The 72,089-nt window shown below is 39.6% G+C and overlaps 2 protein-coding genes across 2 annotated transcripts; one reads left to right on the top strand and one right to left on the bottom strand.

Moving 5' to 3' along the window:
• The first annotated feature begins 26,694 nt into the window (after positions 1-26,694).
• LOC105940384 (homeobox protein Dlx4a) lies at positions 26,695-42,816 on the top strand. Its single transcript, XM_036148541.1, has 4 exons — positions 26,695-26,947; positions 27,206-27,535; positions 31,183-31,379; positions 42,144-42,816. Exons 2-4 carry the CDS (start codon positions 27,208-27,210, stop codon positions 42,384-42,386), a joined length of 768 nt encoding a protein of 255 aa, XP_036004434.1. The 5' UTR covers positions 26,695-26,947; positions 27,206-27,207; the 3' UTR covers positions 42,387-42,816.
• Positions 42,817-58,588: 15,772 nt separating this feature from the next.
• On the bottom strand, positions 58,589-69,606 carry LOC105940385 (distal-less-like protein DLX-3). Its single transcript, XM_012882902.3, has 3 exons — positions 69,002-69,606; positions 61,257-61,441; positions 58,589-59,701 (listed from the first exon to the last, which is right to left on the bottom strand). Exons 1-3 carry the CDS (start codon positions 69,363-69,365, stop codon positions 59,261-59,263), a joined length of 990 nt encoding a protein of 329 aa, XP_012738356.2. The 5' UTR covers positions 69,366-69,606; the 3' UTR covers positions 58,589-59,260.
• Between the last annotated feature and the right edge of the window lie 2,483 nt (positions 69,607-72,089).

Genomic DNA, 72,089 nt, shown 5'->3' with positions numbered 1-72,089 from the left:
TGCTCACTGTATGTTTGTCAGTCGAAATTAGTCTTTGTTAAATTTCGCCAAAAATATGAATTCCATTCCAGAAAACCGTCATTGCAAACAGTGGGATACGTCTTCCTTCTTGAACAACAACCCTGATATGCTGGTAAAGGAAGAGTTTCTGACGTGCAACCAGAGTGGACCTACAAAAAAAAAAAACTTTTTGGAACTCCAGGTGAACCTTATCCAACAAAACAGAAATTGTTGAGACTCACTTACACACAGTACCTTTATACAGCCTGATTTGTTTCTGTCGGCCTCAGGAGTTCAGCAGTGGACAGCCTGATAAATGGCCACAATTAGAGCTTTCTCATTATAGTTGTTTTTAATTCATTCTGTCCATGCAGGATATCCATCATCTGACCAAGATGACATGCATACATGTGAATGTATTTGTTTGCATTTGCATACAGAATGTGTACTTTGTCTTTCCAGAATAATGTGGGGGAGTGTAGAAACAAGGAGAGAATAAACTTCCTGTTGACTGTCCAGCTGCTGTATGTTGCTTTTGGCGTCATGTGAGTTATTTACATTGTTTCACCATGCCTTGCCAAAGAATTCATTCCCACAGTAATTTTAAATTTGCCAATCACAGTCAAATCAAGGCAGGACAAGCAAGCTTATTTCAGCAGAGACTTTTTGTCGAGGCAAAGGCCGATTTCTCTCCTGTAGACTTCAAAAATAGTATTTGACAGGGTAATCTCTTCTCACCTGCTTTGCTGCTATTTCTTATATGTAGGTTTAGAGCATTGGTCCCTCCATTCTCTTCCTGTTTGTGTGAGAATAAATTTGAAGATTTTATTGGTCGAAAATAAAGTTCTACAAGCTTCCCCTGTTTTGTCTGAGGGAACCTCTGCTATTCCCAATCAAGAGCACTGAGGTCTACCAATTAGATACTTTTCTATGTCTTGATAGCTAGACTGAGGAACAGAGGTGTACATGCCTCTGCACACAGGACACACTATGAAAAACAATTTACATATGCCAATAAAGAACACTCTGACATTGGAGGCCTTAAAAAACTCCCAAAACCCCATCTTTTTTTTCTTTTTTTGGCTTTGAATCATAGTGGAGTTTTGACAGCCTAATGCGGGGGGTCTTCAACTCCAGTCCTCAAGGTCTGGTGTGCTGGATAGTGTTGTCACAATACTAACATTTCAAACGCGACATCAACACCGAGGAAAATATTCGGTAATTGATACCATTTTTATACCACGAGATAAAAAATGACAAATAGTTAAAGGTATAAAAAAATATTTCACTTTAAAGGCATACTATGCAAAAATTTTCAGTTAATTAATGTGTTCCATACCGTTTTGGATGATTAAATGAGTCATTTCAGGTCGAACAAAGGTTTTCTCGGCCGCCCTGGTGGTCTGTGGGGGAAATATCATACTTACAATTGCAGGAGCCCTCGGCCCGCACCCACAGGTTCAGAACTGTCGTGCAACACCGCGAGAGTCGGTCTTGCTTTACGGCGAGAACTCCATGTGTTTTTGCCCTGCCATTCACTATATGCACGCGCGAAAGCAACAACAAAGAACCGCGTGTTAACGTCAAATAAACATTTATTATTATTATTATAATTATTTTATTTTTTTTTATTATTATTTTTTTATTTTTTTATTTTTTTATGTTGGCGAGACGCTACCGCGGCCGCCTCGCCAAGATAGCGCTGCGGGAAGCTTGATGTTCATACCTTCACTGTGTTAGTCATTGTTTGTACTGCCGTTTTTTTTACTTTTCGTTGCGTTCGCCTGTCTGCTAAGCTCAAAACAACCGCGCCTGGCTTGATGGAGAAACCAGAACAGCTGAGCATCTTTATGACAGTGTACTTTTACTTTCGCCCTCTGGGGGGAGCCTCACTGGAAAATCAACCACGGTTGCATAGTATACCTTTAACTCACCTTTTTCAATCTCAACATGAAATATGCCTTCTCAGCAGAATCACAAATGCTAGTGAAATAAGCGTGCAAATAAATGCTAAATAAATAATCAAAATATAACCCATGCCCAGTAGCATGCTAGCCACTTCTAATCACACAACATTAATGCGGACCACCGGTCGCACTAACATCAGTAATACATTTAATTTATATTATGAACGAAAACTTTAGTTTATTAATCTGTCAGAATTCATCATGAAGGTCAGGTTATCAGTGCTTGAGATCTTTGGCCAAGTTTGTTGTGCTGCTCAACTTTGTTGCCACAACTTTAAAGCCCTGTTTGCACACAGGCTTGTCAAGGTCTCTGGGTTTCTCTTGTTCGTTAGTATCGATACCGTACCAAAGGTTGCAGGACACTGGCCCTCGAGGACTGGAAATATAATATTACTGGCCTAATGTAATCTTGTTTAAATTGGAATGCTCATTTTAACTTTGTATAAATATGGGGTATTTTGCAAACCAGTCTCATTTCTTTTGTGATTGTTTTAGTGAAGTGTTAATTGATTCGTTTCACTTTTCTCTACAGCACTTGGGTCCAGCTAGCATGTTTTAGATGTGGTAATGTAATACCAATGCAATGTAATACATTGGTATTGCATTACAATTTAACATTACAAATGAACATTAAAAATGTGTAGCATGCATTTGTTTTCCGCCCAATTGATTCAACATTTTGTAAGACCACATTTCTTGTAATTACAGAAGCAAATCTTGTGGGTTATGTTTCTAGCTGCTTTGTAGACCTAAAGAAGGACATTTTTACCCATTCTTCTTTGCAAAATAACTCAAGCTCAAGTTAAGTTGGATGAGAAACATATATAAATATCAGTTTTTAGGGCTTGCTATTAATTGTGTTTTTGGCCCAGCAACATTTCAGCTTTATATATTAAAGTTTATTTATAAAGACTAATAGTAAAGACTTGCAATGGGCCTGAACTTCTGTCAGAGGAGAAGCATAAATTAAGAGTCCCAGCTCCAGCAAATGTAATACCGGTCAAGTTGTTCTTGGAGGAAAGGCTGCTCACAGAAGTGTGTGTAAAATGTCTTTTTCCTGCATTGTATTAGAGTTTGCAGATGTTTTGTTAGCTCAACAATATGGCAATTCAGTAAGTTTGGCACACAGTGATGTACATGGTTTTGCTTTCTAAAGCCATAATATGTTAAAGGTCATTTCTAATATCCGTAAACTATAGTTTTAGCTTTACTGAGGTTCCATTTACACATGTTTAAGGTTGCAAGTGTGATAAGATTTATCGAGATCAAATCATCAGAGGCAAAAAAAAAAAAATTATTTGTTGTTTTTACTCTTTGTCATGGCTACATGAAGTTTTGTACACAAAGGCAAAGATGCTGGGTTCTGATTTTGGGATATATTTGCAAAGTTTTTCAGTCTCAAAGATGGATGCTTCAACTTGTAAGAAAATAAAAGACATAAACAAGCCACTTTCCTCAAAAAGTTGTGCATTGCTGTTGAATAGAAATATTTTTATCTTTATTATAATGACAGCAAATTGAAAAAGTCAAAATCTTGCTATTTAATATCAAACAAAGATAACCCCAAATAAGTTAAAATGATAATTTCATTAAGGAAAATAGCCAACCTTGTTTAAATGTGATTAACCAAATTGTTTCATTCAATTTAACAACATACACCCAGTTCTGATAACTGCCAAACTTTTGCCATCAACCTGTCTGACAAATTCAGGAAAAGAAGGGAGAAAAAAGTAATTGACATCAATTGGCCTGGAAAGTGTTACAAAGCCATTTAGGCTAAACCACAGACATGTCATCTAAAAATGGAGATAAATTGGAACAGTGACTAGCCTTTTCTGGTATTGAAAAGAGCACATCCAAGACTTCTCTAGGAGTTAACAACTGAACCCATTTTACCATTTACCATTTAATCCAGCTAAATATTTAAAGTATTGCTTTATATTTAATACTTGCTGTATTTGCCAAAAAACATCTCGATTATCTTTTAAACTTTGGGCGTCATCTTCACTAAGCATTTCAGAAAAATAAAATAATCACACCTACATGGTGGTGGTAGTCTGATGGGCTGGCACTGCTTTGCTACTGCAGCACTTAGACAAATTGCTGTCCGGGTACATCAGAAAAAAAAAAGAATACCCTTAAAAGGTTCTATGTTTATTGTCACTCATTTCAGAAAATGAAACTCATATAATGTGAAGACTCATTACACAGAGTAAAAATATCTCAGTCCTGTATTTTTTAATCTCTTAAAATGATGAAAACCTAAATTCAGTGTGTCAAAAAATTTATATTCCATAAGATCAACTAGAAAGTTATATTTTAAACAGAAATGTCAGACTTCTGAACATTACTGTATGTCGATTTATATGCAGTCAATACTTGGTTGAGGCACCTTTTGCATGAATTACTGCATCAATGCGATGTGGCATAGAAGCAATCAGCCTGTAGTTCTGTGGAGTAATGGAAGCCCAGATTTTGTTAATCGCGACCTTTAGGTCAGCTGCATTATTGGGTCTGGTGTCTCTCATCTTTCTCTTGACAATACTCCATAGATTCTCTAAGGGGTTCAGATCAGAACCGTTTGCTGACTAATCAAGAACAGTAACACCATGTTCAGCGAACCAACTTTTGGTACCTTTGGCGGTGTAGGCAGGTACCAAAAGCTTGAGCTTTTCAGCACATGAAGCCTGATGTGACCTAACATTTCCTGGTAGATAGTGGCATTGACTATGGAGTTGCAGAAAACCAAGTGGACCAACAGCAGCAGATGTCATGGTTCCCCAGATCGTCACTAATGAAAACTTCTCTGAATTCAAGCAATATTGATTCTGAGCTTCTCCATTCTTCCTCCAGACTCTGGGATCTTGATTTCCAAATGATGCAAATGTTACTTCATCTGAAAACAGGACTTTTGACCACAGAGCAACAGTCCACGGTCTCATTTATAAAGCTTGCGTATGCACAAATGGGGCCTGAAATGTGCATACATAACTTTACACGCAAAAGTTGGGATTTATTTTTTTTAAAACAGGGAAAAAATGTGTGGTCATCATGACAACTCTGACCCATGCGTATGCACATTTTGGAGACGGGGGAAATTGCCAATGCATATGGTGAAGTAGTAAATTGCAGCCAAACGGCTTGAAGATTCCTCTTAGACGCTCAATTTCATTCGATATCAGACTTTAATCATAGATCGACTTCATCATAGGCATTCAAAACAACTGTGCAATTCATACTTGTGCCAGTGACATAACTACTCATAAGCACCATTAAATAAATAAAAGAAGGCCTATAAGCCATTTAAATCTGCAAATGGAGGACTGAAAGGAACGCGGTTTCAGCGATCAAAGGTTTTCTGACTAAAGATGATGAGTGCCGAATATGCCACTTTAGACTTCAAGCATTGCATTCTGCTATAACCTACAGGTTGGCTACACTCCCCAGTTTCTGTGTCCAAACAGAGTGCAGAGAAGGCATGTGCTCAGCAGAGCGTCTGTATCCCGTCAGCTTCCTAAGAAGCTTTTTGCGTTGTTGTTTTTTTATTTTTTATTTTTTTTGGGGGGTGGGGGTCTTTGTCATCTGAGGGGAGACCTCTCATTCCTCATGGTCTCCCTCCTCATACTGAACACACAGCCTCAGAGGAGGTCCAACATGGAGCACGGTGTGAGGCTGTCATCCGGCGTTTAAAACTGCGATCAATTTAACTTTTTAACAAGTTCCTTTAATATGGGCACCGTCTTTGCTTTAACCTCTTATTCACACATTTAATAAACTCCTCTCTATGATTTTTTTTCCACAGTTTCTTGTTTTTTATCCGTGGTTGCCACGTCACCATGATAAAAAAAAATCAGCTGATCCATTTTTAATACACATTAACATTTATGAGGTACTTTGCATTGACCATTTATGGTTGAATCAATTCAATTAAATTTTATTTATATAGTGCCAATTCACAACACATGTCATTTCAAGCCACTTTACATAGACAAACTCAATCAAATCATATAAATTGGTCAAAAAGTTTCCTATTTAAGGAAACACAGCAGATTGCATCAAGTCTTGACAAGCAATGTTCACTCCTCCTGAAAGAGCGTAGAGCCACAGGGGACAGTCGTCTGTATTGCTCGTGGCTTTGAAGCAATCCCTCATACTGAGCATGCATGAAGCGACAGTGGAGAGGAAAACTCCCTTTTAACAGGGAGGAGAACCTCCAGAAGAATGAGGCTTTGTGTAGACAGTCATCTGCCTTCACCAACTGGGGCTTAGAGAAGACAGAGCACAGACACAAAATCACAGAAGCACACACTGATCCACAAATCCTTTCTACATTAGATGTTAACAGCGGATGATCTGTCTCCCCTGGATGATGTCACAGCTAACAGAATCCCAGACCAGGTGTAATATGAAGAAAAAAATGACAGAGAACAAAATAACAACACAATGCAAATTGGAGAACAGTAGGAGAACTCATCAGAGTGAGAAAGATAGACCCTGATGTCCTCCAGTAGCCTAAGCCTATAGCAGCATAACTATAGAGGTAGCTCAGGGTAACCTAAGCCACTCTAACCATAAGCTTAGTCAAAAAGGAAAGTTTTAAGCCTAGTCTTAAAAGTAGACAGGGTGTCTGCCTCACGGACCAAAACTGGGAGTTGGTTCCACAAGAGAGGAGACTGATAACTAAAAGATCTGCCTCCTATTCTACTTTTAGAGACTCTAGGAACCACCAGCAGACCTGCAGTCTAGAATTACAATAGTTCAGCCTTGAAGTAACAAAAGCATGGACTACTTTTTCAGCATCACTCCTGGACAACATATTTCTGATTTTGGCAATATTACAGAGGTGAAAAAAAGGAAACCTTGGAAACCTGTTTAATATGGGATTTAAATGACATGTCTTGGTAAAAAATAACACCTAGGAATCTGTGCATGCAGAGGGCTGAACCTGAGGCGGAAACTAGTAGGCAAACGTTCAGGTACAGCTGTGATCTATAATGGGAAATTGCGTGCTGGTGTGCATGCACATGGTTTTATAAATCTGAATATTTTTTGGCATACACCATTTTCTTTTTCTTGCCATATGTAAACTTTTAGTATGAATTCATTGCAAAGTTTTATAAATGAGACCCCAGTTCTTTTTCTCCTTACCCCAGGTGAGACGCCAGTGGCCCATCTGTTGGATCATCTGTTGTAAAGGGTTTTGATGTGCTAACCATAGCCTCCCCCTAAATGGATTTTGCTTGACAATTCTGTCAAGCCTGAGGTTATCCGTGTTGCTGGAACACATTTTTCCTACAACACATGCAAATCGAAGCTCATCCACCGTCATTTAATTCAGATCTGGTGTTTGGAGCTACTTTGGTTCTCATGTTAGGTATGACGCTGATGGTCAGAGCCTGGTGGGTAAAAGCACAACGGTAGCAAATATAACTGTTGAGTTATGGAGACATCATCCCGGTGCAAAAACAAGTGGAACCAGACAAAAACAAAAAAAAGAGAACCCACACATGTACAAGGAGAACATGCAAACTCCATGCAGAAAGACCTAGGGTTGGACTCAAACCCAGAACCTTCTTGCTGCAAGGAAACAGCGCTACCCACTGCAACACTGTGCAGCCCCAAATGAAAAGCAGTGTTCTGCAATTACACCTCGTCGACAGTCACGCCACTGACGCCTTAGCCAAATGTCAGTCAAAACCTGTGGAAAATTGGATGTTAGGGCAACCAAATGTCACTGTACCTGGGACTTCTGACAATGCCAGGAACATAGCTAATGCTGTCAAAGCTGCTGGGCTGGGGCCACCAATTGGATGCTTTGCACATACAATTAATCTAGCTGCCCAAAAAGGAATGGAAGTGCAGAAAGTTTCCCATCTCCCAGCAAAGATGAGAAAAATTGCCAAATTCTTTCACAGAAGCACAACAGCAGCCAATGTGTTGAAGGAAAACATCCAGATTCTATCTCAGGACGACCCCATAGTGGCTGAAAATCTCGTTGCAGTCATAAAAACCCTGAAAACTGTGGCAATCCTGATGTGCCAAGCGTCATCTCCAACAGCCTCCATGATACTGCCACATAAAATGAACATTCTGAACTCAATGACAAAGTCTGATGATGACAGCCTGGCAATGAGAGATGTTAAAAAAGGTTACAGGAATGACCTGGAGCAGAGATACACATATCCTGCCCTATATTTCCTAACACAAGTACACCACTTTAGATCCTGGATTGAAGTCTCTGCAACACTTGGATGATGGCACTCAACAGAGAGGTTATGGAGCACTCGCCACAGAGATTGTGGTGAGCACTGAACAAGTTGGTATTATTATATTAAAGGAGTCATCACCTGGAAATCTGACTTTTTTCATGGTAAAACTTGTGTGTTGGTGTTGGGCCTTGGTTAAGAGGTGACATTGTCACAGCAAGCGGATGAAAATGTGGACGTCCTCATTTTAATGAAGAAAAACAGGGAAATTGAGAAAACTGAGTTTTGGTTTGTTTTAAAGTGGGCATTTTATTTAGGTTTTTGTTTTATAGGTAGCTAAGTGGTAGAACTCTAGAAGACGAGTGTTAAGTGTATCTCCATCAGAGTAGTTATTTTTATAAGGACCTGTTTTTGTTTAATATTCTGCTGAGAATATACCTCAAACGATGGGTATGGTATGCCTTTTATTTTGACGTCACATGACGTCTTAAACTATGCCACAGTATAAAAAGGAAAATATCCTTTTTTATCAAATTTACCTTGAGTTGGGCACGGAAATTAAAAGCAATATATTTCAGATCAACAGAACATGTTCTACCAGGAAGGGCCTTAACGTTGCTCATAGCAACCAGCTTGTACACACATTCCTTAAAATCAACATAGCATGAAGCAATCACTTGAATATGAAAGCAATAACGATACGGTTTCTTGTCGAACAACTTTTATTACCACATAGTTAACAATTTGGCCGTCGGGCATGTTTGGGGTGATGTCGTTACTTGAATCAATGAACGTAACAAGCACTATGTTTGACGCAAGCATCGACGTAAACACAAATGATTTTCAGTTTGTCAGTTCTCACCTTCCCTTCACTTTTCGACACTTTTCTACTGAGTTCCCAGTGTCACTCTTCATTTGCGTAATACTTTCCACAGCAGAGAGGAACTGTTTGCAACTGTTGCTAGGAAACACTCTAGTACACATTTTGGCGTCCAATCTTCAAAAATAAAAATACTTTGAGGTGAGCTTTTGCTCACCAGTTTGTAATTAAATGATTTTTGATGCTCTCCAGAGTTAGAACATTAGGTAAATGTAATGTCAATAACAATAACAGTTATGTTACACATATTAAAAGTAATTGCCAAGATTAAAAACCAAAGCCCAAAGCAATACAAGGACAACTAAGTCAATCCTTACTGGTTCTAATTGAAACTGGAGGTAGCAACTAGTAAATGCTAAACAAATATGCTTCATAGACTGAGGTTTAAGGTTTAAATCACCTCTAAACCCAACATTTTGGCAAGTTGCTGCTTTGACGTAATCATTCCAGGCAGACAGCATTCTTCCCAAGAGATGACGTCCAAACAAGTTCTGGCTCTGCAACGCTCGGAGTTAACCTTAAAAATCTCCACAAGCTACAGTTTTGGTCTGAAGTTTACATGCACTCATCTAGGCCTGAATGTCATTTAAACAATTTGAGGCTTTAATGATTATTTCTGAACCAATAAACTTCCAGGGTGGCATGAAAATACAGCAGACGTCTGCAATGATTTCCAGAAACCAAAAGTAAGTGCACAAGTTTTAATTTATTATGCATGTCTCTGATGTGCACATGGTCTAAAATATACATACAGGCTCAAAACTAAGCATTTCGTTTTGAGACCTCAACAATATTTGGCTAAATGTGTTTGAGCAAGTTACAGCTGGCTCACACACCCTTTGCAGCCATCAGCAAGTACTGACATAACTCTTGGTGGGTATTTAACCACTCATCTTAACACTGGTAAAGTTCATCATTACTCTGGTTTCCTGCACTGAACCTGCTTTATAGGAAACAACTACAAATATAAATAATATGAGGCCCTAGGATTGACATAAAGTGTTGAAATGTCAATTGTTCAATCTCCTGATACAAGAATTCAGCAGGGTTGACCTAAATAATGTTTCTCAACAGAAGGTCACTATTACAGAACATAGTGATTTGAAGAAGATAAAACCCACTTTTAGAAGAATAACCTTTATCTTTCCAGTCGACTTTCACATTTTCGTGAAAGCTATGCTTTCACAATACTCCTTGAAGGGTTTCCACAGGGGGGTTTTCATTTTGATTTATGCTCTTAATAACTTTTAAAACGTCTAAAAAAGCAGCACAGATTAAAATTAATTATAGCAAAAGCAAGAAAAAAGTTAGAATTCGAGTCTAAGAACTATTGTGGGTTTTGAAATTATTTAACTTGACTCAGGATCTGGACCTGAAGCTACCATTTTGAGACTTCTGGTGTCATGTTCGAGAGGCACCGTACTGCAGTCCTAGGGCGACACATGTTTTTTTTTTTTTTTACTATCGATGCTGGAAGTCCACACTAGACCTTTGGGACATGTCTTCTTCTTCTTCGCATAATATGCACAGACAGGGAGAACGGTAAGGAAACCTAGACCTAAGGTCAGTGGATTTAATATTCAAACCTACTTAAAGCAATTTCAGAAGCGACTTTTGGTGTGTAGTTCCAGCATTGATTGTAAAAATGGTGCCTTGCCACTGTATTACTTTACTCTTGTTATGATTCTGGCCCGACTGGCCGCATGGTTCCCTCACATTCCTCCTGCAAACTGCAATCAAGATTATCTGCTGCACCTGTGTGCCTCCTTCTGCAGCAGCAATCAGCTTCACCTTTATATACTGGAGCTATAGAGTCAGACGGTACCAGATTATTTGAAAATCATTGAGTGAGTAGATCTCCAGCGGTCCTTGCCTGTCTCACCTTTGTTTGATCAAGTTTTTGTCTTTTGAATTTCCCCGCCTTCCTTTGCCCTCGTCAGACACCTCATCTGCTTTTTGATTTCTGGACCAAGAGCAGTTATGTGACTCACGCCTCTTGCCTAGCCTACAAATTTGTCTGAACAGCATCTGCTTTCAGTGTATGACCTAAAGGCTGCTTCTCGGTCCAGTCTTCAGCCTCTACCTTTGCTGCTTGTCACCACCTGCTGCAAGAAGCCAGCTCTCAAACCTCACAAGAACTTGCTGACACCTGTCGAGGTTTTTCTTTCCTATACCAGTTTTTTTTTTAAATAAATATTTTAAAACACAACACCATATCAGGTTGAATACTTGTTTCTACATATGTCTGGACATTATATCTGGTCCAACTGTTGATTTGAGTTAAAGTGGAAAATGTTCTTGGTCTTAGTGACATGGTGGATAAAACAGTGTATCGCAACATTTAATTTGCAGCAGTTGCCATCTCTGGTACACTTAGGCCTTTAGGTCATTGGCTGGTCCTGAACATTGTAACCCTCCTTTTCAGATCTTCCCTCGGTTCCTTGGACTTTCCTTGGACTTTCTCACTATAGTCAATCAAATAATTGGTGCTGTCAAACAAATCATTTAAAATCTTCTGTTACTCTGGGAATGAAGCTATAAGCTTTTGTCAACCAGGATCAACCAGGATCACTAACGAGACTTTAATAGACTGTGGCCTTGCCAAGTTAAAAAACATTCTAGCACTGAAGTTGTGGGTGCATAATCATTCCGCCCTGGAAATTAACCATTCAAATAATGGCCCGATTTTTTTATTGGAGCAAGAAAACCAGGGATCCTTGTCCTTCCAGTTCACTATTAAATAGGATTACTTTTATTTTTTTAAATCTAATAAAAGACATTGAAAGAAATGTGAAAAGGTTTAAATTATACAAATAATTTTGCAAGAATTGTTACCTATGCAACATCACCATCAGGGTATCTGAATGTCAACTTTGATCTTAATAATTTTTACATGAGCTGAAGTTTCTTCCATGGATCTAGAGGACTTTGCATGGTATATATTGTGGCTACATTTAGGTTTAAAATTTTCTAATTAACTATACTGGAAAAATATGTCTCACTCTGCAAACTAAAGTCATTGTTGTGACACCTGTATTCAATTTCAATTCAATTCAATTCAATTTTATTTATATAGCGCCAATTCATGAAACATGTCATCTCAAGGAACTCCAGCAGAACCAGGCTGAGTATGAACGGTCATCTGCCTCGACCGACTGGGGGTTACAGAAGACCGGCAGAGACACAACAAGAAAGACATAAAAGCACAGAACCCTAAAGCAGCATAACTATAGAGGTAGCTCAGGGTAACATGAGCCACTCTAACTATAAGCTTTTTCAGAAAGGAAAGTTTTAAGGTTAGTCTTAAAAGTAGACAGGGTGTCTGCCTCACAGACCAAAATTGGGAGTTGGTTCCACAGGAGAGGAGCCTGATAACTAAAGGATCTGCCTCCCATTCTACTTTTAGAGACTCTAGGAACCAGCAGCAGACCTGCAGTCTGAGAGCGAAGTGCTCTGTTAGGAACATACGGGGTAATCAGAGCTCTGATATATGATGGAGCTTGATTATCAAGGGCTTTATACGTTAGAAGAAGAATTTAAAATTCTATTCTTGATTTAACAGGAAGCCAATGAAGGGAAGCTAAAATTGGAGAAATATGATCCCTCTTGTTGATTTTCATCAGAACTCTTGCTGCAGCATTTTGGATCAGCTGAAGGCTTTGAACTGCATTTTGTGGACTTCCAGATAGTAAAGAATTACAATAGTCCAGCCTTGAAGTAACAAATGCATGGACTAGTTTTTTAGCATCACCCCTGGACAGAATGTTTCTAATTTTGGCGATATTCCGTAGGTGAAAAAAGGAAACGCTGGAAACATGTATAATATGGGATTTAAATTACATGTCTTGGTCAAAAATAACACCAAGGAATCTGTGCATGCAGAGGGCTGAACCTGAGGCTGAAACTAGTAGGCAAAAGTTCAGGTACAGCTGTGATCTATAAACGGAAATTGCGTGCTGGTGTGCATGCCCATGGTTTTATAAATCTGAATATTTTTTGGCATACGGCATTTTCTTTTTCTTGCTATATGTCAACTTTTAGTATAGATTCATTGCAAAGTTCTTTTTTACTTTATTACATTTTTTACTTTATTACCAGAGGCCAAGTTTATGTCATCCAGATTAAGTGATTGATTAAGAAGTTTATCTTTTGAAGACTCTGGTCCAAAGATTAAAACTTCTGTCTTGTCAGAATTTAAGTGCAGGAAATTTAAAGTCATCCAGCTTTTGATGTCATCAAGACATGACTGCAGTCGAAGTAATTGATTGGATTCATCAGGATTTATGGATAAATATAGCTGAGTGTCATCAGCATAACAGTGGAAATTAATCCCATGCTGTTTGATAATTTTGTCCTATCGGAAGCATATATACAGTAAAGAGAATTGGTCCAAGGACTGAACCCTGTGGTACTCCACAAGTGACCCTAGAGTTTGAGGAAGATTTATTATTAACATGAACAAATTGGAATCTGTCTGACAGATAAGATTTAAACCAGCCTAATGCTTTTCCCTTAATCCCTACAGTATGTTCAAGTCTTTGTAGGAGAATATTGTGATCAACTGTATCAAATGCAGCACTGAGATCTAACAGGACAAGTATAGACACAAGTCCATTATCTGAGGCCATGAGAATATCATTGGTGACCTTCACCAGAGCTGTTTCAGTGCTATGATGAGCTCTGAAGCTTTACTGAAACTCCTCAAGTAGGTCATTACTTTGTAAATGTTCACAAAGTTGTTTAGAAACCACCTCATCATCTGAACTATTTGTCAGGAGTAAATTGGCTGTCTAAACAGAGATTAGCTGTGCAATTACACCTTATAGAAACTAATCCTTCACTTGGAATTCTATTTAAATGAAGTGTGTGTGCGTGTGTGTGTGTGTGTGTGTGTGTGTGTGTGTGTGTGTGTGTGTGTGTGTGTGTGTGTGTGTGTGTGTGTGTGTGTGTGTGTGTGTGTGTGTGTGTGTGTGAGTGCGTGTGTGTGTCTGTGCATTTTGTTACTTCATAGTGCATTCATCACTTTCCTTCAAGTTGTCTGCAGAATCACAGTTCCCAACACATCACTGTGGCTTGTATCGTCTGAACCACCACCGTCCTGCATCTTCAGAGCCGCTCTTATCAGCACCCTTGGGCCATGTGCTCTCACCAACATCCTCATCGGGAGTCATTGGAGGGCGATTTGTTGTCTAGTCTACATGGCTTTTGTGGGTTAAGAGAAGGTTTACAATTGTCTCCTCTGAGGCTTTGTCAGGAGGGTTCTTTAAAGGTATGGTGTGTAAAATGCTTTAAAGATTCAAAGATTTTTTATTGTCACCGTGTGTTACCGTGGTGGAATTCTTTTCAGGATACTCCAGCTTAGAGTACCTACAACAAACCTGAAATAAACAATGTGTACAGATTTTTTTCACATTAGGTCATGCAAAGATAAAGAAGATAGAAAAGTTAAGAAAAAAGGTTTGTATCAGATCCGAGGGCTTTGGTATCAGTCCCTTCGAAAGTCATATGAGCCATGTTACATAGATTAGTTGTCCTTTATGAATCACAAATAATGAGGTAATAAGCCACTTTTGAGCAATGATTGGAGGCTTCATTTACAGAAGTGTGCAATTAGATATTCCTAAGAAAAATGTGCAAATAGGCAATAGCAGTACAGTGATTGTAACATATGATGGATTTTAACAAATTTACTATCACATGAATTGTAATATATGGTTGTAACATATGATGAGCATGTTGATGGACAGACTTCAGCAGGGGACAATCACTCTAAGCTAAGAAACTGCAGCAATAACAATGGAGTGATTTAACAATGATGGACCACTGTCTCTCAACATGGGGCAATAGCCCTCACTGCTCTTGGAAAGAATCTGTTCCTAATTTTATTTATTTTGGATTTAGTGCTTCTGAAGCGTTTACCTGATGGCAGAGGGGCAAACGTTGCATTGCCTGGGTGGGTGGGATCAGTGTAGAAGCGTCTGGCCCTTCTTCGGACTCGTTCTGCATAGATTGAGTCCAAATCTTGTAGACGGCATCCCACAATCCCCTGTGCTGTTCTTAGCGCCCGTGCAAAATCTTTTCTCTCCTGTCCTGTGCAGCTCCCATACCATACAGTTATGCTGATACATAAAACACTCTCTATGGTTGCTCCGTAGAAGTCTTTTAGCAGTTTAGTGGAAAGTCCAGTCCTTTTCAGTTTCCTGAGGAAGAAGAGGAATACGAAGAAGAGGATGAAGAAGAGCCGTTGTTGGGCCTTCTTCCCCAGTTTGGAGTTGTTCACAGTTCAGGGGAGGTCTGAGGAGATGCGAATGCCCAGAATCCTAATGTTGTCTACACGCTCAACCACCTCCCCCTGTATGCAGAGAGGAGCATGTTCAGTCCTCCTGGACTTCCTTGGTCTTACTCGTTTCAGGATCAGGTTGTTGCTGGAGCACCAGTGTGTCAGACTGCAGACCTCATCTCTGGGCATCATCATTGTTGGATATGAGACCCACCACAGTGTTGTCGTCTGAAAACTTCACTACTGTGTTTGTGTGGTGGATAGCAGAACTGTCCTGTGTGAAAAGGGTGAAGAGAGCAGGGCTGAGGACACAGCCCTGCGGCGTTCCAGGGTTCAGGATCAGTGGGGCAGATGTGTTTCCCTATCCTCTCCACCTGGGGCCAGTTGGTGAGAAAGTCACTGATCCAGGAGCAGAGCGAAGTGGATAATCCCATGTTGTGGAGCTTCACAGCCAGCATGTCTGGAAGCATGGAACTAAAGTCCATGAATAGCATCCTAACATAAGCGTTGGGATGCTGCAGATGAGTCAGAGCTGAGTGAACTGCTAACGAGACAGCATCCTCCGTGAAGCTATTCTCCCTATAGGCAAACTGCAGGCTGTCCAGTCCAGCAGGGATGGCGTCCTTGATGTGTTGTAGGAGGATCCTCTCAAAGCGCTTTATCATGACGGGGGTCAGATTAACAGGATGATAATCATTGAGGCAGGTGATGGGGTTTTTAATGGGGACCGGCACAATGGTGGATGAGTTCATACAGGCAGGATTGTTGGAGAGCTGCAGGGAGAGGTTGAAGATGTTCAGAAAGACACCTGATAAGCTGGTCAGCACATGATTTCAGGGTCCGACCTGACACCATGTCTGCACCTGCAGCCTTGTTGATGTTGACCTTCTTCAAGGAGCAGCTGCAGGACGAGAGTCTGATGGTGCTCCTCTGGTTGGTAAAGATGTTCAGGCTTGAAAAGTCGAAGCATGCGAAGATGCTGTTTAAGGCGTCAGGGAGAGCAGTGATCAGTGCCACTGATCACTGCTCTTGTAGTCCGTGATTGTATTGATGCCTCGCCACCTGTCGTGTGGATTGTTGTTGCTGAAGTGGTCCTCAATGTGCTGCTTGTATCTGTATTATGCTTTCTGGATGCCTTTTTTAATTCATCTCTAGCTCTGCTGTAGGCCAGTTTGTCTCTGGATCTGAATGCTCCATCCCAAGACTTCAACAGAGACCACACTGAACTGTGTACCTATGGTTTCTGGTCAGGAAACATTTTGATTGTCTTCGTTCTCTAAATTAGCTCCCTCTTTAAATACATCCCTGTCAGTGTGCTCAAAACAATCCTGTAAAGCAGAGCAGGCCTCCCCAGTCAAAACCTGAACCGTTTTTATCACAGGTCTGGTTCTGCAGATCAGTGGCTTGTAGGCAGGGATCAGCTTCACACATATGTGATCTGATTATCCTAAATGCAGGGCTGCAGCAGTTTTTATCCTCCTGGGATATTACAGTTTACTTAATCTAATATATTATAGTCTCTGGTTGGGAATTTATGGAATTTGGGGAGCACAGCCTTGAGTTCAATAGGATTAAAATCTCCAGTGACGATCACAGCCGCATCTGGATTATTGTTCAATTGGCCTTTAACAAAGCTATACAGTTCCTCCAGAGCTAGCTTAGCATTAGCTTTCTGAATGGACACTGCAATGACTATCACAGAGCTGAGCTCTCTAGCCAGTTTGAATGGTGTGCACTTAACTGCGAGGTATTCCAGGTCAGGTGAGCAGAGGGTTCTGACCGTCTTTGCCATTTTGTACCAGTTGTTATGAATGTATATTGCCAGACCTCCTCTGCTTCTTTCTACAGCAGCTGTGTGATTTGCCCTGAACAACATGCACTCCTCCAGCCCCACCGCTTTATTAGGGACGCTGCCTAGATGTCCATGCTTCTGTGAAAATTGCTAACCCTGTCCATCTTACGTGCGATGATTCCTAACTGGATCTTGTCAAGTTTCTTGGGGAGAGAGCTTACATTGGCCAGAATGATGCTTGGTAGTATTGCCCTGGTGCGCAGGCCCGTATGTCCGCCAGGCCATTTTTGATGCCCGGGCCTTCAGGGCGGGTTGAAGGGAGACTCTGTTGTCCATTGCGGACCGGGATGAATGAAGTTCAGTTTTGGTGTTTGGTACAATCCGTATACTCCTGGGTTGGATCGCAATTCCAACAGCTCTTCTCTGTTATATTTGATTAGAGCTTTAAGTGGTGCTTTCTGCTTCAAGTGTACCAGTATGCTTGTGTTTAGTTTTCAAAGTAATGGTTTTGTAGAATGAATATGCAGCTTAAGCGAAAATTCAGACTGAAGAAACTCTATTGCCTACCTCCATCAATCAGGGACTCATCCGCCTCCGACGCAAGCCAATCAGCTTTGAACTGCTCCTCCTCGAAGCCAATCAGCATCCTGGGTTCATCTCAAAAAGAACTTTACATCCTCGTCTCGGCCTTCTCCTCAGCGAGCAAGCAGTGGCTGCGCGTGTCTGGTTTGGACTCTGATGACCGGTTTCAACCCACCTCCATCGCCTTCTCCACCATCGTAGCAAGCTTCGCCTGGCTTTCCTACGGTCCTCCTTCAACCTCGTCTCTATCAGAGTGTAATTCCTCCCGGACTCTTATGGAATTCCCAGTCACTCCTTAAAACGGTCCGGCAGAAGACCGCCATGCTGAGCCTGGTTCTGCCAGAGGTTTCTTCCCAAAGGGGAGTTTTTCCTCTCCACAGTCGCTTCATGCTTGCTCATCATGGACAGTTCATGCAAACCTGTGTTTATCAAGTTGGACATCTAGCTCAAACAATTCAGCATATGGACTGAACAAACTTTGTTTATCTCCACTCCACCACCAGTTTCAGACCTGGGGGGAAATATCCCTATTCTCATACGCCTGCTTATGCATATTGAAGTATATTTCAGCGTGAATTTTTCCTGCTGAGGTCTGAGCGCCAAACTCTTAAAATATTGTATCAATAAAATTCTTCTAATTGCCTTTTCTTTCTGTGTGAGTTTTTCAGATTGAAATGGAGATATATAGACAAACTGGGGCCTTGTCTGCAGTAATACAGGTGTTGGCCCGGTCTGTTGAAGAAAGTGAAACTGAACTAAAAGGCAAAGCTCTGTTTACTGACACTATTTTTCAACTCATCTACGGTCATGGGTCATGGCTTATCAAGAAAAATTTGGAACCTAGATGCATCCTCTGCATCCTAGGAATCCTCCGTAGGATTCCTGGCCTCCAAGGGGCCCTATGGTAAGGTCAGAGGAGCCTATTACCAGCTTTCCATGCCATTTGATTTTACCTTATTTGACCAATATGACTTTGTCTTATCTATTAATTACCTTTGACTTGGGATAAGAAGTTTGTCATTATCAAGGAAATACGTATATAAATAGATTTTGAACTGTTCCACATTTTGTCACACTATAAGCACAAACCTCAAAGTATTCGATTGGACTTTTGTTTGACAGATCAACAAATAAATCACATAATAATTGTTAAGTTGAAGAATAATACAATATTTTAAAAACATTTTGTTAAAAATCTGAAAAGTGTGGCATGCAATTGTGTTTAGTCTCCTTTCTCTAATCCATTTCAACTGATTTCCTTCAGAAGTCACCAAATAGGTGAAAATGTCAACCAGTGTAATTTAATCTTATAAACAAATCCAGATGCTCTTAAGTTTAAAGCAGGGTTATGTTATAAAACATTCCGTGTTTTGAACAGCTGACAGATCAGTGAATTTTCAAAAGCATTTTTTCCTCTGATACACACGTGACTAGTGACATGTGACATTATGCACACACCCAGGCTCATCACACCAACGTCATATATCCTTTCTTTTACGGAAGACCTTGCTCTGTGGAGGTACGTAGCTCTAAAAACCATACCTCCTGTTGTATAGAGGTTACCCAAAGCTTTGACTCATCCTCCAACTTTCCTTACGTAAGTGTAAGGCATGCCAACCCATCCCAGCCTCTCTTTCACTCGTCTCACACACGCCCTGCTCCGTCCCTCCAGTCAGTCTCTCATACACAACATATCGAAGGAGACACACGTGGGCGGGTTGACGCCGCGCTGTCTGCAGTGCGTTCAGGAGTATTGTTATTAACTGTGGTGTGAATAGACGCAGCAGCACATCCCTTTGCTCTCCGGCTGGTGTAGGGCTGCAGGGCTCGCCTTTGTTCTGCGCTCTATAATGGGCACGCCATAATTACAGTCTTAGCAGAGAAGGCACACATACAGCGTCAACCTCACCTCACAGGGTATCTGAGGTACAAGGCAGTTCAGTTTATACATGTGATTTTTTTTTTCCATGTCAATCTCTGTTCTGTGTATGGCTCTCATTGAGCCTTTCAAGCTGTTTCTGAAAGAATAAAACTGATGATGACATCACAGATATGAGCCAGAGGCCATTTACTCTGAGTAACTTCAGAATGCTCTTGGGTTATGCATGCAGGCCAAAGTGTTCAGTTTTGGTCTCATTTGAGCAGAAGACCTTCCAGATGTTTGCTGTGTCTTCTATATGCCTTGTGACCAACTGAAAACAGGACTTCTTAAGGCTTTCTTTTAACAATAGCTTTTTTTGATGATAGTTTTAAGCAGGGTTCCCGATTAATGGTTGTCCTGTCAACAGGTTCCCCTACCTGATCTCCAGAGTTAACCACAGTCCTACATGGTAAATGGTAATTGGCCTGCACTTTTATAGCGCTTTATCAATTCCCGAAGACTCCTAAGCACTTCACACTGCATTCAGTCATTTACCCATTCACATGCTTATGGTGGTGAACTACATTGTAGCCACAGCTGCCCTGGGGAAGACTGACAGAAGTGTTGCTGACATACAATCAGAGTACATGGCCCTCTGACCACCAACAGCAGGCAAAGCGGGTAAAGTGTCTTGCCCACGGACAACACAACAACTGAGATAGTCTGAGGTGGGGTTTGAACCAACAACCCACCGGTTATGAACTCCCTAGGTAAAGTGCCACTGTTGCTGCGGCAGCCCTATTTACTACTTCCCTGATTAATGCCCTCCCTGCAAAACCTCTTTGTTTAAATGGACAGCAATTGGTTGCAAGGGATTTTATTTAGTAGTATCAAAGGTAAGGGGGCTGGATGCAAATGTAAATCACACTTTCAGATTTTCATTAGTCAAAAAACCTGTAAGAATTATGTATTGTCCTTCTATTTTAAAACTGTGTACTACTCTGTTTTAGTCTAGCACATAAAATGTTTTTAAAATATACTTTGTAGCTGGCAGCTGACAAAATGTGAAGAGGTTTATTGGGTGCTTTTTTTTGGAAAACCCAGCGCTGTTTTTGAGCCAGTATATCCACACATTAGGGTGCTCGTTGCTTTAGAACAGTGTTTGTCTGCTTTCATACACCCTTCACCCCCTTATCCTAAAGGTGTAAACTGACCTTCAACTGTTCCCACAAGCTACTCTATACGAGCTCCAACTCATATAGAGCAGCTCAACTGTTGGACAGTATCTCATCTCCCCAGACTGTCACCACATGACAAATTACCTCTACTTTGCTTCAGGCCAACAAGCAAAGGGTGGAGGAATATCAAAGCAAATACTTCTCTTCCTGTAATTGCTTTTACTAAAAAAAAAAAAAAAAAGAAAGAATTATTTCTATGTTTAGAGTCTTTTTAACTCAGACCTGGGCCTATACTATTGGCTGACAGATTTGCACAATTTAGTTTTAAGAGATCTAATTTGCACCCATACTAGATATCTCTACCCCTGCCTGCTAACTTCTAAACACTTTCACGGGGAGTCCAAATAAAAAAAAAGTGAAATATCAGCAGTAAATAACAACACTGGCACAGTAAAGGAGGGTTTGCCCGGCTCATGCAGAGGTGAAAGAAGGGAGGGTAGAAATACTGGCATCAGATAAAAGCTGGAGAGCGAGCTGGGATGTGCAAGAAGTCTCTACACATCAGCACGTTGATATAATAGGCTGGATCTTGAAGTAAGAGAAGAAAAGCAGAAGAAACATGCCACAACATTGCACTGTGTGTCAAATGTACACTCTCCTCCATCTGTTTTTCTCTTTTGTCTGCAGTGCCTTCACGTACTAACAGCTGTTATTTTCCAGTTAGTATGATGCACGCTATGGAAACAAATTCCCCCATTGTCATTCAACACAAATACTTATTTATTTTTTGATTGTTCAAAAAATGTATTTGGCCATCTTTCTCTTTTACCCTGTAAAAGAAAAAAGACGAGTGCATTTTGTAACAGGCTTCAACAGGTTTTGTTTTAAACTTTTATTAATTCCACTAAAAGACAGGCAGATGAATGTAACTCAAACAGAATCAAATAAAAACGTCAGGAGACAGCATAAGGATTAAACTTACAATGTAAAAATCTAAAAAATAAATAAATTAATTAATTAAAAAAAAACACATAAATACAAGTTCAGGGTAGCAGAAAATGATTGGCATAGTAAATACTAAAAGCAATATTTGGATGATTCCAAAAAAATGCATTTCTATGCAAAAGTATTCATACCCCCTTGAGCTTTTCCACATTTGTCAAATTACAACCAGTCATTCAGCTGATTCTGTTGCGATTTTATGTGATAGACCAACACTAACTAGTGTTCAATAGTGAAGCAGAGAGAAATTTAACAAATAAAAATCTGAAAAGTGCAATCTACCCCCATTGCGAAGCATGGTGGTGGCAGCTTCATGCTGTAAGCTGGTAAAAATTGATGAAACCTTTGTGGTAGAATGACCCAGATCTAAATCCAACTGGGAACCTGTTGCAACACTTTGAAATGTGATATTTAGGCGTTCTCTATTCAGTTTGACTGAGCTTGAGCTATTTTGCAAAGAATGAGGAAACATTTGAGCTTAATGACGAAATTGAGACGTAGCTGTCATTGCAGAGGAATATGGCATTTTAATGGTTTAAATGTTTGTTTGTGTATTTTCACAGCCCTTTGGTCCTTTTGGTAATTTAAAATGCTTTATAAATAAAGTTGGATGGGATTGGATTGGATTGGATGGTTTTGCAGAATTTTAACTCCAGCATGCTGAATACAAATGATTGTCACACTTTAAATGTTTATCCGTAAGAATGTTTACAGAACTAATGTGATGTTTTATTTCTTTTACCTCACATTCATGCCCTATACTTTGTGTTTGTCTGTCAAATAAAATTCAACTAACATACATCAACATTTGCGGTTGTTAGGGGAGAAGAAATTCAAGGGATGTCAATGTTTTGGCAAGGCACGGTAAGTCTATGAAGACAAGCCAAAATATATTTGATCTGTTAAACATAATGTTTATCTGCAAAATCTCAAAATGTATGAGTCAGGCTGGATCAAAAGCAAAGAGGTCGTTTGTGTCCTGTGTGACGAAAATTATTTTGTTTTAGGCAAGACCGAGCTCAGCCACAAAGGGTTTAGAACAGGGATTATAAAGTCTACTTAAAATCCCATGAGGACGTTCCTCTGCGGTGTAGTGGTTAGAATCCCATTTGCATCAGGAAGGACTTCCGGAGTTTAATCTCTGCCAAGTCTGTTTGCAAGTTGTACTGACTGACTGTGGCGACGTCTGAATAAGGGAGCAATCAACAGGACTCACTCACACTAGAAAGCTCATAAGGAGCAATTGTAGAGAAATGTGGTCATTGTTGGCAATAATATTCACCTCTGGCGTAGTCATTTAAATCGTTGAGGGGTTTGCAGGGACTAAGTCGGACAACTGTTATTTAAAGTTACTGTATTATGTTTTATGATGTTTATTCTATTATACTACATGTCAGAAAACATATTTTTTAGTATTGCCATTAGATAGAAAGTTCTAATAATTGTGAAAATACGCTCAGATGAGAAGAAGCCATTACACAGGAAAATGTTAACTATATGATTTAAAAGAGAAAAAAGACGCCTATGACGACAATGTGATCATGATTCATGATTTACTGTGATCCAGAGCGACTTAGTTGCCAAAAAAGAAGACTTTAACTGAAACAGATTAACTGAGGATTCTTTAAAATAGCAACAGAATTAGTCCAAGTACAGGGCCCTGTGGAATACCATGATCAAAAGACCTGGGACAAATTATGTACAAGCTGGAATCTGTCAGACAAATTAGGTTAAACTGATACAAATCGTTTCCTTTGATCTTGATTATATCGTCAAGTCTTCAAGGCTGTTTCCTTTGAAACATCCAGAACATGCTAATAGAATTTTCCTCTCCGAAAGTTTTGGGTCAGGTGCGCTATGCTGACTTTGCATATCAAGTTAAAGGGCTTTCTTTTTAAAAGCTCAAGCCATTTTGGAGCCAAGTTCATTTTTTGAATAATGTACCTGAATGCATTTTAAAATTAGCAAAAAACATTTGCCGTCAACAGCATCCAGGTTCTTCAGTCCATAAGTAGTTATTTCTTCTCTTTTGTTACATAATTTGTTCTAAAATATGTCAGATGTCTGTTGGTTGTATATATATTCTTCAGCTGTAAACCTTCTGCTTCAGGGAACAAAAGAAATAAAAAAAAAATGAGAATTTCAATACAAAGGCTATTAGATTCAATATGTTTTGCATATTTCATTGAGTTCACAAGATGTTGTAGCATTCAAATCCAACTGCAAAAGTGTAAGAAGAAAAAAACTCTTAGAATAGTCAAAATAATTAATAAAAAGTACCCAATTCAAATGACACCGGTCTGCAAGTAAAATTACGATGTAAAAGATAAAGTAAAAACAGAAATGCAAATGAAGCGCATTAGAAAGCTATTTGCATAAGAATCAGTATAAAGAGTAAACAGTAAAACCAGTAACAGAAGTGGTCAGATGTGTCTGACAGTGTGTCTTTCAAATAAAACCATTGAAAAGTGTGGAGCGGATTTGTGTTCAGGTCCCTCTGGCCTGATACCCCTAAATCCAAGCCCTTAAAGTGGAATTTTAGTCTGAACTGGGCAGGTTTACTTTTCAAACCATGCTTGTTTTCTTTAGACTTACCCTGTTAACTGGATTCTAATGTGGTTTTAACTTCCAAGACAGATGCTGTTTAAAACATGTGCAAAGCTTTGTTATCCCCTGTATATCTACATGTCTTTTTCCAGAGCTGACCGTTTCTGACCAGAAATTATCAAACCAAATAATCTGTTTAAGGCTGAGTTTCCTTTTTTTTCATCTGATTTACCCCCCCAGCCAGTCACATCTGTTGCCTCACATCCTTGAGCTTTACCTCTCATTATACGATTTCTAAAGGCCTACATATACTCTGCAAGAACAAAGTAATGTGGTATTTCACTCAAGGCTGCAAAAACAAGAAACGTACTTGCTGGCAAGGACATTTCAAACTTGAATATTGCCACTTTATCCTGTTTCACTTGTATTAAAGGGCAGAACTCCCAGTAACTCTTCAGGAGTCAATCCCACTGTAGCAGAACTACCTCATATTTCTTGAAGACCACACTGGGGGGAAAAAAAAGTTCTTCCCAGGATATGTATAAAGAAAGAGCTGCAAGGACTCCTTCTTGCAGCTGTAGCAGAGAAAGCAAATTTCACTGTTTGTGCAGTGTGTATTGGCTTTTAATGTCTGCATTTGCCTTTTCATACTTAGATATTTGTTCCTTCCATGTACAAAGAATCCTGAACAATATAGTCTATTTGGCTATTTTTAGCCTTAAAATGTTTAATTAAAGCATCTCCTATGCTCTCAGACATGTGTCTTGTCTGAAATACTTGGAAGGGGGACCAACAGTTGATTCTGTTTAATTAGCTCATTCCTGTTTTGCACCTTAAATCAGCACATGTGATTAGTAATGTAATAAAATGGAAATAATGGGTTTTTATTTTTCATGTCACCAAACGGACGCTCGTTTTTATCTACCATTTTAATAAAAACATACATCTTGCCAAATGTATCTATATTTATTTAATTTAAAAGATAGGCAAGGCAAGTTTATTTACATAGCACTTTTCAGTAACAAGATGATTCAAAATGCTGGGTTAAAGATACTCTTAACCCTGTCTTCACAAAAATTTAGGCTGAAAATGGACCTTAACAGTGAAAGAGAGAAATGCCAGCAATATTTCTCTGCGCAGGTTCAGATACAAACTGCAATACCATAATTATCTAATTATGTATGTACACTTGTACAGCTTCGAAACTAATAATTTATTTAGGGTTCCTTTAGTCATTATTTCTTCTTCAAAACGTGGAATTAAATCTGCTGGAATAAAATGTCTGGAGATTGTTCCAACACTTTTATTGGTTCAATGCTAACAGTCTGTTAATCAGTGCTCCATATTGGGCCCTTGTGGCCTATTACTGCCTGCCTTTATTTTTGGAAACAAGCTGTTGGTAAATTGTATTAAAATAAAGAAATTTAGGAAGACACCGCAGGGATAGAATGAAATTGGTAAAAAAAAAAAAAAAAAAAAAAAAGATTGTCTGAGAAAATATACATAGTCTGTAGAATTTTGCATGTGCCTTTAGAATAATGTAAAATGAATTTGTAATGTTTTATTTTTTTTTAGAGCTGATTTTAAGAGAGGGCCCACAGTCCGGGGTTTCCTCTGCGACCTGGATGAAATTACAGAGTTCGGGCTTTCATTTGGGAAAAATCCCGAGCTTTGGGTTTCTGTATAGAGGAGCGGTGTTTGTTGCAGTTATCCCACTCAGCGCAGGACCACCGGCGGCGCGCTCAGCGTGTGCGTGCGCGATTACACGTCCCCTAACCTCACAAGCAAGTTTTCTATTGTTCCACATGACGATTTCTGGTTCAAAACACATTTTCTACCTAAAGATTAAAAAAAAACACATGCTCTAAATCTATGTTTTAGTCGGATATTACCTCCTTTAACCACGAATGGGTGACTGTTTTTTTTTAAACAACATATTTACGTGATAAATATCTTGGTGTCGTCTGTAGGCCAAGAAATAAGATTTATTTCTCATTTTGTTCTTGATTTTTAAAAAATCCTTTAAAAACCGCAAGATAATAAATATGCCAAGAGATGTAGTACCAAAAATAAACGAATAAACTACGTCGGTCTACTTGTGCGAAATTAATTACACCGTAATTTAGTTTATTTCCTCATCGGTTTATTTGTCGCTTCAGTCAAGGTGCTGTCGGTCGTGTTCTGGTCCCCGTGTCAATTTCACCGAGTCTGTGCAGGTTTTTGGGCCCGAGTGCTCGGTGCGCCACATCCCGCCGCTCCGGTGCTGCTTTTGATTTGTTCGCTCGGGTGACGCGCAGCAACCAATCAGTGCCGTGGATATCTGTGCATGCGTGTGTGTGTGTGTGCGCGCGCACGTGTGTGTGCGTGTCGGACAGTTGGGCTGTGATGCAGAAGAGGATCACACGCGCCAGTCCTCTGCGCAGCTTCACTTCTGTTTACAAGAGCGGACGAAACGAGCGTCAGTTTAGTGAAGCTGGGCTGGCTTATTTGTTTGAAGCCGCAGAAAGAAACTTAAAAAAAAAAAAAAAAAACAGGATTGTTCGGAGCTCCTTTTCTGCCTGCCTGCCTGCCTGCCTGCTGCTGGTTGTTTTGTTTAACGTACCCTCGCAGGACTCTGCCTGACTGGACTTCATGGCTTTTCTACGCTGAAAGGTATTGGAGCCTTCTGCTGGCATGTAGCGGAGGACAGAGCCACTTAAAACCCACCGCTGTGACCGCCTCCTTCTCTGAGCAGCCCGGTTCCTGTCATCGTTAAGCAGATCGGCTGATGAAAGTTTTCTGAATATTTGAACCTCAGTGGGTCGTTTTATAATGACTCCAGCCTGGAGGTAGCTACGCCTTTTTTGTATATATATTAATTATTATTGTTTTGTTTGCCCCCCTCACCGCATCCACTGCCCCTCACATCAGCGATGACTATGAGCTCTATATCGGACGCATTAGTCTCGGCTGATCCTTCCAAGTCGGCGTTTTTGGAGTTCGGCGGCCACGGCTACCCGGGACACCAGCAGCCTTCCTCGGGTCTGGCCCACGGCCATTACCCGGTCCACAGCCTGCACGCCGTCGGGGGGCCCGCGCAGCACGACGGGCCCTTCTCGGCCGGAGCATCCTCCTATGGCCGCTCGCTGGGCTACCCGCCCTACCACGCTCCTGTGAGCGCGCACCATCCAGGGACTTACCTGTCCTACCAACACGCGGGCCACAGCGGCGCGCTTGGACATACGAGACTAGAAGACACGGGTAAGTTTCCTAGATGGCCTCTTTTTATTTTTAGAAACATCCTGTCAATCGAATTTAATTTGGACACAATTATATATATATATATATATATATATATATATATATATATATATATATATATATATATATATATATATATATATATATATATATATATATGGTGTCTCCAGACTGACATTTTTCTCCCGATATAAGATGCTGTCGTAAGATCAAAAAATAACGACAATATTGCTGATGAGGGGTATAACTTAACCAATAAAACGCTCGGGAGTCTAAAGTCTGAGTGGCATGACAACAAGCCGCAGTGGAGATTAATAATTGGATCCACACGCAGTTCTGCGTGTTTTAGGGCGGACAGCAGCTCTCCACACTGGCCATGCGGTCTCCCGCAACGGCCCTCATATTGCTCCATCATCCTTCCAGTCATCATCTTCCGTGCGCCCGCCGGTCGGCGGGGCCTGCAGCGCGCACCGTCCGTTCGATTTAAATTGACGGTGACAAAGTCTTGAAAGCAAATAAATATTTAGATTCATTTTTTTTATATATATTCTGCAAAGATTTCCCACACATCACGTGCCACTGGTATCTGACATATGCATGATTGCAGCTTGCACAACTAGGCTACAACCCCTTGGGCAAAATTCCGTTGAATAGACATCGAAAGGCCAGTTTCTTCTTTTGAAATAACGTGAAAGTCTGGTTGAATTATGAAAGGTAAAACTAGGTCAACATTAATCCATTTGTTGACGCCTGAATGTGATTTGCACGCAGTTTGGGTTAACCCACTGGGCGCACCGATTCGGATTTTTATTGACTCTGTGTTACATTTAGTGCGCAACATGGTTTTCTGGCCCTAAATAAAGACGAGGGCTGCATGATCAACCTGACAGGCATAGAAGAGATGACCATGAAAGTTCAGGGTTTTTAGTTTACAATTATATAATAATTCTGCATTTGATAACACCCTAGCTTGTTAAAGGGCACGTATAGCTTAAATTTAAATTTAAAATGAGTAAAATAAAATAGCATTTATATAATTCACTTTTTGACATAATAATATTGTGGAAAAACAGAACCGCATGCTGAAGAAAGTGTGTTTTTTATCAATGTGCCATTAGCAGGATAATAATAATTATATTATGATAATTTAGATATATATTATGATATAAGATACGATAATACATTGATTTAATTAAACATTTTCTGCATGGACTGATCTACACATCTTATTTTGTCACTATAAAAATATGCAAAGGAACTAGAAATCAAAGGATGCTGGTATGGTTGTTAGTTTCAGAAGTATATGATAGAAATAAATCCTCCTAATTTGAAAGTGTCCGAATTGAACTGTTGAATTAATTTTTTTTATATAAACATTTAATTGCATAGACATTTTCAAATAAGTACTAATGTCTGGTGAAATATTTTTAGACTTTCCATAACCGTTTCCATCCCAAAGTTTCCATTATTTATATGATTCAATCTTTAGCTCTATTATGGTCTGTCAAGTATTTTCTTCTGATTGTGTAGTGTTCATATCAAGAGAGAGGACATGTTTAACATATACAATTATATGTGATCTGTCAGATCTGTGGGATTGTGAACAAAATGCCTAAAAATACTAGAAAAAATACTTAGAAATCTAAAGGGGAATGATCTGTTTTAAGGCTTTCCCTTAACAAATGAGTTTGTTGGAGATTTTCCCGAGCCGCAGCTCTGCCCATCGGTGCACCGCTCTGTTACTGAATCTGAGCTCCTTTTGGGGCCTTGGCTCACCCACAGCTGTTTTCTCCTGTCGCTGCAGGGATACAGTTCATGTCATCACAAAAAAGAATGTGGGAAAAACTATTCAGAGTGTACTTTTTCTTTTTTTAGAGAAACAAAAATAAAAGAAGAGAACCCACATCACTTGAGCTGAGTGTGTTTTGTGAATGCCTTTCAGGCACAGATTTTAAGAAGATAAGCGGGATTCATTTTAAATGCTCATAAAAATATCTATTTTACACTGCGTGACTGTAGTGTATTATATTATTCATACAGCAGCCTGGGTTTGAATCAACACTACTGTGACACACAAAGATAAGCAACAGTTAAGCTATTGTCTGAGCCAACATTACAAGATGGTTAATGAAATTTTCCTCCCCATTGATCGGGCTAAACTGATAGATATAGTAGTTCATCAGTTAGAGTTAGTGAGAATATAATGAGTAAAGTAGGATTTATAATTTAAAAAAATATAACATCATAAAGCATAATTACGATTAGGGTGGTTTGAGAATCTCATGGTATAAATGCCTTGGTTTCAGGGTATCGGCGCATTAACACAAAGGTTATAAAACAAATGTACAGCATGATCTAACTGCTCTCCCTGAATGCAGCAATTGCTCCTACTGCAGATAAAACGATATGTGGATTATGACAGCTGTGATAACAATAGTTGCATCATATATATTTATTGTATTGATTGTGATACATAGACAGTGTGGAATAAAAACCTGCTGCACGTTGCTTATCGCTGAGGGGATATGCCTTTTTTGTCATCCTGCTCTTCATAGAGTAACACTTGAAGTCTGACAAGTTCTTGTCTAGTTCATTTGGCAGATTAGGCAGAGTAGAAGCACAGGTAGAGTGTGCAGATTTCCAGCTGTAGTTTGAAAAAGCAATAGTACCTTAAAGGCAGAGATTGGTGTCTATCCGTATAATTCCCACACCACGACTCTGTGTTTCTCCTGAGCAAATGTATTCATACACAGCCGACTTTCTCTTTATATAAGCAAATGCTGAGTGTAGTAGTTAGTTATTCCAGCCAGCTAACGAGAAAGTGTGCAGAGACAAGTTGGGGAGGGGCAGTTAGTCCTTATTTTATGCTCCATATATCTAGAGAAAACACAAGTCACTCCAGCAGGTTCTCTGAGACATCATTAAGTGAATGTTAGACCGTAGGAACAGTATGATGGGGGTTGTGAAAGTGTTTTTAGATCAACTCATGCTTATGCTTGATAAATAGCACAGAGATTGGTCAAAAATAAACAGAATGTTTTAAGAAGGGAAATATTTACTGGAAGATGGTCCAACGTTTGGCTGTCATAAACTGTGCTGGGCCCTAGGTGAAAATCTCCTGAAGGGGAAACATGTCATCAAGTTTTAGATTTTTTTTCTCACCGGCAAGACTTAAATTTTAAGTTGGAATATTTTAGAATTAACTTTTAGGTAGGGTACTCGACAATTTCTTAAACTGGTATCTCTTAACATCTCCTAAATCTCTTTGAACTACATACGAGAGGTAAATGTTTATTAGTTCAGTGTATCTCGAGTCATTTTAAGCCATTTTAGCAGCTGATTTAGTTTGGGGACTTTGATATTAAAAATGTTACACAGCAACTTAAAAAAGCTATTGTTCCTCAAATTAAGACTATAAATGTCTCCAACCAGTACATTTACCCAATCAAATAGCGATCAGTTAGAGGACATATGTATTATTCCTCTAACGCTCCACACGGTGAAGCATTCAGGTTTCCATATTGTACCATTTAGCAACCATTCCTTTTGCATCTGCGGCACAAAGCAGCTTGTCCCAAAACTGGTTTTGGTTCTCCTTTGAAGTAATCCATATCAGGCAAATTGCTCTCTTCCCTCTTGCCCTTTAGAACACGAGAAGCCCACGGCGGTGATAGAGAACGGGGAGGTGAGGCTGAATGGGAAGGGGAAGAAGATAAGAAAGCCTCGGACCATCTACTCCAGCCTGCAGCTCCAGGCGCTCAACCAGCGCTTCCAGCAGACGCAGTACCTAGCCTTGCCCGAGAGGGCCGACCTTGCCGCCAAATTAGGCCTGACGCAGACCCAAGTAAGTATTGAGCACACAGGGAAGCTGGCGTAAAAACATTACCCATCTGTGCCTCTTTGTTTTAGTAGTTTTACTGTCTTTCTAAGAAGGAATACTAAACCTTCCACCGACCGCCCAAATAAAGACGGAAAACGTCATTTTGTGGAACAGCTGCAAAGAAAACTCTAAATCATTTCTGTTGTGAAGCTGCGCCTATTGAGACGTTTTAGCTGAGTGTCATCGAAATTAAGGAGAAAAAAAAAAGTTAAAAGGGATCTGATGAGTGATCTGAAATCAATGACGCCTTTAATTGTTTCCTTTGTTCAGAGTTGAAGCAAATCAAACGCCTAAACGAGCAGCGGTGCATTCCTCCACAGGTTCTTCCACCTGCAAATAGATCCCTCACATAAATGCAAATGTCATGGGGCGTTCTTCTCCTATCATAGACAGGGTTGGAACAGCACAAAGGGCATTTCTGTTATCAGTCATTTGTTTTAAAACGTGCTCTGGGGAAAGCCATTTTCCTCCTAAAATACCATATTTGTTTAATTTTACTATTTCCCAACATGAGCTCACACAGACATTTTATCTATTACACATCATTGAACCGTTGACCTATGTTGACTTAGACTCCAGGTTTTCTTGGAAAGCTTTTTTTGTTGTTCTTTGATAATTTAATACGTTAGAAACGTTCACATAAATGCTAGCCCCACCCATGTATGAATTGCCAACTGTAATTTAACTTTAATCCTGTGGGACATTTGTCGTGATTCTGCCCTTTATATCGGATTATCTGCTAGAGGCGTGGACCTGTACCACATTTTCACTGTAGGATGACCTTGGGTACAAGTAGTCCCACAATTTCAGGGCGTCACGGTATCGATACAAAAATTCCACACAAAAAAACGTATAACACGATCAAATTACTTTTATTTGAAACAGGACGATAGCAGAATTTTGTCGCTAAAATGCTCTCATATATTGATTATTGTAGTTATAATAACTTTGATTTTGATGCACTAATACGAGCAAAGATACGTAATAAACCACTACTGAATTTTGTAGATGTTTTTAACTGCTTCTTTGGCAGAATATTGTACCTTTTAGTAATTCTGTGCTTTCTAAGCAACGCTGGGAGTGTAACAAGCCCATAGTAGCGGGCTAATAAGTCGGTTTATCTGTTGGGTAAAGCCTAAATCCAGCTGCTTAACAGTAGCTTAGTGGCTGTAGTTGTACAACAATAGAAAGTGAACCAAATGATCTTTTCTAGCAACATTTTTGAATTATGCTTGTAAGGAATAGCACTTCCTGCTTTTCAGCCTAGTATTCATCAATGTTTATAAAACCCCAATGGCCTGAAGTTTATTTAAATTAAATGGGGAGTAATTCCCCAAATTGGCACAGTCGAGACCACTTACGGTTCGCTGATCCCACTAAACCTAATCCCATATGGTCAAGAGTGGAGATGGAAGCTTGCGTGAACGTGGTTACGAGTTATTTAGATGGAGCTTTCCTCTAATTTGACCAGGATTTGGCTCCAGTTGCCTTTAATTGTTGAAAGAGAAAAAGAATGACCTAGCAGAACAATTTGTTGAAATAGTTTCTTAGTTTGATTTAAAAGGTAAATACATAAGATTTTTAACAGGTAACTAAACCAGCCGTAGCTGTCTTAATATCTAGATATTTATCTGGCAACTTGATTTTTGTGCTGAAGTGTAGTTGGTAAACCAGTAATTAGACTGTGGGTCACCAGAGTGAATCTGGAGTGTTTAAGGTTATGTTGTTTTAAAATGACCACAAGCCTACACCTACCCCTGTTCCGTTCCACTTCCTTTCATTTGGTCCTCCAAAATGATTTTGGAAACACCTCTGTAGGCTAATAATTCACTGATTACAATTACAGTAGGGTGTGTAAATCAAGCCCTTAAGGTGGAACAGTGTGGTTCCAGGTTGAGAGCAGGTGGAGCAACAATGAAACATCATCTAGGACTGTTTGGGAACATTTCAGCTGCTATAAGATACGTGCATACATGTATGCGTGCAGTGAGTACACGTTGCATCCGGCATCATCAGCTGAATGCTTCTAATCCCCGACGAATTAACTGCTACAGATATGTTTACACTACTAGTATGAGATGATCCACTCACTTGCCTCTATGTGTTGCGGTTATACTGTGCTGGAGAGGTAGCGGTTTGACTGTAATGTTCTACAGATCACATGCATGTGTACTGATTAAACAGCAGAAGGAGAAACTGGGCTGTCACAAAGTTTTGACAGCAGTTTAACCACCATGTCATTAAAAGGACTTATGAGGATTAAGATAAATGCAGGCACAGTTTCTTCAGAAATGTTTCTCAAATTGGCAACCAAGCAATATATTTGGGTATGTTTTTACACCGTGGTATAAGAACTGAAGGTATGACATACCTGAGCAGAAATTCTCATATATGAACAATATGATAATGTTTTCTCAGCTATGCTGACCAAAGCGGAAACAGGTTCAATTTTGGCACAAAATGGCACTGGGGATTTTTCCTACCTGTAGTTTTCTGTAATAAAATCATAGTATTTTTGTATTTTTATAATAGAAAATGTGTTTTTTATTCTCCAAACAATGAATTTTAGCTGCAGGAAGTTGTCCAGAGGTATTTTGGGTCAATCCGACCTAGCTGCTTTTTAGGACCATGGGCAATGGAAATATAAGTAGTATAATGCCATCAAAAGCTTTTATACGGCTTTTGATGGCTTTAAACTTACTAAACAAATAGATTTAAACTATCCTATGATTCATCGTCCCAATAAATTATAAAATATCTACTTTACTTCAAAGGGTATGAGGATGCAAAATCAAAGTAGGACAAAATGAAAAGGTAATGCATAGTAAGGGATGAATTGACCCCCTGCCTACAGCTTTCATCTGCCACTCCGGAGCATTTTCAAAAGTTTGAGAAACAATATATTTACAACACAAAGATGATGAGATTGTGCTGGTGATGTTTGGTTTATAGCTTTACCCGCTTTTGTACAGAGCAATGCATTAAGCAGGTGTGAAACTACCTGCTCAAGCTATTTGAAATTATCCATGACAGCCGCTGCCTATAAAGTCCTTGCAGCTTATGTCAAAAAATCTTTTCATGTTTCGCTATAAAGGAGGTGGAAACCAAGACGTTCTTTGTGCTGGTTTATTACCCTGGGGTGGCGACATCACCTCTGTGTTAGAGAGCAGGAAACGGGGTCTAGCTATTCTTGCGGGACAAAGACAAATTTGATAGCGATATTGTGACTCTCTTCAGCATGTTGTGTTAGCGGTACAGTTCATTTCCAGAAAGCTGGCAACATTTCCACACCAAGCATGCTCCATAACAGACCAAAACCAAAAGCTAAAACCAAACAACTTTGCTGTGCCTGATTTAGTCAATGTCAAAGTCACTTCATTTGTACCCGATGGTAGATAGGGTTGCAGGTAGAAAGAGTGGGTCGCATACGCACATTACACACAAACAACACTGACAGAAAACAATGACATAATAGTAACAACAACAGCAAGTTCTCCAGGCGTAGAGGTATAGATAAAAAGTACATAATAGTACTATAAAAGTACCCTTGATAACATATGGAGTAAAAACCACTATCAATAAAAAAATAAAATAAAATCACAAAAACGATAAATAAATAGATAAGGAAAGCTGTATATAATTTAGAAAGATTAGTGTGTAGACTACAAATAGCTAAAGTTTTGTATAGGGCCTTAATATCTGAAGGAACAAAACTATCTTTGTACCTTTGCTTTTACCTGCAGGCATTTTAAATCTACGGCACAATGGGAGGGGCTGGTATCTTCTAGGATGAACCCCACTAGCCTCTGTAGCTGCCCAGTGTAAAGGGTTTCTATGTTCAGCTGTGGCTCTCCTATTAACCCACTGGCCCACCTCACAATCTGATTCAGTGAGTTTTTATTTTTTAGGGGTAGGTTCCTGAACCAGGACACCTGGCAAAATCAAGTTACAGATTCAATGCAGCATCTGTAAAACATAGTGAGCATCTTCCTGCTATCTGCTAAACTCCTAATTTATCCCTCAGACACATCTCAACGTTTGGTAGAAAAAAACGTTTCATTTCAAATCATTTCTGACTATGTTTCTGTTTCTCTTGCTGAGAAGAGCTACCCGCAGCTTAAATCTTATTCCCCTCAGTATCGACCTCCACAGTGAAGGGTGTTGTTGTTGTTAATGCCAGCTGGTAATACTTATTTGCGGTACGCTTACTGATAGGAAAAAGCCTGGATTTTTATTAGCAGGGCCGGACAAGCTGACAGCTGTTGGTTCTCCAGGCGGTGTCAGAGGTGGCTGGATCCCAGTAGTGCTTATATTAACCAGCTATTCAAGCAACAAAGATGTCTTGAACTTAACTTCAACCAAACCATCCCTGTTTGTGGTAATATGTTAGAAACTTAGCATTTGTGCCTCTCTGGTCTGTGGCCGATAGGATCTTGACATACTGCCAACAATCCGATCCGTTTTTAAAATGCAAAGATAGAAAAAAAGTAATACAACATGATACGATTCACCCCTCTATCACAATGCAGTTTGATTCACCTATTTCATGGTAAACAAAGTGTGATGAGACACGACAAATAAAATAAATGATTTTACATAGCTAAATATACCTGTTAAATGATCTTCATAAAACATCAACCTTAAACAAACACAGTAGCTAATGTCTATCAATTCTAGGCACCGGTCTAAAATACTATAAGGAAAAACTAGAAAACCGCTCAACATTGTAGATGTTATTAAAACTCATTTAGTGACTGAGCAGTGAGCAGCAAAATACATTTTCTATATGATGAAACGTAAAGCGATCACAGTTAGATAGTTCAACCGTGTTGAAAAACTTGTTTCTATGGGCTCTTCTGAGGATGCGATGAAGAAGAAAACATGTCAGAGGTCTTGAAAGCTCCATGATGGCACCCGTAATTGTCTTTAAATTAGCAGAGCTGCATGTCGCTGCCTCACAAATGTAATAAGATAAGTTGTCTTAATTTTTTAGTTGTGCGTCTTTATGTGATCCGCCATCTTTAGCTCATGTTGTTGTTGACATGCATTGGATGTGATTATTTAACGGATCGAGTTTTAAACAACGCAAAGGCGTGAAAAAAAATGCATCTAGATTTAAAACTGCTCGTTTTTCCTACTGCTCGACCCGTGCCCTCGCATGTTGCGCCGTGTGCAAGCTCTTCTCTCTACAACTGGTCACACGGTTAATGCATCAGGCAACAGAAGAGCCAGCAATGAAACATGCAGTCAGCTGTAATTAGCCCAGTCTGCGAATGTTAATAGCGCATGTGCATTATGTACCGGCCAGTGCACATTCTTCTCATACATCAGTACCCTGGAGCCCACACAGTAACACATCAATACACGCATATGCATCTACTTAAATACATTTGGCCCAAGTGGGCGCTTTCATACACGTATAAGGAAACACACACACTTGAAGATAGCGATCGTTCACCCCATCGCCATCCCGCCTCCTTGCCATTAGGCCGCCTGCCAAATGCTGACCGCTTTCCACTGAAATTGCAACAGTTCCCAGACGCTGCTGAGGAATGGCACGTAGCACCGTTCAGATGTTTTTTTTCCTCAAAAACATATCCATCTCTGTCCACCACACATGCGCGCGCACGCACATTTACATAAGCTAACTAATATCAAGCTCGCAAGGGAATTCATTTTGTGATAAAGACTGAAGAATATTTTGCGGGAGATATCGATGTCCATGCACACTCCCAGGGAGCTGATATGCCTCTTAGCTCCAATCCTCTATAAAAGTCGTTAAGTGCTCCTGAAAGCTGTCAGCTCTATGTTACTGCTGGAATATGAGAACCAGTAATTATTGTAGAGATTCCCTGACAGAAGCTGTATTCACTTAACTTGCTGTTGATTGACTCCTGGCCCAATAAACCTTGTTGCACCGGCTTACTTAAGGTGTTCATTCATTGTAGTTAAGGTATTTAATAAACTGTTGACACTGATAAGTATTCATTTACCACTGAAGCATGCTAATCTTTATGTAGCTAGATCAAACACATAGTTGGCTGGATAAACAGGTAAATTACATAATTCAGAAATCACTTCAATCCACAAAAGGCTCAATTTGAATCGTTTCGGAGATGAATTTTGAAAAGCAGATAAAAGGTTGTTTCTGAATAGCAGCATGTGCATGTTACATCAGTTTTATGGAGGGGTTTTGTTATGTTTTATGTGTGCACCGCCATCCATTTTGACTTCAAACAGACTGTGAGGTCAGCAGATACTCTTGAAGAATAGAGGTCTATCTTGTTTTTACTGTCCGTGATTTTGTGGCAATTTAGCTTAAATGCATGGGCGTGTAAGCATTGTTCTTTTTTTTTCATTATTGAATAAAGGGATAATTTTTTCCACATTTTCAAGTCAATTAAAGAAGCCAGAGATTGGATTTTATTTTTTATTTTATAGAATTAAATATCTGCCATAAAAGCACTTCAGACAACTTTTTTAAATACTCATAAACTCCCACTGTAATAACACTGTGTATGGTGAAAAAAACTATTCTAATGCCAAGACTTGTTTACTATTTTCCTTTGCTCTTTTCTCTTTTTCTCTTTGCTCCTTGCCAGCATATTCTCTGAATTCCACACCAATAAAGTTTCACTTACAAATGTGGTTAAAATCATTTGCAGACAAATGTTTGAACTATGTTATAATTGCCGATATTGATACTGTAATTTGATGCTCTAGTGGCAGGGCGTACTGGAAAAAGGACCTGCCAATTATCTTATCGTTAGCATGAGTAAATAATGTTTTACCACAGAGAAAAGAAAGAAATGCTAATCAGCTTAATTTTTTAAAGATTATGTGAAAGCTTTGTTCTGATATTACGTCCCAGGGAAAAACCCCTCCTTACAGCCCCACCCCCCACATGCATCAGAGCTAATGACCAGAAATTAAAGTATCAGACTGACTCAGACTGATGTGCTGTGCGACCTGGCCCTGAGGGCGGCTTCACGACAGCGTATCAACGCAGCTGCGTTTTTTTATTGGGTAGAAAGAAGGAAAAAACAGTTCAACCACTGACCGATAGGTTCCATCCTTTCTAACCTCGCTGCCCACCCTGCCCCTTGGTGTGAATCACTTTAGACACTAATAGAGAGGACCGTAGAGTGGATCCCCCGCAGCCCCGTTTCTCGGTCCATTTGAGAGACCCAGAGGTGAACTGCTCCTCATGGCCTTCCCTCGTCTCGTTTAGCCTCCAGCCTGTCAGCCTCTGCTCAGTGTGCAGGGCTGCAGCATCTTCTCACAGCAAGCAGAGCGCCTGCAGCTGCAAGGGGCACCAATTCCTCACACAGTGATATGCTAAATGATTGGAAACCGCTTTTGGGGTGCAGATTATTTTTGAATCTGCTCGTGCCGCCCCCTATGTGTCATTGAAAAAAGTGCTGACCCGGTCGCCCGATCTTTGCGCCGTTCGTTTTCTCTCACTTCCTGTCAACCCCACTGATGTCAACGCCTTCCAAGCTGACCGAGCTGGGAAACCGTTACATCCAACCTCCACTGGGTACGACCATGTACATATGTTTCTTTTTCTCATCAATTTTGTCATGCACTGGGCATCAGTCTGTCCTACAGTGAAGCCCTTCCACAACCTGATGCTACCACCTGAGTACTTCACAGGCTTGTAAGCTCCCAATTTTCCATCCAAGTTTAACAATATTCGTTATGGCTTAACATTTTTATTTTAGTTTCTTCAGACAGCATGACATGTCTCCAGAATTGAAGGTCACTGTCCCTGTGTGTGATTAGAAATAGCAATCTGGCTGATTGTGGTGCTTGTGGAGGAATGACATCTTCCTCACTGAGTGGCTTTCAGGATCCTTTTCATTATGGAAAACACGTCTTTCTGATTCCCTAGACATTTTACAGCATGGGAAAGTCTTTGTCTTTCATCGTTAGTAGCAAAGTGAAACCCTACTGTCCAGTAATTGTGTTCAAATCATAATGACAACAGAAACTATCTATCATCCTCCCAGATCAAAACTTTACATAACCTTCTTTTAATTTTGCTTTTCATTTCTTCCTTTTCACATTGAAATTATTCAGTTGTGGTTTATATAAAGTGGAACTGCAATGCCTTGGTTTGGATTCCTCATTAATTTACCCCCAAATTACTCCACTCACCCCTGTTCTGAAGTGAGTCTGAGAGCAACTCATTTTGCTACTGTGTCTCTAAATCTAAAGAAGACACTTCACACCCCACACCCCTCCGTGTCACCCCACCCTGTGCGTCCATTATTGGAAGATGCTGGTGGATGGTGTAATGAACAACTGGGGACTTATACACTTGTAGCTTTGGCATCCTTCAGCTTGGACTACAAAATCGCTCCGAGAAATAAAAATGACTGATTTATGATTTATGATAGGTAAGCTGGAAATCCATGACCTTGATCTGCAACTGAAAAGCAAGTACTGTGAAGTAATTGCTCAAAAATAATAAAGATTAGAGAAAACTGAATGGCTTGACAAATATGACCCAAAAAGATCATAAAGACATCTACACAACTCCTGGACAGACTACATTTAAATTTCTGCATTCATAGATTCTCCAAGTACACAGCAAAATGTATTTAAGGACTTAAAAAGAGTAAATAAAATGACATGACATGTCCCCTTTAACACTAATGACAGGTTGAAGTAATGAATGAGGCAATTTGTTTTCCCAGATGATAGGATTCCCCATTTTTCAAAAGCCTCCAGTTCTTGTAAATTCTTTAGTTGTCTTGCATGAACTGCACATCTGAGATCTCCCCAAAATGGCTCAGTTGTATTGAGTTTAGGAGAAAGGGATGGCCCCTGCAGAACCTTCCTGTTTTCCTGCTGTAGCCAATGACCCATTCAGGAATCTGGAAAATGTATTCAAAAATTAACCAGACTTGTGGGGGTCCATAATTCTCCTCGTGAAATTTTGGCTGATTTATTTTGATATTACTATGTCACTTGAGGAATTTTAATATACATAACCCTGATCGTAATTGTAAGTCGGGTTTAATTTCAGTGAAAAAAAAAGTTGTGTTTTTTTATATGGAGGATATTAACATTTTATTTCAGCTTTATATCGAGTCTTCTTCTTTATGCACAATATTACTCCACTATGAGTTTATACAGAATTTCCAATAACCTTTATCAAAGGGATTTATTGTTATAAATGTGGTGCTCCCAGTATTCATTATGTGTAAATGAAAGTAAGCAAGAGAAACAAGATACAATGTAAACATGAATTGTATTTATGTTATGACATTTTGCCAGAACTGTGCAGACTTCTGATGCTGTCTATTGCATATATAAGAAAGTTATCACACTTTTTTTAGCACAGTAACAGAAATTTAACAAATAGTGTGGTTTGGTTGCTGATGTTCATAATAACCTAAAAAAGGTGACTGTCCATTGAATTTTACCAGTGTTGCAACTAACAATTTTTTTAAAATAACATACTTCTTTGCCGTAAATACTGTTAGAACTATGGATGAAATGATAAGAACATATATTTTACATGGGTGAGTACATGTTATTAAAAATAAAACATTTTAAAGATCAGCTAAAACATCTTTAGTTAGCACTTCAAGAACATTAATTTATTTGTAAATGGTTGCAGAACAACAGAATACACACAATGTGACATTTTGGCATGTCAGCTGTATAAATTATAGAATAATGACAGTAATATAATAACCCAATGTGTTTGGCTTTGCTATGATTCAGTATTTTGTTTCCTACTTTACTCTCTCAAGAAATAACAAGATTATCGTATACCGCACACAGTAAGTTAGCATACACGTCAATTACTATTAGCATATATTTGTATCAGAGATTTAAGAAGTATTAGCTACTGCTGACGCTATGCGTTAAGAATCAGGAATATTACCTACTTATAGTGAGGAACACAAATCAGCACGGTTTACAGGAAAAATGTAGAGCGAAAAAATTGTACTAGCAAGAGTTCAAGCCTGTTCAAGCTAGGCAACACTTTTTTGGAAGAAATAATGGTCTCAATCTTCTCAAATAAAATCTTTATTGAAGAAACAATTACCTTACATCATCATTACTGCTAGCACACATATATATTACCATTAATGCACAAAATTGTTACCTTTAGGGCAAATAACAATTGCTGTTATGACAGTTATCATTATGTTAAGCTTAATATTAAGCAATATTATCTATATAACCGTTACATTTGTCCGCAAAACCTTTAAAGTTAGCATACATAATCATTCCAAAATGTTAGCATTAGCATATGAAAGCTTTATTGTTAGCATTAGCCACGTTTGGGCACTAATACTAAGTGTTATTACCGGTGAAAAGAGCAATTGGAACAGAAACAAGAGAGGGATTTTAGAAGTAGCAAGGGGTTATTTTAGTCCACCTTTCGAACTATTTGATTAAGACATTTGGAGGAAAATGACTTTCCCGATTTCACACTATGCTGAAGTGACAAACATTTATTCACTTTTGCCCTTATCTCCTTTTGGACGTTAACTGTGTTATGTAAAGGCACAGTTTTGTGAAATATGTAGTGAAAAACATGGACAGACGAAGCTGAAAAACAGAGGGTGGATGGCACTAAATGTTTGATAGCAAAACAGTCAGTAAAACCATGAAAAAATAAAAGATAAATAAACGGGAGTATTCCAATAGCCTACATTTTAAACCCCATGTTCTCACTCTATTTCTTATCTCCTTTCCTTACAGGTCAAAATATGGTTCCAAAACAAGCGGTCCAAATACAAAAAGATAATGAAGAACGGGCCTTGTGGACCTGAGGGGGATCACCTCGCCCCACCGCCACCATCTTCCTCATCTCCATGCTCTCTGTGGGACATCAGTATGGCTGCCAAAGGTGCACCAGTGCACTCAGGAGGATACATGAACAATTTTGGTCATTGGTACTCTGGACATCAGCAGGACACCATGCCGAGGACTCAGATGATGTGACAGACAGGAAGATACAAGGCCTCCTAGATCAGCTGTGGACCTATATCAGCAAGCTGAACTGGAAAGTACACGGATCAATTACATTGCTTACATTCTGAGCCACTTTGGAGGTAAAAATAGTATTGAGCGGCACATTATGCTGTGCCTGAAAAGACGAATTGTGCAACTCTTTGTGAACGCTGCAGCTCTGCACACATGGGACAATTAAAGGACTACAGGAACTGCTAAAGTGTGCCTGTTTAGTTTTTGCGGAAATACACTTACAGACATGCACGTTTTTTTGTTTTTGTTTTTCCAGAAAGACATGTAAAAATTATTGTTTTTAAGGGCTTTCTAATAATTTTTTAATGAAAAGTAATAGTTCAGTGAACCTGTGTGTTTGCAGATGTGAACGGTTTGAAGAACTGAATAAAAGAAAAGTTCATGGGGAGCTGACTTTTGAGCCTATTTTGTTTGCATGATGTAGGCATTTAAAAATGAAATAATCTACTAACATCTGCTCCATTTTACAAACAGCTAATTATTGTTGTTTGCCTTCTGACGCTGGATTATTTTGGGATTCCCCGTTTGATGATAAATATCAAGGTTGAAATAGTCAGACTAGTGACACTTTAATGTTTTACTTGGGCTGAACCTTTTTTTAAAAGCTGGTTTTAGCAACCTGTTTTTCTTGTCAGATGCTCCAAAATACAACATCTCTCTGGGTGTTTCCAATCAGGGATAAAATCATGACCTGTTAACTGGAAGTTGTTCTACAGCCTTTTTAAAACGAATTAATGCTTTGTTTTCTAAATAAATAAAAATAATTAGCTCCTAAAAACTTTTTAATTATGACCTTTCATCTAGACACTCTGCCCTCCTCCTCCACTACAACTGGTTTTATGATTTAAACAACAAATCCAATCTTAGTTACCCAGAACAAGGCGTGTTTCTGAAGATGAGATTAGGTTTTCTTTAAAGAACATCTTTTATTACTCTTTTAATCATTGTGCCACCATGTAATTTATAATTAAATATTCTGCATCAGACTGGCTGATTTTACGTAAAACAAATTATATTGAAGGTTAACCATGGAATTTACGTTCAATTGAAATAATCCACAATTAGTTATATGTTTAAATTCTAAATGATACCTTGTGCTATAATCCAGAAGCCAAAGCAGACATGTTTTTGTTAAAGGGCAACATCAAATGTTTTGATATAAAATGTTTAAAGGCTGATTGTAATTATCAGTTTAGTCCTTGCTGTAGCTCATTGGCTGAATGATCACGTACCACTCTGCACCTGCACTGCTGGTTCTCCCTCACACCGGTCCGCTTTACATGAGACTGAACCTCAGAACAAACCTTCTACCAAGCAGGAGACCAGACCTGACCAGTCCTTGGAACTATAGTTGAGACAAATGTTTTTTTTTTTTTCGCTTTGCATAAATCGCTGTAATGATCAAGCCAATTTTTGTGTGAAGTTGCTGAAAGTAATTGTGGTTTCATGCCAAATATATCGGGATAATTCTGTAAGAATAAAGTAAAGAGCCTCTAGTCATTCAGAAAGCCCACGCTAGGAGAGGCCAGAACCATCTGCCTTTTCAGGAGAGACGTCAGGGCAGATTTGCTGTTTCAGCACCAACAACTACACCTCACCCCAGAGAGGGATGGAGGTGGTATAATCTAGAAGCTGCCAGAAATGCAAATGGTACCAGTCAGTCCTGTCTGACCCATAGTAGGCACCTTCTTTTCCTGTTATATCCCTGAAGTTCTGGTTCAGTTTACTGGCTTTGCGGGCTGTTTCTGCCAGGTTACATCTCTCCTATTATGTCCCAGGTATCAGAACACTTTGATGCAGATCATTTTGATCCTGAATCATATATATATATAAATATATATATATATATCTATAAAATATATATATATATATATATATATATAAATATATATCTATATATATATATATTTATCTTTATCTGGAAAGGCAACGAACACCTTTAGATTGTAACTTCTAGTTATGAGACATATTTTACTTTTTTAAATTAGTCAGATTGGTGGGTTTATAAACATTTAAGTCATTTAAAACAGTTGATATTTGTTGTACTCCAGTGATCCAGTTGTACTCTTCCTCTTTCACAGTTAGACACGCAACAAATGGTCTAAAGCTCAGACATGAGAAGCATGTTGCTCCTTGGTGTAAGTTCTGTTTGCACTGCAGTGGCCTGAGGCAATTTTGTCTGAAGTCATAAATCAGAAGACGGAGGTCACTTCTTTTTGGCCTGGCAAACATCTGGAAATGCAAAAAGACTTGTCAGACATCGGCAATGGTTTTTTAAAATGACCGCGTCAATTAAAGGCAATTTAGGATACAGCTTGTTAAATAAAGCTTTCCCTCTGACGCCTTAATTATCTGTAATTGTTAGTCAAGGGAATATTTTCCTGCCGTGGGTCCTGAAGGAGAAGCGCTGGAGGCTGCGGACTGCATCAATCTGGATTACTGAGAGCTAAACCTTTCACCGCTAACTGATCTGCTGAATTACAGGTAGAGAGATCCATACATGTTGCTGCTTCACTCAGCCAATAGTTTACACATTTTTTTTAATTTTTATATATTTTTTAAGGGAATAATACATTACTTCCTAATCATCAGCTTTTTTCTGTTTTGCAGATTTAAGTGCTGCAGAAGATTTCAGAATTTGACGTGGCTAATCTAACATACTGTACAGGGGACAATTTAAAGCTATGCAAATAAAAAAAAAGGTGACAGTGAAATTGTTTGTGGATAAGCTAGAAGTTTAATTTCTTGAATGATGTTTCATCTGGTTGTAGAAGAGACAAACACATTTAAACTATATTTTGTGTTAAATAATGTTAAAAGATTTTATATTTCATTCTAAGCCTCTCTGTGTGGGGTCTGCATATACTTCTTAGGCAAGCATGGGTTTTCTCTGGGTACGTAGGGTTTAATCTCACAGTCCAAAAAAAAACAACAAGAAAATAACATTCATTTTAGGTTCATTGGAGAATCTACATTGCCATCAGATGTGTGTTTTCATGAAACTGAATATTGATCTAAAACATACAGGCATCTCAACACAGAAACGGTTAATTAGACAGAAAATCAACCTTGGGTTATGGCCATCTCTGTCCCAAGACCTAAGTCTCACCAAAAACCTGAATGAACAGGAAATTAGCTTAAGGGAAGAGAGCACTAGGTCCATCATGAGATTCTGCTGCGATGAGAAATCATCAATTATTTTAAGGATTTTACACCTTTACCAGAGGGACAGAAAATAGGTGGAGGACTAGGATTAGTCAAACCAACCACCTTTGGCTTTGATCACAGGTCTACAAACTCTGAATGTTCTTATTATGAATTATTAAGGTAAGTTGCTGATATCAGGTCACAGCAGAGCAGCTGTGGATTTGTTGAATGCATGACTCAAACACTGGTATTAGACTGATCTCTAGAATAAGCCAGAGATTTTAAGTCCAGTTACCAAGGCAATTGGGGCATGATTGATCACCAGTCATCTTTTTATTTTTTCTCATTTTCAGCTGAGGATGTTGAAGTCGATGAAGTCTTGACTATTCCAGTCATCTTCCATCCAGTGTTGAGATGTTCCCTACACAACTTCATCTTATTGCCTTAAGGGTAGATCAGAGTTTTGCACCACAGGTTGTTGAAGATTGTTACTTTTGATTAAAATGTCCTTATTTTCTTAATTTTCTAAAAACATTGTTTAAAAAACAACAGGAAATGCTGATCTCTTGTTATGTTGTTGGCTTTCAGAAAATATCAATAACCAATAATTAGAGTTTATTTGGTCCTGTGTAATAACTTTAAAACACCTCACCAGAATTTGAGAATACTTCATCTGTTTTCAGGGTCTCTAACTACAAACCCTTTCTGTCATTCATAATTATTGGTTGGGAAGAGCTGTTAATGAACAAACAATAGAATTTGCTCTTTTTTTCAAGACAACATAAATGATTGAAATTCCTGATTAAAGTTTTACATTTTGGCTTGAAAACATTAACAATAGTTGATATTCATCAGTTTGAATGGCTACTTAAGGTACCCATCCTCACCTGTGCCACAACTGTCAGGACATTAAAGAAAAACCCAAAGAAATTTTACGGCTCTCTGAAAATAGTGATATAGCTGTGTCTAGATACAAAATAAGGAAGCACTTAAAGAAAAATGAGCTGTGTGATGAAGTCACCAGAAAATAAAGGCATTACCAAGCAAACAGCAGGTAGAAGCAAAGTTATTTGGCGTTATGTTGAGATTAGATTGAAAATTATAGCCAAATTAATCAACATTATATTTGGAAAGGGGATCAACAAGCCCTATGATGAAAAGTATTCCCAATGTGAAACATGGAGGAGAAACTCTGATGATTTGGGGATGTGTGAACTGTCACAGAACAGGGAGCTTGGTCACAGCTGATGGCAGGAAGAACACAGCCAGTTGCAAGAAGATACGGGAGGACAATCTGGTCTCATCAGCCCCAAAAGCTTCACAATAGACATGATTTTACATTCCAACGTGACAATGATCCAAAACACAAGGCCAAGTCATCCTGTCATTGGCTACAATGAGTAAAACAGGAAGGTTCTGGAAGGACTGTCCCCTCCTTAAACCTTTGATCGGGATGAATGGTAGTTTATTTTGTCGTTATGATTTGAACACAATTGCTGGACAATACAAGGCTTCACCCAACCACTAACAATGACAGAGACAGAGACAGATTTTTGCTTGATCTTTCCCATGGTAGGAAATACCTAGGAAATCAGAAATTCTTCCACGGATTTCCTACAACACTGAACCTCATGTTATTTTGAGCTCTTTGCAATTAAAAATTGGAGTATAAGCAAAAACTGTACAACCAAACTGCATTTTGCAAAAATTCCCCTTTGTAAGCATGTAGCTGCTCAGTTTTATTTGCACTTCAAATAGAATGTGATTAACTACGGTTAGGTGGTTGTTCAGATTCCTCTGTAACAGTTGTGCTCCACATGCATGACTTCCCTTCCCTGATTTCCCTTCATCTTCCTTGAAGGCTTTTTATTGTTTGATGTGCTCCCTGAGGGTATCCATCATGCTTTTGTTATAGTAGGTGCTGTTTTTGCAGTACTTGTAATCAAGAAACAATAATGCTTTTTTGTAGAAAAACTGATCTTATGCTTGTCATAAAGGAAACTGGGAATTACAACTTATATTTTTCCTGTACCTTTGCTATGACATTCTGATCCCAGCAAAAGTTAATTTGAATGCCAATTATCTTTGGAATATCAGGCACTTTTTAAAGAAAAGGTGTTACATGGGTTTCTTTCCGAGTTCAGTAAATTGAGTGTCCTTTTAAAAAGGCCTGTCTCACAAAAGTGCTTTTCTTTTAGATTAAGGTTAAATTGGGGGGAAAAAAACAAAAACATTTGGTCCTGTTTTATTTTGCCTTGGAACCAAATCCCAGATAGTTTGAAGCCCATCCAAATATGGTTCAACCAGCTATACAAATTATCAGAAAGTTACTGATTGCTCTCTGGTGCTGATAACCCACAACAGAAGAAGTAAATGAAAAAATATTAGTGCATTTTCATCCTAATCAGAGAATATATTATGTAGAAAGTGAAAAGTGCACTTATTTTGGGAACTTTTATTACCAAAAGACTATTCTTTCTCAAACGTATCTTTATTATTATCCAACTAATTTTGGTACTATAGGAAGGTTATGAAAGTAATATAATATGTAGATTTCAAAGGGTGAGTTCATTTATCATCATTTGTTAGGGCAATTAAAGGTATGGTTTGATAATCATTAAACTTGGATAAAACAAAGTTTATGTTGTTTGGAAACAGCAAACGCAATACAAACCTGGAATTGAAATCATAATGTGATTGTGGAAAGAGTTAATGAAATTAAGTTTTCGGGAGTAATGATAGATCACAAGATTTGTTGGAAACCTCACATAAAATATATTCAATCTAACATATCCAGAAGTGTTGCTGTGGCCATACCAATTTATTATTTATAGAGTCACACCTCCTCAAACTCCAAGATCTAGTAGAAGTTCAAACAGCTAAGTACATGTATAAAGGCAGAAACAAACAACTACCAGATAATATCCAAACACTGCTCACTGATAGAGTGGAGGGGCTAAGATTACAGGGAAAACATCAGCTTCAGAACCTTGAGAGTTCGGACCACCATGAAGAGAATGTGGTGTGAAGGTTTTGAATAAAAAAGAGCTGAAGCAAAGTCTAAGCATGAGTTTGTTTAAAAAAGGCTCAAACTGGCTATTTTCAATAAGTACATTGATGAAGAGGAGACAGTATAAGGGCAACAGGTAGACAGCAGTTGGGAGGTGGAGGGATCTGGGTAACCAGTTGGGTTAAGGTGCACCTAGGCAGCCTCGCTGGAGTTAGTGGAGTTAGAACCTGGATGGTTGCGTGGGGGTGTTAGCATTTGCTCCCTGGTTAGATTGGGAGGGTCTCTGCGACTCTCTGCTGAGTTCTTGAAGTACATGTGCGTGAATGTGTATAGGTGTGATTGTCTCACAAGGGATGGTTCTGGGATTGAAGTTATATTGGCTTGAATGTAGTCTGGCACGTGTTTTGTGGATGTAAAGTACATGTATCTACATAGGTATACTTGTGTGCATTGGAACGGATATGTAAAATTGTGTATATACTTTCTTGAAAAAAATAAATTATATATCAATAAAATGTTCAACAAAACAACAGTACATTCTAACCAATCATGCAGGTTAATACTACAGTCATTACATCCTCTCAACCAATCACAAACACAGACCCAGGAAAGCTCCATCAGCCTTCAGAGAGTCCAGAGAGCACATGTTCTTTTTTTTCTTTTTTAAGACTTAAAGTTTTGGTAAAAAGATGGTTGAATAAAGGGTTGTGTTTAATCCATTTATTTAAAATAGGTCATTAAGCAAGAGCACAAAATGTTCAGGGCTGCACTTAAAATGTACGTTGTGAATTTTTTGGATAATTATTAATATGCTTTTTTTCTATATCGTCCAGCCCTAATATATATATATATATATATATATATATATATATATATATATACTGAAAATGGTCATAAAACATTTGTAATGACTGGCAATGAGTCTTTTACAATGATGTGGAGGAATTTTGGCCAAATATTCCTTACAGAATTACCTCAATTCATCCGCTTTGGATGCTTTTTCAACATGGCTTTTTGTTCTCATTGTCTACAGTAGTTTTGGCCTTAAACTTGGCTTTGGATGTCATTTTTGCCCGCTCTCTGTCTTATTGTTAAATCACAAACACCAATCTTAATCGAAACAGTGTTTTAGATGTTCTGGGTTCATTTATGAACCCCCAGATGAGTCAGTCATCCATGTATTTTTCAAGTATTTTTGGTAGACTGGCCTAACCTGGCCAGCCAGACTGATAATGTGTAGCACTCTCTGTTCTGCACACTATGAGTCTGGGTGTGACCCATGGAATCCGTTTGGGGAACTGAGGGAAATTCAGCAGAACTCTCTAAGCTGACTGGGTGAAGCGACCATTAATGGCCACCTACCTAGGGTTGGTTTTAACCAATCATTGTATCAGATTAAAACGTAAGCAGCAGACGTCAAGAAAAACCTCAAAGAGGTAAGCTCATCAAGGCACTTCTTGCTGTTCTTCTTTCTAAGAAGAAATCCTGGATTTTAACAAAATAGATGTAACAGCAGCAGCTACGCATGCGTCCTCCTGTGCTGCCATGTTTATGTTGGTTCGGCTGTGGGCTTGTCAGCTCTTTCTTTTGTTGCACCGGTATGTCCCGCCTTAAACCACAATACTGAAACGTGATTGGCCCGAACCGTTTTTGGTCACACAATGGTTAAAGCCGGAGCGGTACAAGATGGAATCCTGTGTGTTTGTGAATGCACAAATACCACGAGAATTCATCTTGCAGGCAAGGTTAAGACTGGCCACTCCTAAGAAGATTTACCACTGCATGTGTTATGATTCCAGCATGGCTGTCTGCCTACTCTGGCACTCTTGAGCACCATGCTTATAAAGACAACCTCCAGCATCTGTTTTTCTGCCTTTAAATACTGAGGCTCCACAGACAGCTGATGCCAGATTATTGAAAGCGATTTGTGAATAAATGTCCAGCGTTTTTCCTTGCCTGATTGCCAAGTCTCCCACCAGGTTCTCGTTTTTGGAGTTCCCATCTCGCCTTGCCCTTATTAGACACCTCATTCGGGTTCTGTTTCCTAAATACGACCTGGACTTTTTTTTTACAACCCAGAATCTTGCCAAGCCCTTTGGATATGTCAGCAAGCACACCCAGGGTTGTCAGTGATTGTCTGCGCCAGGGCTTTTTTCTTCATTTTAATAAATCTTTTAAGATGAACACTGTGTCTAACTCAAATATTGGGTCTCTGGCTATCTGGTTGCATAACAGATTGCAATGTATGCTAATCACTGTTGCATTTTCAGGGTTGTGTACGTGATCAAGTGTGCGTAAGTGCTTCACCTCCTTTGATTGCAGGGTGTGACTCTCAGGTGTGTCCACAGAGCTGGAAATTGTTTGGGCCAATTAGGAGGAGCTTAAAGAGGAATGGATTTCCTGGGACAGATGCCAGATAGCTCTCACTTTAACAATGGTAATCAGGCCTCTTACTCTCTAGCTTTCAAGTTATCATGATCCTGAGCTCACCTCCTTTTTTTTTTCCTTTTCAGGTTTATGAATGGTTCCAGTTCTCTGTATCCAAATTACAGCTACCTCATATCTTGGAACTCCTTGGTGGCCTCCCTCTGTGAAGTCTTCCTTCTGCTTCTCTGCTAGCTCCCCCCTGGATCTGCCTTCTGGGTCACACCATGGTCCTTTCATTCCCTCCCCTGCCTGTCCACCCTCAGCCAAAAAATCTGATTTCTGCATGTTTTGAAATAAATATTTGTCATTGTAAGGTATTTAACTATCTGTAACTATAGAGATAAACAAACTTACAACAACCAGTGCATTGAATTGAATTTGAAGTAGTCAGAATAAAATGGTGACCGTTGGTGTAACTTGAGGAACAGTTGTGGTGAAGGAGCAAAATAACCGTGCATACCATCATAACAATATTCTGAACTGGACACAATTCATATTACACAGACTTTATGTGTGATGTCAACCAAAATGCTGAATTATGTATCCTCATAACATCCTTTTAAATGTATAATTTAGGAGGGAACAGGAATATGTTATGTGGATTATTTCTAACAGCAACGCTCTGTTGCTACCATAGCGTGAGTCACACGCTTTGCATCTGAACATGAAGAAATTAATTTGTAACGATAAATCTCTTCATGCCTTGCTAAGTTCTCCCTATGAATTGCCTTCCTCTTCCTCTCATTATTTTTTATTTTTTAATGAGGAACTAAATGAAGCCAAAAAAACAGGTTGGCTAACACACAATGTTAAAGAAGGCAGTGCTAGTGGCTCATCATTTCCCTTTTTACCTATGTTTTTTTTCTCTGAAGGATCAAAGCACTCTAAAAAGGAAAAAAAGGGGTTAGACAGCAGATTTTTTAAAGGTCTCTTATCCTGCCACCAGGAGCTGCATCCTGTTGCTTCAGGGAGAGTTCGCACCAGAGAGTTTTATAGACAACTTCAAGTCCTAATGAATTCACTGAAGCCTAGCAGAGGCTCGGTGAACATGGCAGCCAAATGACGCTGGCTTGAGGGGGCTGAAGCAGAAGCAAAGCAAAGTAGTGACAAATAAAACACACAAGATGAGTTTGTAACTTGATCAAATGTGGAGAGGTTCAACAGTTTTACGGCTTTTTAGAGCACCACAAACTAAACTACATAAAAAAAACGTAGGAACTGCGACTGCTTTTCAGTAGTTAAGGTTTAAGCGTTGCGCCTAACCAAACATGTTTAATTACTAGGCCTGTTTTTTCAGGGGGACAACATAATCTTTCACTTATCAGAAGATTGTCACAAGTCAATTCCAAAACAGAATTTTTATCTTATATGGCAATATTCTTTAGTAACTCTGTGCATTTGTGTAAAAGGCACACACCAGCTTTACACATCTGGTGAGTATTTTTTCCCCAATTCTTTTATTGCAAAGCAGCTCGAGCTCAGTCAGGCTGAGCTGTGAGCAGCAGTTTTCAGGTCTTGTCTTTAGATTTAGATCACATTGCGATCCCCAGACCTGAAGGAAAAGGTCCACTTCATATAAGTCAATGACCAGAACCTCAAACTTAGAGGACAGCATCCCGGGTCATTCTGGGCACCTCCCACACAGCTACAAACTACTCAACTGTACACTAAAGATCTCCCCTAAAAAAAACTCCAAAAAAATCCCTACATAAAGATGAAACCCTGAAGTATCCATTCATGGCCTACTCTTTATGATTAGGCCAAGAGATCCTGTCCATGAGCACCACAAACAGGATCGGAGAGAATGGGAAGCCCTTTACGGAGTTAGTTCCACACTGGGAACAACCTTAATTCTGTGACAAGATTGTAGAAATAGCTTGGACTATAAAGACTGGATAGTCTTGAAAATCAGTGGCCCCAACCTTGTTCCTCAGGGCCCACTGTCCAACAAGCTTCTGATGTGTCCCTGCTCCCTCACAACTGATTCAGATAATTAGGTTCAGCATGCTATTTTGGTCTGAATTCTTGGCATGCAGTCAACATCTACTGATTCGGTTTGATGCTGCTGGATCATTACCAAGTTTTAAGTAGATCTTCAAAATGCAGAAAGAAATAGAGGGCGTGGGGGGGGGGGGGGGGGGGGGTTAAAATGTATTGACAATGATTTAAAGTTTACAGCCATAATTGCCAAAAGACTAAACCAAAACAACACTAAAAGTGTCAGAAAGGGACTTAGTAGTGAGTATCCTGCCATTCATTTTGATCACTACCAAACATTATGACTGGTGAGAATGTTGCTGAACGGAGTGACGGCAGCTTCACAAAGGGAATCCAGGTTCTGAAAATGACATCTGGTTTTGGAACTCTCCTTTGCCCTCCATCCCTCAGTGTTGTCCAGAGAAACAGTGACTGTTTATTTGTCTCTTATTTTTGCAACCTGGAGCTCTTCTTAGAGCCTTTGATTACGACCCAGCAGCACCAAATAGAAATGCTTGTCATTTATTTCCCCGCCTGAAGATGTTTGTTCAGGAGCGTTTCTTACAGTGGCACCAAGGGCCCAGGAGGTGTTGTCTTTTACGTTGGAGAACGTATCTGTCCAACTTGGCTGAACAGGTCAAACTCATAGGCAGGCAGGGAAAGGGAAGTCAAGTCAGCTCTCAGTTTTTGGGCCAATGTTCGAAACCCTCTGTCTGCTGCTGAGTTTTTCTGCCTGCTCTGCTTTCTGTGTCTGATGTCATCCCCTTGTCTCGCCATCTTCGGTTCACCTTCAGATACATAAAACCGGGAGGATTTTTATTTTCTCCACGTGAAGGAAAAACATTATACAGGCTCTTAATCATATTATTTACAAAAAATAAACAAAATGTGCTTGACTTCTGCACACCACCTGGCACATTTGTTTTTTGTTACGAGAATGCAACCTACCGATGGTTCATGAAAACTGTTAGCTGACAAGCAGAAACTCACAACGGCTTGTTTTCCCTGCGAAGTACCAGTCGCAGGTTGCTACAAGTCCTTGTTTGCCCTCACGGGCCGTCTTCCTGTGATGTTTAGATGCATTCCTCTCTGACACCTGGAAGCTGAGGGATCAGCAAAGGAAGCTAAAAGCTTCAACACACATTGGTGGTTTCTCTGGGGATCTGTAGGCCATACTTGTAGGCTCCAGTAAACCACTATATCATGATTTAGATGTGCATGGTGCTTTTTCTTATCTTCTGTGCTTTCATTTTTTTTTCTATTCCAAAAAGAGTAAATATAAAGTACTACTTACTCCAAAATATTATTTTTTCCAGAAACTCTGTACTGTCATGGGGCTTCCCAGAGAAGCGACAGTTCACATGTTGGTCCCACACCTATAAGGTTAAATGTCTGATGCTTGAATCTTGGCTGGGTCCTTTATTGATGGAGTTTGCTGGTCCTACCTGTGCATGAGTGTGTTTTTTTTGTTGGGCATTGGCTATTTTAAATTTCTCTCAGATACAAATATTTGTGTTGATGGTTGTCGGGCTCTGATTGTTAGCTCTGCAGTGGACTAGCAACCTTTCCAGAGTGCATCCCACCCCTGGCCCTTTACTTATGGGGTAACGCTCAAGCTCCCCCCCCCAGCAACCCTGAACCGGATTTAGATTGTAAAAAGAATGGATAGATGGGTGTACAGATGGATAAATACAATCAAAATTGCAACAGAATGGTTGTAAATACCTATTAAAGGTAACATGTTTAGTGCTGTTTAATTCTTTCTGAGGTAGTATGTTGTAGAACTATCTCCTGCAACAATTATAGCAGCAGGTTTCTTTGGTTATGTGTCTCTTCCATCTTTGCACAACGAGATACTGAAATTTTCCCACTTTCCTATTTAAAAAAGTAGCTCAAGCTCACTCAGGTTGGATGAAGAATTCCATTTTTTGAGTCTTGTTACAGATTGTCCCTTGTATTTTGATCTGAACTTTAACTGGTCCATTTTAAAACATGAATAAACCCATGGTCATACGATCAGGGTTGTTGCCCTGCTGGATGGTGAGCTACTGCTCAGTCTCAGGTCTCTGAACATCGTTAACAGGTTTTTCTCCAGGACTGTTCTGTATTTATGATGCTCTTTGTGCATTAGTGTATTCTCTATAACACACCTCTGAGTCCTCCACAGAACAGACTCTGTTTGGTCATTTAAACTGGTTGTGTAGGCAACAGGTTGCACTCCACTTCATTTAGGGAACTCAAAGAAAAGAGGGGGTAAACAACCCACCTTTGAGGTCTTCCTTTTGCAAAAAACATGTTATAGCATATAGTTTTCCTTCTGCTTCCTTATTGCGCTTTACTTAATGTTGATCTACCACACAAATTTGAACAAGTTTTGATTGAAGTTTCTGGTCATCATGTCAAAATATGAACAAGTGGCTTGTTGCACTGTTTATTGGTCATACTCATGTTGAATCTTTACTCTTTGGGTCAAAAATGTATCCCCTGCTGGCGGTAATTTCAGATTGAAAAACAAGACGGTGTTTTCAGGGCTAAAGAGTTGCAAAGCGAAATGATTTCAAACAATCTGTCTACATTTTTCTACCGCATCACGCCCTGGATCTGTCAGTGTTTGCAAGTTATATACACAAAACCTTCTCTCCTTTCCAACTGGATCCCACATGAAAGCATTCGACGCCCATCTCTCTGAGTGTCAGCGGTGTGTTATTAGCATCTCCAGACTCCGGGGTGTCTGCAGCACCGTCACCTCCCACAGCCTTCTTTACACGAACCCGGCATGTGAATGTAAAATATATAGCTGGGCGCAACCTGTGACTGCTGTCTGACTCACTCCGACAGGTTTACCGGGAAAGCACCGTCAGCACAACATCACGCTGCGTTCACATGTGAGTGCATCCAGTAACAAACACACAAGTGATACACAAGAAACTTCTATTTTATTAAATGAATAATAGTAAAATATACTTTAAAGACACTTTGCATTGTACTTTTTTATATCTACAACTGATTATCCAACATACTAGACTCCTTTTCAATGCTTTTCAACATTTTCTAGCACCAGATCCCAGTTTTTACTTTCTTTTGGATCAGCCTGAGCCTATTTTCATCAATAAGGACAAATGGGGCAGGTCAGTGATCAAATACATGCCAATAAGTGGATGATGGGCCTCGAGAAAAAGTGGTATGATGTGTGATTTCTCCAGAGCTCCTTAATCCAAGGTAAGAAAAGACATCATCATTAAGATGTCATCAAGGTAACTGATCTAATGCATCTCAGTTTAGAAGTTACAAATTGCCAATTAACATACTGAGATTTCCTTGGACTGAGGTCTACCCAAAAACAGAATCAAGTTCCGCAAAACGATAACAACATTTGCCTGTCATGTTTTTCTTTCCTGTCTGCATTGTCTTTCTGCAGGCTACAACCAGTTCTGTTAGTCTGCCGGTGATGTTAACGCCACACAAATATTCTACCAGTGGTGCAACATTCTTGAATGCATGTTTAGGTATTCAGTATGACATGCATGAAAAACTTTGAAGTTATTTACCTGTGAAATTAGTTGATAATGCAACAGGGGAGACATGATATTCCCATCTCTTACTTATGGGAGATGTCTGACAATTTTAAGTTCTGTTTGCTCCTAAATTCTGAGGAGGTACTACCGTTCTCACACCCAGAGCCACGACTGGTTAAATGTTGGCTTCTGCCTTTGTCAATAGGAGTTTAGAGACGTTATGAGTAGAGAACTCTTTCGGCGTCTTCACATAGTATAACTACAGAAATAAATTTCTGCTATCCTAAAATAACTTGTGTAAAAACGAATTAGCTCACGTTAATGCTATTGCTTAAACTTGCAAACATTGCTGCTTTTAACTGGGACATGCAGCTAAATGCTCTGCTTACAAAAGTTGAGCTTGTTTTGTTTGGGCTCCCATGTGAAACGTGCCCTGCAAAATAAACGGATCTGCACCAAGAAGCTATGTGATGCTTGTAAAGATCTGAAAATGTAATGCTGCTCAAGGAGCAGTGCTGCGATGCACCAGCTCAGCAATTTACACTATCTGGTTCACAAGGAAAAGATAAAGCAGGATTTAAGCAATATTTCAGGGGGAAACAAAAAATCTCCATTTTCATTTTACAAATAAAAAGGATTCACAGATCATAAAGTGTTTTAAAGAATCGCTGATCAGAGCAAAATGACTGATCAGATCTTTTTAAATTCAAATGTTCAAAAAGGTTGGCAAAGTGCCAGGAAGATCAGAGTATTGAAGTTTGGAATATCTATGTCACTCTCTTGCTGTTTCTGTTTTCTGCCAAAGATGTTGCCACACAGACGTTTTAAAAGCAGTCAATGTTTTTTTTATATGCTCACAGCCTGTTGTTAACCATCCTGAGAGCTAGCCTTTACCACTTCTTCCTTCCTCAGTTCAAAATAAAGCCCTTAAGCAGCAACACAGACTGGCACGTTTACAGAAGTCTAAACATGGGTTAAAAAATAATAATTTAGATGTCACATCAGTATAAAAAAATGTTTTTGTTGACACTACTGATTTCTGCTTTAGGTTTGGCCCTGAAAAATGAAAAATATATCTGTATTTATCTAAAATGAAGACACCAAGAGATTTATTAACTATTAGGAAGGAAATAACTCAGCTCAGCAAAATGAAGCAAACAGCAAGGACAAAAGGAAGAAGTAGCAGCTACTACTTACCTAATCTTCTAATCACTGCTAACTTTTTAAACAATGTAGCACAGAAAGAGGTTTTTGAAGGATATGTTGGACAGTTGAGTCAAATCTGAAAAGCAAAGAAGTTAAGCTTTTTAACATCACTGCTTGCCATCAGTTTTTCCTGGGATGAACTGAATAAACACCTCTGGGTTATTATTCAGCAATATGCTGACTACATCATTTCACTAATGGCATTTTAATCAGTGTTAAGCATCTCGTCTTAGTGATGAGCACAGCTATTGTTCTTAAAACAGCTAAGGTTTTCTCTGCATATTGCCAAGAGGACATAAAGCTGAAGCTTAATGTTAAGCTTTCCAAAATCTCAGTGTGTCCCATGGCAGACTGAGGTTGAACCCTCAAAAGGTAAAACACAGCCACTTTTCTGTAACAAGATCAGCCTTCCTGTTATCTGCTGAAGTCTCTCTCTCTCTCTCTCTCTCTCTCTCTCTCTCTCTCTCTCTCTCTCTCTCTCTCTCTCTCTCTCTCTCTCTCTCTCTCTCTCTCTCTCTCTCTCTCTCAGACTTAATGATCTACAGACATGTCTCTACATGGTGTAAAAAAAAAAAGCTTCCTTCCTAACAGTTTCGTACGTCTGTGGGATTTCTGTGAGATCGATGTAAACCCCTCGCTGATCACTGGAAATAAAGAGCTTCTTCCCTCAGTATCAACCTCCACACCAAAGAGAGTTGTTGGTTTTGTTATTCACCCATAAGAAAACATTTGATTTTTGAGTTCAAGGTAGAAATTGGCCAATGTTGTTTCACCAGCTGATTTCTCTGCACATCTCATATCATTTAACTTTGTAGTGATTATAAGTAATTGTCTAACCGTCGCAAAATCTTCTAATATCTAATTAAACAAACGTTTAATATGATGACAGTACTTTTATTAGACTGCAGCATATTTCTATACAGGAGAACCAGTTATATATATAAAAAAAATAAATAAGGAAGACAACAGTTTGCCGTATGTTGCTCAGATCACAGAGGAAAGACTTGGCTGAGTTTAACACAAGGCCAGAAGGATGAGTCCATGAAACTGAACTAAGTTATTTTTTTTTTTAAACCGACAGGAAGAAAGGTTTACCTTGAGAGTCTTTATGTTTGGTCAAGTCCAGCCATGATTTTTCAGTAGCATGTTGTTTCAGTAGGAAAAAGACAGAGGATGTATCCAGAACATAATTTATTGATGACCAAATAATTAAAGATTGTACGTTAAATATGAAGAAATTTCAAATAGAAAAAAAAAAAACAATGTTCACAAAACATCATCAGGCTGAGCAGTGCAAAACACTTCAATCCATGTAATCTCCCGCAAGATTACGGTTCCGACATGGGAGACATGGAGGAAATATTTGAAGCGGACACTGCTGATCAGCCCCGGTTTGTGTTTTTTTTACAAGTCATTGCTTGTGTCTGTTCTCTGTCAAGTCATTTGGGTCACAGCAAAGCTCAAATGCCTTTACTGGGGAAAAGAAATCCCGAAGGTTTTACAGCACAGGGCTTCAGGCACAATGCTGTCAAGTGTCCAGCATCGTGGGCTCAGTAGATGGCTCGCATGCTCTGTGCGTCTGACGGTGCTGTTGGTGGCGTGTGGTGCATCTGGCCTGACTGCGCCAAACCTAAATGTGGCCCCTGCTGCTGGTACCAGTTGGGCTGCGTAAACTCATCCATGTAAGCAGGGGGGGAATTGATCGGATGCTGATAGGGCCCCTGGCCCCTGCTGGCGGGATCCAGCATTGCGTTATTCTTGAGGATGCTGCCGTTTGTGTCGTTGACGTTGCTGATGCTGTTGCTGCTGCCGTTTGTGTTGTTGTTGTTGCTGGTTGTGTTGTCCCACACGGCTGGGGACGGGGGGGAGTTGCAGGCCATCGAGTCGCTGGCGTCTGGGCTATGTTCGCAGGGCATTTCCCCGAGCGGAAACTCTCCATTCTTGTAGAGCTTCTTGAACTTGGAGCGTCGGTTCTGGAACCAAATTTTGACCTAGAATAAAGAACAATTAAAAACACATCATAAGGGCTTTTTTTTTGATAAATGTTAATTTAACTCACAGGAGGAAGCAAAATAAATCCCATTCAGTGCTTTGCAAATGAATCCATAGCCCCTAATTTTTTCTGTATATTTTTTTGTTGTTAATATCACAAAGTTTAACTTTGACTTGGACTACTCAGGTATTTAGCAGTTCTAACAGAGTTTATTCCAACGGTGGGTTATATTCAGCTCCATCCCTCCTCCAGTCTACTCTGTTGAGCTTCCCTTTCCCTGTGGAAGAAACACATTTCCCCAGCATGGTGCTACCACCACCATGATTCTCTGTGAAGATGGTGTGCTCAAGGTCATGTGCAGCGTTACTTAGCCCATCCGCATAATAGTCTGCATGCAGGTCAAAAGGTTCCATTTTGGTCTCATCTGAAGAACATTTAAGGAAAAGTCTTACACTAGAGTATTTATAGTCCCCAATTTGGAGTTAAAACTCCAAATAAAACAAAGAATTAACTATCTCAGGACTGAAAAAGTCCTGAGATAGTTAAAAATCTAAAAATAGTTAGAAAAGTGGTAAGATGAAAAACTGAAAGCTGATGATGTATACTTGGTAGTTGATGAGGTGAAGCTTTTTCTGGAAATGTCTAACAACATTTATGGGTCACTTGTGTCTTTTTAGAGCAAAACTACAAAACCTTTTAAGAAAATGTGCTAAAATTCAATAAAGGTTGGCTCTAAAAAAAAGCTATAAAATCGGATACCACCTAATGGTTGCTTTCTACAGATACATACACTATTTCTACATGTATAAAAACAAATCCGAGTATTTGATTTGCTATCATGGATAACGCCGAACAATGATCTACAACCGGCACCATAAAACAAACCATACCTCACGTTTGGACGTTATCGCTCCGGCGAAGATGGCTGCTAGTAAATCATTAGTGTAAAGATTAGGACTGCAGGTAACAAGGCAACCAACAAACCAATGACAACTGACACATTTTCCAGCAACAACCGTCAACTATTGAGACACTTCTGTTGCATTTTGTATCTTGCATACTATAATGTAGTTTCATCAAGTGTCCTATTTATACGAGAAATATTTTGTTGTCATTATTGTTAAATGTCATTTTAAACCCAGTAACTTAATTTGTTTTACAGTTTTACAGCTAAAACACCCCAATTGCCTTTGATTCTTTCATTTTAACTAAAAGTGAAACTTGTGCATTAAAATAGCTCAAAACCTGAATTCATCCCTAATTCAGCAAATTCCCTACTATACTTTTAATACTTACACCTTCCCTATAATTCCTTTGTTAATCTATGTTCAGCAATTTAGCCTGAGAGCTTAGCTGATGACTACCCAGTGTGGACACCTTGGCATTTAAGCTGACAGTTCCAGCTAAGAGATGCCTCAGATCCATTCGGTAATACGGAATCGGGTAATAACGGCAGCAGGCGCCTCTCAGAAAGTTCCGTGTCTGCACCGTTTTTTTTTCAGAAGGATGTTTTTTGTTTTCCGACACATAAATAAAGAGAACAACAAGCTTACCTGTGTTTGGGTGAGGCCCAGCTGCGCAGCCAGCTCAGCCCGCTCCGGCAGGGCCAGGTACTGTGCCGACTGGAATCTCCTCTGCAGGACGGCCAGCTGGTAGCTGGAGTAGATGGTGCGGGGTTTGCGGACCTTCTTGGGTTTCCCGTTGACCATCCGGACTTCCAGGTCCGGTTCCTCTTTCACTGTGGCGGGAGCGGGGGGAAGACAGAAATCAACGGAAATCATCCCTCTCCTGCTTTGTCTCACTACGTTTTTTTTATATAGAGGAAAGTCTGAGCTGAGAGGCTCAAAAATAGCCGCGGCTTCTGTAACACAGAACTTTTAAAGAAATTCCTCCAGCACTGTGAACTTATAATTTGGTCTCAGAGTTTCCCACAACGGGGGGAAGGAGACAGAGATTTATAGGTGCTTTTGCTGTAGCCTGAAGGCCTGCTTGAGTAGAACACTCCCGGTTAGTGTCGGCACTCTAGCAGCGACTGTTCTACGAGAAAACGAATGCCTTGGAAGCTTTCAGCAGAATGACAACAATGCATTCGTATGATCAGGAAGAAGGTCTTTACCAGTAAGAAAATTAATGTATTGAATGACAATATCAGTCAAATCTTAAAAATTGAATTTCACACAGGAAACCTTAAAAGATGAGTCAACGCTGTCTATTTCACGTCACAATTTACCGCTCATTCACTCTGGGCAGTAGGCGTTATAGAATGTTACTGGTATCAAGGTTAGTCTCTCAACGGCTGAAATGTTCCACCACACCGCTCCTACAGTGTTTTAATGAGGTGCTAGAATCTGTTTTTTTAAACTGCCTGTATGAAGCATACAGCATCATCGCTGCCCTTTCCCCACTTGTTGCCGCACACTGCTGGTGTTTTTTTTTCCCTAACGCCCCTAGCCACCAAAAAAAAAAAGAAAAAAATTGTTGTTATTGTGGAAATTGACAGAGCGCCACTTATCTTTCTCTTTAAAGTCACCCTGTTGTTACAATTAGCAAGCTGAGAGTGGTATAACTGCAAATCGGCCAAAGTTTTTCCTTGTACCACTCCATGCTTTATTTTTTTTATGTCCGAGAACACACCAGAATCATTGGGCTATTCTCCGGTTGTGTGGAGCTTGACACAGTGCTGCCCCTTCCCCACTTGTTGCTGTGCACTGACCCCATTTCAGTTTTCTTTCACTCCCAAGAAAGACTAATGATTTTATGTTTAAAGTACTTCTAGTCATGCAAAACACGGATAAAGAAAAGAACACAACACATCGCTCTTATTAAGGTAATGTTGGTCAAAACTACGGCTAGCGAGCTGTGAACAGCATGTCAGCAAAGCAGCTAAAATATATAAAGTCTAAAAAATGGTTAATAATTTTGTGCTAGAACAGCAAGTGTTTGTTTCTAACCCTTAAAGTAATGCAGTCCTGCTATTCACTGCCAGTCAGCTAACTGAAATAATTTTTTCCTTGCTTACAAGGAGGACAAACTGGAAGGATTCTGAGTGTTTTTGGTCCTGAAAAGCGCTGGCAGTTAAGGTGTGGTAACTGCAGGAGCGCTAAAGCATGCGACCAGTGTTTCTCTATAAAGAGCAGAACACAAACCAGGATTTCTAGCACTACTGCTACATTTAGTGGCTATTTTTTTTTTCTTTGCTTGTTTTTTGCTCAAATATGTGCATCAAAATTGAAATACCCATAAATAACTAATATAGATAACATGATTAAAACATTAATAATCTATATATTCCAGTAGATCAGCACAAGTATGAATTATTTTTTTTCTTTTAAAAAAACATTGAGATCATAGATTACAATTTGGTTTTCTCATTGAAATGTTCTAATGACCCAGAAGGGGGAAAAAATACCAAAATAACAACCAAGATAAATAACAAATATGTGTTAAAAGTCTATTTATTTCAATATCAAAATAGAATTATTTTCTTTGGACATTGGCTTCAATTTTTGTTTAGTTTTTCTGGTTTATGCCTCCGGTTAACCTCAGTCAGCTGAGCCGAAAACATGGAAAATCTCAGCTTTAGACACATTTCAGGATTTATTTTTACCTTTTTGGTAAAGTTAAAATTATTTATTTTATGTTGTTTGGTATAAGCTTTGGAAGATTTGGATGCCCACTTGAGTTAGAGTCAGGGTTAAGTTACTTAAAAAAAAAAAACAACAATCAGGTATCGGACAGCATGGGTGTGAAAAGGGAGACCTTTAAGAACGAAAAGCGAATATAAAACCCCAGCAGATTACTGGAAACTCTGGATGCTTTGAAGCAGAAGATAAAGAGCGAGGGTTGACTCAAGATGATTGCGTAACTTTGTATGACAGAATGCTTCTGAGTGCACGGAAATATTTTGGAACCTGAATTTTTACTTCATGCTGCAAAGTCCAAAACTCATTTTAAAATGTGGAATAATTCAGCAGGGCAATGAGAAACGCTGTACGTTTCTATTAATTGAATATTATTTGAATTCATGTGCGGATGAATGGGGATATAAGAAATAAAACAGCTCTGTCATTGGCATCCTTGTTTGTTTGTTTATTTGTTTGGGTGTGACTCCTGGGCCTTGCGTGATAAGGAACTTTTCGACGGTGGATGATTCAAAGGCCAAGGCTGGCTGACATGCCGTGACACGTGATGTGCCGTGGCTGTGGGCCAAAGTCCCCCGGGGCCATTTCCAGCAGTCAACTCCCAAATGGAATGCCAAAAACAGAACACCAGTCTGGCTAGTTTGTTTCCCCTTCTCCGGTGTGCAGATGCCCCACAATGTTAGAGGAAAAGCCAAATAAAATGGGCTTTTTTTTTTAGAGAAAGCTGAGGAGCCTCTGCGACATTTGTTGCGCAGAATATGTCTGTGCCCTGCATGGCAGTTTAGAGTAACATTTGTACTTTTTTTTTTGCAATATTTTAGTTTAAATGGAAGATCTTTGAGCCTATCTTTGGTTATCATCAACAATTTACCTTTCCGACCAACCTAAACTAGTTTTTTTGCCGTCTTCTGCCTCACCCCAGAGGCCGTTTTCCCTCCATTCTAAATGGTCTAAAATGGTTTAATTCACACACGACCAAACAGTGACCCCGGGTAATAAAGGTCTAGCCTTTCATTTTCCTTCCAATTATTGGCTTTCTCAGCATTGCCGACCAACTTCAGGCAGCTACTAACCCCTAATTAGTTCATGAGCAGAGCACGAAGCTTTAGGCCCCGTCTACACGAGGACGGGTTGGGCTGTATCCCAACGCCTTGGTCAGATAGAGCAGGGGTTACCAAGCTTTTTGAAACTGAGCGCTACTTCATTGGTGTTGTGTCATACGAAGGGCTACCAGTACTGACCTTTGAACTAGAAGAGTCAGAGTTCATACTAACTTTATATAAAATAACCAAATTGTTCATGCTTTGTCACTGATATTGTCATTTTTAAATGCAAGTGTGATTAAATAGGAAGAGCACCGGACTAAAATAAAATTTTAGATGAAGCTCACTGGTGGACTGTCCTTCTTTTAGAACAGGCGCCTCATGGGGTCTGAGATTGAGGGTCCCGTTGAGACGAAGTGGCCATGAAACCAACAACATTTGAAAACCTGCTCCCAGAGATGGGAAAGTTTGAAGCCACGCCCCACGGGAGCTCCCTACGGACGCCCCTTATCCACAAAACCAGCAAACTGACGTGTTTGCGCATGCGAGCCACCGTAGACCTCGCCTCTCTTAAGACTTGTGGGTTTTGTTTTAGAAATGATTCCATTTCTTTCGGATTTTACGCTTTTGTGTTCACTGTTTCCATCCTGCTCTTCGTCCTTCTTTACTCCTGTGGCAGCGCATAGGTATTGCAACGATTATTAAGGCTCCTGCGGCTTGGTGCAGTTTCATCTTTACGCTCAAACTTTTCTATGCGGATACAGTATCCGGCTCTGTGTGGATGTAGTTTTGCAGATTTGGACTTTTTTAGACATCCAGATCCCTAAAATAGACAATACACAATATTCGGTTTGTGAAGAGACAAAGTTTAACCCCATTTTTGAGAAAACTAAGAATCTTCCTTTTTTGTTTTTTACAAGAATAGGCTTCATAAATGACAACTACCACATAAAAAAATGTAGTTCATCAGAGATGATTAAATGATCCCCAAACTTCATTTTAACTGTTAGTCCATTAGTTTAGTGTCATTAGGAAGCTATAAAGTAAGAGGTAACTTCAGTGTGTCCTTAGCTGCTAGCAGTTAGCCAGAAGCATTCTTATAACGCTGATTGGAAATCATTTTATCCTTTCTGTAGGTCTATCATAGTTTCCTTTTCTAGCACATGTCCAAAGTGCTGCTTGATAAAAAAAAATTAAATAAATTGGTGGGGGTGTATTCTGCGCATTTTGCACATAGTAATTTTTCCTGTTCAAGGGGAATTTTCCTTCCCACTGTTGCTACATGCATTCTCTGGATGAGGGATTGTTGCAAAGCCTACAACACAATACCAGCAACAGTCCAGTGTGGCTGTATGCTCATCCAGGAGGCGTTAATGCTGCAAGCCAATAACTAGAGGCAATCTGCTGGGTTTCCTTAAATATAAAACTTTTTTGCCAAATTAAAAAAGAAAGCGAACCTAACAGCATTGTTCGATAACTAGGATCAACGGGTATGGATGGAGGTGACTTAGAATCTGTACGATTCAACTGAATTAAGTTTTTTGCTAAGTGCCTTGATGTGTTGTGAATTGGCGATAAATAAATAAACTGAGTTGAATTGTGTTTTTAATTAACCTGAGCAAGCTCTAAACTCTGTAGAATAATCCAAAGATTACTTCCTTTCTTACTTAAAAAATAAGAGTCTCAAATACAAATACAGTGTGTCAGCTGAATGTATTTTTACGTGCAGCGCCAATAATAACATTTTAAACTTACTTCACTGCACAAAGTCGCACGATGACAGGGACTTGAAAGAGCTTTACAAAAAACAATTAATTTTATTAATTACTGTCATGACATTTTAATATTGCAAGATCTCTAGGAGCATATTAAATATTTTTATACTTAATTTGTTCCATTTAAGCACAGCAGATCATTGTATTATTATGTCAGATCCAGTTACAGTGGATATTTCTGAGCATTGTTGTTACTGTAAGTGCCGTCAATTTTCCTACGGCACAGGAACAATGTACGATGCATTCTGTTTATACTGGGAAATCTAAAATTCTTGAGTACCAGTTTAGAAATGCTCCCTGAAAGTCGGATTTCTAATTTAGGATTAGGAGGTAACCCAACACTCCCAAGTTTAAAATCCAAAATGGCAGCTGCACATACAGAATATATCAAAGACTGTGAAGGTACCCGGTTTATTTATATTTTGTGCTCTCATTATGCAAAAATGTTGTTCCAGTCTTTAAATGCAAAATGTACCGACTATTAAATACATTGTTATCAACTTGTGTTACTATGAACATTTAGCCTGGCCACTCAAGATAGCAAATCTCATTGGTTTCCCCAACTGGACCACGATTAAATAAATGCAGTTTTTGGATTAAATTATATCAAGTGACTTAGAGTGAATTCTAAACAATATAATTGTCTTTAAAGGGCTACAGCTTTTTTAATGGAGGGTCATTTTTACAAGCCTTATAAGCAGTTAATATCTTGCCTGCAGTAGTTTTCAGTAATTTTTATGGCGTCTTCCTTTAGCATTAATCCCATTCAGTTTGTCCCGGACCGTGAATGAAGCTAACAGCTAACATCAGCTAAAGCGGATTAAAACAAAACTCTAATTCATAGCAAAAACATCATTGTGGTTTATGAGAAAACTATTTTATGGACAAGGGTGTTTTAGATCGGCGCTGAGGATTATTTACACCTCAAAGGGAGCTATGTAGGTGCTAGTGCACTACTATTTATCTTCCCTGTGAAACGTGCAGAGAATGGAACAAGTTGTCCTGCCAGAGTAACTACCTGATAGATATGTATTGTAGAGTAAAAATCCTTTCTTTAAGACACCAGACATCCACTTTGATCTCAGCCGCCCTTCGGCTAGCTATTAGCTTTGGCCTAAGGGACTAAAACTAATCTGGATTTTTATGAATTGAAGACGCTATGAGAGTTTTCTACAGTTAAGATATGAACTGCAATGTGTAGTGCGAGATGTCATCGCATCAAGCTGACTGGTAAAGCATCCTGCTCATTGGGCGGGCTGACCACTTGGTGGCATAAGCATTGAAGAAGCGTCGACCACATTTAAATTGTTTACCTGGAAGAATTTTATGTTCTCCGAAGAAAAACGGAAGGTTGATTGGGTTAAGGATAAGACACAAATGCTTTGCAAATATTGCGTCTGGCTAACATTTAGCCATTAACAACGCTAAAGTCAGCATCAGAAACTCCTCGGTGCTAAACTAAAGGCCTATTTCACAGTTTTTTGGGAACCTGGACTGCATTTGTTCCCCTCAAAAGTTCAAAATCTAAAACACTTGCAGTGTTCAAATCTAAAGTGGGTCATTCTAGACTCCGGGATTCTTTACAAAATCCTTTGAGATTCATTCAGTTTTCTTTTTTATCTGTAAATACAGAAAAAGATTATTTTCTATAATTTTGTTGTTGATGTTTTTTGTCTTCTACACAGACTATTATTATTCTTCAAATAATCTTGGAATCTGTAAAATATTTACTACATGTGAAGACAAAATTATCGTTCTTAGTTTCCTTAGAAATTAGCTAAGAACTTATTTCATTCCATCCTTCTGAACCATGTATGTGAACTGTTTATATTGCTACAGTACATCTTGTAATCTTAAAAAACTTTGCTACTATAGATTGCAGCCAAATTAACAAATATAAACAAATCTAAGTGGCATTAACCTTTCTGAAACATGTCCAAAGTAGAATTAGGACTTTTTTATTTAGAGCGGGTACCTTGGAACAGTGTTTCCTGAACACAACGAGGCCAACACATGACTACAACAGGTCACAAACAACTAAAATTAGAAACAAACGAAGATGAACTATGCTTCAGCAGTGATAAATATGTACATACAACTAAATTGGCCCTGGTTCTTTGCAGTTTGGAGCTTCTCGAAATAAAAACAACCAAACAGTTCATTTTAAACTGTAATAAAGACCCTTCTAATGAACAACGTGTCTTACAGAGTTTACTGTTATTTTAACAAACAGGTCTCTCTTAAAAACGAGACCTTGGACCTCAATGAGAATACCTGTGTAAATAAAGGAGAAATAAAAATAAAAAAGTAAAATTTTATACATCAACTATCAAACTATACACTTGTTTAAACCTATTTGATTGTTAGATTGCTGGTTGGAAATAAATAAATAAATAAATAAATAAATAAATATATATATATATATATATAGATCTAATATATATATAGATATATATATATATATAATAACATAATAACATAAATTATATAGATATATATATATATATATATATAAATATATATATTCTATATGAGATATATATACTCTATATATATATATATATATATATATATTACTAAAAATTTTCTTTTTCTCGGTTTTTAAAGATGTATAAAAATAATTCTGCGTATTGTGTAAGTCAGTTTACTCTTAGTGTAAGTAGTATCACTGAAATGACCTGGAAGAATTTGATGGTGATGTCTCTAACTGAGGGGAAACATGATGTAAAACAAACTAGGCTCATTTTATTTAATGAGACAGGATTTGCGCGCGCGTATGTGTGTGTGTGTGTGTGTGTGTGTGTGTGTGTGTGTGGGGGGGGGGGGGGGGGGGTCTCACCTTCTTGCAGCGCAGTCTGCACCTCCCTGCCGAACGCCCCGTGCTCTCTGTACGCCGCATGCGGGTAGGGGTACTCCGGCTTGCCCACCGAGTACGCGCCGCTGGGGGCCATCCCGTTCAGGTTGTAGTGGTGGTGGTGGTGGTGGTAGGTGTACGGGTTCATGTGAGGAGCTCCGTACGGCTGCTGCGCTGCATAAAAGTCCTGCGAGCCGTGCAGCGCGCTCTGCCCGCCGTAGAAGCCCGCGTCGGCGGAGGACGGCTCCGGCAGGGTCGGGGGGGAGTCCTTGGTGGAGATGGAGCTTCCCACAACCACGGGAAGGGAAGGCTTCTTCTCCTCGAAGACAGGTGACGATTGGCCGTTCATTTTAGACCGGTAACTTCTGTTGTTCCGACTTTCCTTTGGAGTTGGCCCCGTCCGCTCTAAACTCCTTCTGCCCTCGCTCAGTGTGGAGCTGGCGTTCCCAAACTCCCTTGACGCAGCAGCCAGCCAGGCTGTCCACCGTGGCGGGCGGCGCCCAACCCAGCAAGAGCTCCTAATTACAGGGCGCGCCGAGCTGAGCCAAGCCAGGCAGGACAGAAAGGAGTGGATGTCTCCTTCTCATTGGCTCCTGAGCCTGTGCCCTAAAGCCAAGACAGTGTTCACTGTCGCCTGTCTGGCTCCCTTCTCCTCCCCGCAGAAACGCACATAAGCCTCTTCGTGAGCTTGGAGCCGGGCGCACGAACCAATGGCAAGTCTTGCAGAGACGTTTCTCACCGGCTCTGGCACACAGTACCATGCAAAATCACCGAGACTTCAACCTACCCACATTTGACGCTTTGCTTATTTTAATGCATAGAAAAGTTTAATCAAAAGGAGTGCAACAAATTGCAAGCCAAGGAAGGCAGCTGACTGGTCAGGGATAAAATGATGGCAAGCAGGGTTAGATCATAAAGCAATATCCCAAGTTTTGAGCATTTTCCCAGAACACAGTTTGATCCATCGTCTGAAACTGGAAACAAGCCCAGCCCTACCGAGACACGGTCGTCTGCCTAACATGGCAGCTTGGTCAAAGGGGGCATTGATCAGAGAAACAGCCAAGTGGCCCCTGTTTTCTCTAGAGCTGCAGAGATTCCAGTTCAGGTTGGGAGAACCTGTTGTCAGGACACGTTTTATGCATACATTCCATAAACATGGCATGGCAGGAGTGTTTAGAAGAAATTCATCATTCGAAGAAAGTCATTAGCAGTCCTGTTTATATTTTGCCACAAGCTGCTTAGAGGACTCAGCATGTGGGAAGTAGGTGGAAGTCAGGTCAGACCAGACCAAAATCCAACTTTTTATTTAAAAAAAAAAAATTTAGCTGTGGTGGAAAAACTAGCACGACACTGAACACGCCATCCCTAGAGTAAAATACAGTGGTGGCAGCATCATGCTGTCCCTGCTGAAGAAGGCTTTTCTTCAGCAGGGACAGGGAAGCTGGTCCGAGTTGATGGGGAGCTGGAAGGAGGTAAACACGAGGCGATCCAGGAGGAAAAGCTGTTAGTGGCTGCAGAAGACTTGGGACCGAGCTGAAGGCTCACCTCCCAGCAGGACGGAGAAGAACGTGCAACATTCAGGCGTTTGAGGGAAGACCTGAGAACTGCCGTGTCACGACGTTCTCGATCCAACCTCAACGCACTCAAGCTGTGTTGGAAGAAGAACGGGGATAGATTTTTGTCTCCATACGCGCAAATCTGGTTGAAAACATCTCCCAAAATGTTCGCGGCCGTAACTGCGGTTAAAGGCGGTTCTAGAAAGTATTGACTCCATTTAACAGTCAGGCACTGCTTTGTGTGGCTCTGTCATGGAAATCCCAAACAAATACCTAGTTTGTGACAATAAGTTGTGAAAATAAAAATAAATGAATCAGCGAGTGGGAATACTTCTGCAAGGAACAGTGTATTAAAACCCCGCCTTGCAGAAGCTCAGGGTTTGTAAACCTCAGACAAAGGTTTACATGCATAATGACGTTGTGATAACGAGTGTTTGCCCGCTGGCCTCAAGGTGCTGCTTCTCATTCAGATGCAAAAACCTTCGCCAGGTGCTGCTGGGAGGTATTTACAGTTAATCAAGACTCTTTAATGGGCTTTTCTTCTTTACGTGCGGGTTCATCCCAGCCCGAGGGGAAGTCAAACAATTCATACTGGAGGTCTTGTTATATTCTGTCCCAAAGAGCAAATATGGGAACATAATGGCTTGATAGAACTTTCCGAATTTAGCTGTACCTCACCAATCTGATTAAATCAAATGGTAAACATGCTGGGAGGCCTGAGGAAATCTAGCAATGCAGATCTAAGGGTCCCTATGCACTTCGAAAAAGTATGGAAGTGAAGTATTTTCCAGGTGTGGATAAAATGGAAAAGGAAAATAAAATCTGAAAAACTAAAGACTACATCTGAAGACTTTGTTACAGTCTCTGTCTAAAAACCTCTTTTCCACGTTGAAGTCTCAAAGCTTCTGTCGGCTCAGTGAGGCCAAATCGCCTCCAGGGGTCACTGTTACCGTGTGGGAAGTTTCCTGCCAGGAGGTTCTCTGCTCTCTGCTCCTCTTAATTGTGGAGAATCCACAGCGTGTTCCTGGACTGTGTGAAGAAGTTGTCCGTGGCAGAGTTCTGATCGAGAAGGAGGTACTGGTAGTTCTCACCATCAGGAGACAAAAGGCTTTTCCAAAAGCCAGAAACAAAGAGGGAAAGAAAACAACTTTGTCTTCTTCTCTCCATTAATGTTCCTATTCTAGTGTGAAGTCCGCCTTCCATGTTTTTCTTCAACAGAATCGTTTTCTTCTGTGCTGCCCTTCATGTCTTAGGCTTGTTGTGCTTTCACCTACTTACTGCCAGTCTTGAGCAGGCTCTGCCCCGGTGGCAACATGACTGCCGGAGCCGCTTCCTCACGAGTAGATCCTCCCTGAAACATCTTGCAATCTCTACTGAAGCTGAGCTTTTTCACCTTCACATTCTTGGTTATCAGGGAAAAGAAAAATCTCTTCTTTCAGTTGGAATATTCTGAGCATCCATGTTTTCCACACATGCATATTTTATGTCCAGCAAACTTTTCCACATTTAAATTCCCA

This window comes from Fundulus heteroclitus, chromosome 16 (genome assembly GCF_011125445.2).
Source record: "Fundulus heteroclitus isolate FHET01 chromosome 16, MU-UCD_Fhet_4.1, whole genome shotgun sequence".
Classification (NCBI taxonomy): domain Eukaryota; kingdom Metazoa; phylum Chordata; class Actinopteri; order Cyprinodontiformes; family Fundulidae; genus Fundulus; species Fundulus heteroclitus.
This window is presented reverse-complemented; position numbering and strand designations above follow the sequence as displayed.

Excerpts from the sequence above, each read along its gene's own strand:
- LOC105940385 (XM_012882902.3), bottom strand. The coding sequence starts at position 69,365 with ATGAACGGCCAATCGTCACCTGTCTTCGAGGAGAAGAAGCCTTCCCTT. Across the intron at positions 61,442-69,001 it reads GCAGACTGCGCTGCAAGAAG|TGAAAGAGGAACCGGACCTG; the intron begins GTGAGACCCCCC and ends CTCCCGCCACAG. Across the intron at positions 59,702-61,256 it reads TGGGCCTCACCCAAACACAG|GTCAAAATTTGGTTCCAGAA; the intron begins GTAAGCTTGTTG and ends TCTTTATTCTAG.
- LOC105940384 (XM_036148541.1), top strand. The coding sequence starts at position 27,208 with ATGACTATGAGCTCTATATCGGACGCATTAGTCTCGGCTGATCCTTCC. Across the intron at positions 27,536-31,182 it reads TACGAGACTAGAAGACACGG|AACACGAGAAGCCCACGGCG; the intron begins GTAAGTTTCCTA and ends CTTGCCCTTTAG. Across the intron at positions 31,380-42,143 it reads TAGGCCTGACGCAGACCCAA|GTCAAAATATGGTTCCAAAA; the intron begins GTAAGTATTGAG and ends CTTTCCTTACAG.